The 72,089-nt window shown below is 34.1% G+C and overlaps 1 long non-coding RNA gene across 1 annotated transcript; it reads left to right on the top strand.

The window, feature by feature from the left end:
- Nucleotides 1-26,604: 26,604 nt before the first annotated feature.
- LOC107974087 (uncharacterized) lies at nucleotides 26,605-42,525 on the top strand. The gene is made up of 3 exons (XR_001716634.1): nucleotides 26,605-26,775; nucleotides 35,757-35,819; nucleotides 42,475-42,525. It is a non-coding gene; the product is annotated as an uncharacterized LOC107974087 (long non-coding RNA).
- The last annotated feature ends 29,564 nt before the right edge of the window (nucleotides 42,526-72,089 follow it).

Below are 72,089 nucleotides of genomic sequence, written 5' to 3'. Positions count from 1 at the left end.
CATGGGGTTACCATCTTTTCAGTTATGAATTAAAGAATTGAACTGACTTTATTCTGTGATTTAGCACAGAAACGCTCTGGAACAATGGTATCACAGGACAGTAGAAATAAAGCAAAACTTCCATTTATTATTTAACTTCCTTCTACTGTGAAATAGGTTAAGGTTCCTTATTATTTGGAGATAAATCTCTAGAAGGCGGCTGAACTTAAAAGAAGCATTGCTTTGATTTGTTATAAAAGTGAATGTTCCTAATACAATATTAAAAATTACCTAGCCAAGACCTTGGATGATTCTTTACAAGCTGGTGGTAATAGTGAGAGATCAACTTCATCCTGGTTCATTTTCAGTTTCTCCCATTTTTTCTAAAGTTATACAGTTCATATCTCTCTCAAGAAGCACTAGCTTGAGGCAAGAGCCTAAAGGCAATCAGATGATAATTTCAGCCTCTAATTCTACCCTTTAAGAAATTCTATTTCATAAAGAAATTTAAGTTATTCCCATAGACACCTGGTGCAATAAAAATGTGTATGTTATAGGTTAGACTGTAGGGAGGATAGCTCATAACAAAGAACCACTGAGCGGGAGATTATGACTTACAGTGGATTTTTTAAATTGGAATCACAAATTTTTATTGACAAAATGTCTTTTAGAAAAAGCATTTTATTTCAGAGTTACCAGGGATACACTCTGTAAAAACTTATTGATTATTTGTATGACACACCTCCAGTTTTTTTTCAAATGATTTTAATAAAATATCCATTATACGTGTGTAAGTATCTCTTCTGAAATAATCATAGTATGCGTGAGTGCTGATAATGTAATGCTTCTGGCCCAAGTTTCATTTGTAAGAAATTTCCCAAGCAATTCCATTTAATCATTTATTCAGGCAGTCAGACAGTCAGTCAGTCAGTCAGTCAATTATTGAGTAGCTACTATATGCCAGGCAAGTACTGACTGCTGGGATTCAATGTGGATCAGAAACAGACATGCTTTCTGCCATATTAGAACTAGGGAGAGAGAAAGATATTGAACAGATAATGGAACAAACAAGAATATATTTGCCATAGAAAATTATTTTAAAAAGAGAGAAACATGGAACTCAGAAAGTGTAAAATAAGTACAATAGTTCCTCCTTATCCACAGCTTCACTTTCTGCGGTTTCAGTGACCTGAGGTCAACTGTGGCCTAAATATATAAACAGAAATTCCAGAAATAATTCATAAGTTTTAAATTGCATGGTGTTCTGAGTAGCATGATGAAATCTTATGTTCTCCCACTCTGTCCCATGGGAACATGACTCATCCCTTTATCAAGTGTAGGCACGCTGTCTGTGCTAATTGCCTGATAGTCACTTAGCAGCCATCTTGGTTATTAGATTAAAAAAAAAAATAGTGTGCATAAAGTTTGGTACTCTTAGAAGTTTCAGACATCCATTGTGGGGGTCTTGGAACTATTCCTTGAAAAGAAGAGGGGACTACTTTATATCTTCCAAACCCAAATTCATTTAAACCTTTTCCAAGGGATTAAAAGAAGTCTTGAATTGGCCTGGTGCAGTGGCTCATGCCTATAATCCCAGCACTTTGGGATGCCGAGGCGGGCGGATCAGGAAGTCAGGAGTTTGAGACCAGCTTGGCCAACATAGTGAAATCCCATCTCTACTAAAAATACAAAAAATTAGCTGGGCATGGTGGTGGGCGCCTGTAATCCCAGCTACTTGGGAGGCGGAGGCAAGAGAACCGCTTGAAGCCAGGAGGCAGAGGTTGCAATGAGCTAAGATCATGCCACTGCACTCCAACCGGGGTGACAGTGTGAAGCTCCATCTCAAAAAAAAAAAAAAAGTCTTGAATTAAAAAGAAAAACGTCCTGTCATATTTGTTAACCATCTTAATCTAAAATTAAGAATGTTCTATGGTAAATCTATGGAAGATTATTATTATATTTCTGAAAAGCACTTACCATTATAGATTATTTAATTAACAGTCTATTTTTCCTCATCTGTAAGATATATTCAATATCTCCCTCTATGTATATCTGTAAAACTAATATATATCTCTATAAAACTTATGCTGATCTTATTTTTTAACTTTTTATGGATACATAATAGTTGTAATAATGCTGATCTTATTATTGATTTGACTAGGTAGGTATAGCCATCTACATAAATTTAAAGCCTAAGATTAGAGAGTTAAGTATATTTGAAAATACCAAGGGTCACTACTATTTCATAAGTAATTACGGTAGATTAAAAGACTTTACAGAAATTTATAAGGTTTCTTTCCTAATCAATATCAACAGAAAATGCAAAATCAATTTTGACTACTCCCACATGTGACAACACAGATACAAGCCACTATATCTACTGGCTCTGGAAAGCTGACTGCAAACTATAAATACATAAATGAATAAATAAATAAGAAGACAAACAATTACAAGATAACCCAGTATACTTAACTTGTTTTTTTAAAGTATACATAATTTTATGAGTTAGATTTTTTTAATAGAGTGAAAATACTTGCTTTCTATACAAAATTTTAGATCAGTTTTTAGAATTAAAAAATAAGAGACTTTTCACATATACTATAAGTTTTGCAAACTAAAATCTTGGAAACATTATTTTGATGATAAAAATACTGATTTTGGTTAACTGTATAGATTCTAGAAAAATCTCTCGAAATTATTGAAAGATGAGACCATAATATATTATTTTTATTTAAATGATCAATTACTACATTCGAAAATATTATTGACAAATACGCTGTTTTTTAATGTTGTTTAGATCACATCCATAGTGGCATACACCAAGTTTGCCTCTAATTCATTTTAGGCATATTTTGCCAATGTTAAAATCAGCTGTCTCTTTGAACTTGCTATAGAGAAATGACCTATATCTCTAGAAATAAAAACATGTTAGATTTCTCTGTGTATCGTCATAATTTTACAAAAATAATAATACTATTAACATTTATTGAGCAATCCTTAAGCTTTAAGTATGCACTTATTTTAACTTTTTATACGTAGTAAATTATCTAAACTCCAAAATAAACATAGGAAATAGATAATCATTTTAATCCTAATTTTAAAACGAACAAATTGAAGAACAGGAAGTTTAAGTCATTTGCTTAAGACCACACAGATCATAATGGTGGAGTAAGTGTTTGCACTAAAAGGTCCTGAATCCAGAGTTTGCACTTTTACATACTGAATGACTCATTTTCTGTATTGGTCTAATTAAATTGCAATAATTATTTTCAATACCTTAGGGAGCATGCACACATAAGTTTTTACTGGTAAACACTAAATTTATATGATTAAGAAAAAAGGAATGTAATTTATACTTATAGATTTTTTAGACCATAATTGGCAACTGTCTATCCAACAATAGTTATATTATCATAATCAATCTAGGTTTATAATATTTCTTCAAAGCATTTACAATGTTATTGTGACCACTAAAAGATGAAGAATATTTTAATAGTGAAAATTATTATTTCTATTTTATGCTTCAGTTTTAAATTTATATCTAAATACTTTGACTTTTAGATGAAGTGAATGCAAGCCAATCTGTCAAAGATGTAAAAAGTCCTAATTGTCTGTTTCTGTAACATGGCTAAAATAATTTAGGGATTGTCAAACACAGCATTATCAATGCTAAAGCTGAAGGACTGAAGTTGTCACTTGTCATTGCCCTTAGTTGATTCAATAAAAACATTTTTAATTAAAACTATTTTTTTAATAGAAAAGCTTTCAGTTAAAAAAAAAAAAAAGCTTTGGATTAAGCAATTGAGAGAGATATATGTGTCTGGGCATGGTGGCTTATACGCCTGTGATCTCGGAACTTTAGGAAGCCGAGATGGGTTGAGCCCAGGAGTTCGAGACCAGCCTAGAAAATATGATGAAACACCATTTCTAAAAAACACAAAAATTACCCATGTGAGGTGGTGTGCGCTTGTAGTTCCACCCATTCAGGAGGCTTAGGTAGGAGGATTATCTGAGCCTGGGAAGATTGAGGCTGCAGTGGGCTGTGATTATGCCACTGTACTGTAGTCTGGGCAACAGGGGAGACCCTGTCTCAGAAACAACAACAACAAAAAAAAAATAAGAAAAAAAAAAGAAAGATATATATAATTCAGATAAATGCTACATAAAAAGTTTTAAAACAAGTAGGGCACATAAAATGTGGACACAAATAATGCTATAATTATAAAGGAAAAGTGGAATAAAAAATGTAAACACTGATATATTAATATGTATTCATATATATCAGTTCATTTTCAAATTTAAGTATTCTCTTGCAAACAAATATATCAGTGTAGTATGAACCAATAAATTTTTTATTTTATTTTTAATTGTGGTAAGTTATAAATTTGACTTTATGTTGAATAAAGTAAAAAGATAATGTGAATGCAAGTAAAATAGATCAAAATATTACAATAGATCATAAGATATGTATTGATTATGCTATTTAACAGGACACTATTAAAGAATGTATGAGAGATAATAAGATTTAAAATACATTTCCATTAGTAAGTTTTCATGACACTTACCTGAAATACCTTCTTGCCTTCCTGCCATTCCATTTCACAAGGTAAAATTTCAAACATATTTCATAGCCTCAAATGTCATACTGTCATTTTAATTACGACCCTCTCTCTGACACACTTTACTTTCATGTTTCATATTCCCTTCTGTGTACCTGTGAGAAATAGACCCCAGAGTGACCCTCAACAGTTCTCACTTCCTGTATTTATGCCTTGAATAATCTCCTCTTTTGAATGTTTTAAGGACCTGTGACTTTTTCTGACCAATGGAATATGACAAAGATGATGTGCTGTCACCCCCATTTTACTTATGCCATATAAACAAGCTAGAGCTAGAGACTCTACTTGTGGGTATGAGGAAGTAAACAGCCATATTGAAGAAGCCCCTGGGCCAAGAAACAACAAAATCCATGGTACTTGGTTATGCAGTTGTAAGAAAATGAGTTCTGTTAACAACCTAAATGAATTTAGAAGTAGATTCTTTCCCAGATGAGCCTCTGGATGAGAATCCAGCCTGCCTAGCACATTGACTACAGCCTTATGAAATCCTCAGCAGAGGATTCACCTAAGTCATGCCTGTAGTCCTACCCCACTGAAACTGGAAGACACTATATATATGTGTGTGTGTGTGTATATATGTATATATATGTATATATGTATATATGTGTATATATGTGTATATATGTATATATGTGTGTGTATATATGTATATATGTGTATATATGTATATATGTGTATATATGTATATATGTGTATATATGTATATATGTGTATATATGTATATATGTGTATATATGTATATGTGTATATATGTATATATGTGTATATATGTATATATGTATATATGTGTATATATGTATATATGTATATATGTATATGTGTATATATGTATATATGTGTATATATATGCATATATATGTGTATATATATATGTACATTAGTTAAGACAGTAAGTTTTTGGTAATTTGGTATACAGAAATTAGAAATATATATATTATCCATACCACTTTTTTGTTCACTCAATTATCTGTCTAGTTATCTTTGTTTCTACACTGTGAGCTACCTCTAAGTTTGCTTATTATTCCAGTGTTTAGAAGAAGAATAAAAAATTCCTGGCACATTTGTTTATGTTGAATTTGCTTTATTACAAACACACACACGAGTTATTTCTTAATTATTTTTCATAATATAGTGTGTACTCAAATATGTTAACTGCACAAAAGAATAAATAAATGTGTTATTTATTACTTCCATTACAATGATGAGGAAATCGAGGCCTGAAAATATTACATGGCTTTTTAATGGCAAAGCCAGGATATGAACTAATTATTTTGTATTAAACCTGTATTTCTTCTACTACCAATAAGATATACAGCCTTATGTATTTCTGTCATAGGATTATTGTGTTGTATATTAAGTGAAATAAAATAGATAATATGCTTAAATAGGTGCCTAATATATAAGAGGATCTTAATAAGTTCCTAATATTTTTCATTATGCCTGAACTTTAAGCAAGCTTAATACTCAAATTTGTACTCAATTATAGCAATCATGTCATCCTATAACCAGAAAATTTTTATTATTTTTCTCCTTTTAAATTATGTTTGTTTCACTTTCACATATATATTTCAATAATCCTGTTTTATGATTTTAATATCACAAATGTCTTATTTTATTTAAATAGTCAGGGTTTTAAACACACACATACATGTTTATATATAAGTAAATATAGAACTGTACTCAACCGTATGTATTTTGAAGGACACATCTTTTCTTTATCTACCAGACATTTAGAAAATTTAAATCCTTCTGACTAATTCAAGTCTATCGAATGGCTCATTAAATTCTAACTTCTACATGATAAAGAACAGGAATACTGGTATTCTGCTTTCTCAGATGTTTTCGTTCAACAGAAACTGAATCTATTTTCTCTTGCTGGACTTGTCATTTCAAAACTCCCAACAATTCTAACAGATTCAACCCATTCAGAATGGAATGTCTATAAAGGTAAGACACAAATGGAAGGCTGACAATTGCTTTCTTTTAGTTGCTATAATAAGACAACACCTGGGATGTAATAATTTTTGTAAATTATGAGCTAAATCTTATTGCATTGTTTGAGCTATACAGTGACATTTTAAACATAATGAATAATTCTCATGTCATTGCATTTGTGTATAAACTCTCCCAGATATTAGTTTCTAGGTAATACTTCTAGATGGGATAAACCTCTTTCTACCAAACCTTTTTGCTTACCCCAACATTTCAATTCTGGGAAAGACTAAAATACCGATTATTCTTATCTCTGAGTCATGCTAGGAATTATAAGCAATAATAAATTACTACAGAATGCGTATTCAAGCACTATGTTTCTGTATTTTTCACAGAGGAAGAGAGAATTTCTGAATGACATTTCTTTCTACCACTGATATTCACTATTTCCCTGAAATGGAGTTTCTGGATATGTGCTACTTTTTTAAAAAACCATATGGCTCACCAGCTATATTACTTAGCTATTATTGTATAACAACCATCCCAAAACTTAAGACGGAAAAACCCAGGTATTATTGTCATGGACCATTTGGGCACATATGCTGATAAGAGTTTAGTCTTTTAAAGTTAGGCTTACTCTTGCATCTGCTATCGGCTGTGGGTTTCAGTGGAAGCTTCCTGGTCTAGGACAGTCACCCTCAAGTGGTTCTCAGTTGTCTGGCTGTGAGGTAGAGCAGACTAGCCTGGACTTACATACACAGGAACTGTGAGATCCAAGATAAAATTAGAAGAGCACAAGCTCTCTGAAAATAAAAAAGTAATAAAGAGTACATTATTACTTTGAGTGCATTTTATTAAACAAAGAAAGCTATACAGTCAGTTTTTATTGAATAGGTGAATAAACAGATCCTAATTCCTGGTACTTCTAGTTCCTGAAGAATAGCATTGAAAAGAATGCAGATACAGGGGTGGGTGAAGATTTGTAGTCATTTTTGCAAGTAGTATGCCACGATGGCTTTCTAAGAATTTCACTAAATGTTCTAGCTTTGGTTTTTAAAAAACTTTTAGTCTCACTACATTTTGTGTTGAAAGCTCAATCCTGTGCCAAAATGAACTTAACATCCTGCCTCTATATACAGACTGAATGTTGCAAGAAGACAGAAAAAAGCGATACAATCTATTCCAGATGACCGCTATTACTCTCCTGCTGCCAGCTTCTTCTCTCAAGTGTTCATATTTGATCTGCTCCATTTCCCACTTCCCTGAGAATCTAGAGGCCACATAGTCATTGTTGGCTACACAGGCAGTAAGATCATTGAACTTTGGATTTAGTAAGACCTGGATGTGAAACCCAGTTACTGTCCAACTGCGTGACCCTAGGCTGATAATTTATCCTCTCAGTGTCTGTTTCCTTATCCTGAAAAATGAGTTTAATGGTCCACATATTATAGGTCTGTTGTGAGAACTTGGTGATTGTCAAAAGTCCAAGAGTGCTATTATATAGTAAATGCTTAATACTTACTGATTCCCCCTACTACCAGGGCTTTCTTGGAATGCATTTTTTAAATTATAGAATTTCTTGAGTCATAAGCAAAACAATGTATAATTTTTTCACAAAGGAATAAGCTTACAATTTTTGTATGGAAATACTTGGGTTGCAGATTAAAAGAGTAAACTCAAAACAATATATTATCCTACGGTTTATAGTTTTCTTGAGGATATTTTCATGAGTCCTTTCCAATCATATATATGCCAAAGGTGCATATTTCCAAGGTGAATAATAAAACTAAAGAGGTATTATTTAGGTGGTATTTATTCTTTGAAAATACAGAGAGTATCAAGGACTCAATCATAATCAACGTACACTGGATTGGCATTATTAATCTTCGATATATTTAGGGTTACCTTTAGTAAAAGGATATTGAAGTCATTAATACAAACGAAAAAGAAAAGACATAAAAAGTGGCATTGATTCGTAGGACATCAGAATATATTACTTGGTGCAACATAATTATTTAAATGGTCTCCACTTAAACTGATGAGGTTAGAACCTCCTCATTTCCACAGGTATGTCTCCTTAGCCAGGCTTTTCAAAAGCCAGAAATGGAGTAGAGAATTTATATTCCCTTCCACACAAATAACCAAGGAAAGCATTCAATCTCGGTAATGAGATATAAAGTCTAATTTCATTTCATGTGGGGGTGAGAAGAAGCAGATTGTTGCAAAGTCATAGAGAAATGCTTATGAAATTCTTTTCAAATGTATCCTTGTTCATTCAGATAAACCACCTCACATCATGACACCTCTGAAGAGTCTTCAAATCGAATGTGACTAGTAAACATCAAATTTAGACAAGCTATATGGCTGGCTATACATTATGGATGCAACTTGACTCTCTGTTGCCCCATGTAATGGTCCATAAATTTGTGCCTGTGCATTTCCTGTCAAAAACTACCCTCTGCAACAGGTTCCCCAATCCAACCAGGTTGTTATACTCCTACAGTTATGCATTGCCTTTGTATTCAAGACCAATGGAGAGTACAAAAAGATTGGGGAATCTTTTTGACACCAGAAACCAGTTTTGCAAAAGATTATTTTTTCGTGGACTGAGAGTGGAGGATGGTTTCAGGATAACTCACGCACTTTACATTTATTGTGCACTTTATTACTATTATTATTACATTGTGATATACAATGAAATTATTATACCATTTACCATAATGTAGAATCAGTGGGAGCCTTGAGCTTGTGTTCCTGGAACTAGATGGTCCCATCTGGGGGTGATGGGAGACAGTGACAGATCATTAGGCATTAGATTCTCACAAGGAACATGCAGCCTACATCCTTCACATGCATAGTTCACACAGGGTTTGAGCTCCTATGAGAATCTAGTGCCCCTGCTGATCTGACAGGAGGTGGAGCTCAGGCAGTAATGTGAGCGATGGGGAGCACTGTAAATACAGATGAAGGTTTGCTAGCTTGCCCTCAGCTCACCTCCTGCTGTGTGGCTTAGTTCCTAAAAGGCCACCGACTGATACTGGTCCACGGCCCAGGAGTTGGGGACCCCTGCCCAAGACCACCGCCAGGCCATATCCTAGGACTGGCTTTTGTTAACACAGGAAGTCTTCGCAAGTTTCCTGTCTGAGGTAAGCATCACTGCTTTTTCAACATTTCAGTGTCATTGCTGACCGCTTTCTGCTTTCCTAACTGCTTGTCTTGTTTCTAATACTCATCTTATGTGACTCCCCAGTATTATGTATGGCCTGGTTCCATAAATTCTTGTAGAGCTTGTTTTCCATGTCTTTCTCAGTTATTTTGACATTCATATGAGCACTACATAGTAACTTCTTATCTAACTTAGCCTTGACATGAGATCATAGCTGCCTCTTGATCTTTCATTGCCCACTTGATCTGTACTCTTTTGATCTCTCAAGCTACTATCTTCCCCGGAACAACACTCTCTCCTACATCTCTCTGAGAAATTATATTCAATATCCTGTAGATCAAAAGTGAGTTGTTTTCTTAATCACATAATGTACATGCACTATTGTTAGTGTTCTCAAATGTAAAAGTTAGTCTGGTTTGTATATCCAAAAGTAGAGGAAGCATTTATTTTATAAAAATTAACAAGGTTTTTAAACTTCATAACTTTATTTATACAATGATATCCAATATATAAGCCATTTAGTTTTTTCTCCTCCCTCCATCCCAGTTATTTCCATAATTATATTTTGAAAATCAATTTATTTTTAGAAAATATTTTTATTATAAACACTATATACAACAAATTTAAAGATGTACATTGAAATCATTGAACAGGAAATTTCCTAAGAGAAATCCTATTTTGTACACTGAAAATAGCATTGGTAACATTTTTCTCTTTGCAAAGTCTGAATAAAGTAATGAAGTTGTTTCTGTCTCTTAGGCTGGCATTAAATAAGTCAACTTTGAAGAAGTGAAAATAATTCAGGATCATAAAAAAAGACTGCCGGAACTCCAGTCTCTCACTTTAAAGGCAAAGCAGTTCAAAGACCTAAAACATTTTTTGGAGATTTAACAGTGTTATGTTATCTACAGGAGCCTGGAAGTGACCGTTTCATTTTTCTAAAGAAATCAAAATGCCACACAGGTATCCAGCTGTTTCTCACATCTGCTTCTTTCTCAATCGCTTTTTATTGCTTTTCCCTACACACTTGCATACTATTGTCCAAAATAGTCACATACTTTGCTGTTTCACTTCTTTCATTGAGGTTTTTGCTTAAAAAATGTCAACTTCCCAGAGAAGTTTTTGTTGATTACCTTATTCATGGTAGCAACCCCAATTCACTCTTTCCTTCCTCAATCCAGTAATTTTTCTTCAAGGACTTGCTATTACTACACATTTTTATGTATATGCACAGACATGCATATTCCTGTGTGTATAAAGTTATTGCCTGTAATTCACACTAGAATGCATGCTCCAGAGTGCCAGAAAGTCTCAGATGAAAGAGAAGAAATTGAGCAGGTATATTAGTAAATACACACACACACACACATGCGCGCACGCATGTGCAATATCATAGTGAAATCATTTTCCAGTGTAGAGTCATTGATACATTCTAACAGCAGCAGCCATCTTAACCAAAAAGGTAATTAGGATTACTAGACAAAACATAGCTGTATAAGCAGCTAGGGAAAGATATCAGCTACACTATAGGTCACAGCTATGCTAATTCCATAAATAACTTGGCAGGCCAGTCAGAATTGTTTTCTATCATAGAAAGAGGTTCTCAATGAGTAGAAAGTTATTAATACTTTGTAGTTAAAGAACTGTGCAAAATTGTCATTGATTCTTAAACTTTTATGGGAAAAAGTCACAAAGAGATGGTTAAATACTGAAGAAAGTATTTTTTAATTTTTAAAAAATGACATAATAATTGTACATATTTAGGAGGTTCACAGAGATGGTGTGATACATATAGTGCATGGTGATCAGATCAGGGTCATTAACGTATCATCCTTTCAATTATTTATCATGACTTTGTGATGGGAACATTTGATATCCACCTTCTAGCTATTTGAAACTGATGTGGTTTGGCTCTGTGTCCCCATCCAAATCTCATCCTGTAGCTTTCATAATTCCCATGTGTTGTGTGAGGGGCCTGGTGGGAGATGATTGCATCATGGAGTTGGGTCTTTCCCATATTGTTCTCATGATAGTGAGTGGATCTCACGAGATCTGATGGATTTTAGGAGATTTTAGGGGAATCGGCTTATGCCATTATAGAGGCTGAGAAGTTTCAGGATAAACTATATGCCAGCTAGAGAATCAGGGAGGCCTGTAGTGTGGCTTGTTCTAATCTGAGTGCTCAGAACCAGAAAAGCCAGTGGTGTAACTCTTAGTCTGAGTCTGATGGCCTGAGAACCCTGGGGCTGGGGCAGAGGTGGGAGTATGTTGGGGCACACTAGTGTGATTCCCTGATTTCAAAGACCAATGAACCTGAAGTTCTAATATCCAAGGGCAGAAGAAGAAGGATGCTCCATATCCAGGAGGGAGAGCTAATTCAACTTTCTTCTGCCTGTTTGTTCTGTTTTGAGCCTTCAGTCTATTGGATGAGGCCTACCAACTCTGAGAATTGAACTTCTTTACTCATTAAACAATTCAGATGCCAATCTCTACTGAAAAAAACTCTCACAGATATACCCAGAAACAATGCTTTCCCAGCTATTTGTATATCCCTTAATCTGGTCACAATGACAATTAAAATTAACCATCTCAGTATAAGAAATGCTAACAATGAGGCATGCTATAATAAATAACTCTTATAAGGCACTTTCAGATTTTTAATTTGCTTCAAGTAATTAAGTCTAATAGTAGTGATTCAAAAGTAATAATTCTATTTAAATTTTATCCATTCTAAAATCTATTTAAATTTTATAACACAGCTTGTAGCACAAAGTATGTAATGTTAATATATATTATTCTACTCATATTTGCATGGTACAAATAAATAGAACTCTGACACAAAATACCGTTTAAATAGGTCCTTACATTTTGGAATTCACATCTGTGTACTCTTCCTCAATCTTCCATAAACACCATAAAATATGAATTTGCTCCCGAGCCCTCGTTATCTTCAAATAGACCTGAGCTAAGTCTGAACAAATTCTGTCTGATAATAAGTGTATTAAATCATTGTGAGAGAGTAGACCTCCTTTGAATCAGGTTGTTTCATTTTTCTTGTTCAGTTCTAGTTTTCTACATATTTTGGATATCAATTCCTTTTAGTATATGTGGTTTGCAAATATGTTTTTTATTATATGGGTTGCCTTTGTACTCTATTGATATTGTCTTCTGATGCACAATTTTTAAAATTTTTATGAAGTCCAATTTGTCTATTTGTTCTTTTGTTGCCTGTGCCTTTGATGTTATATCCAAGACATCACTGCCAAATCCAATGTCATGAAGATTTTGCCATATGTTTTCTTCTAAGATTTTTATTGTTTTAGGTTGTCCATATAACTCTATGATCTATTGTGAGTTAATTTTTGTGTAGGCTGTTAGGTAAGATTCTGACTTAATTCTTTGCGTGCAGATAATCAGTTTTTCTAGCACCATTTGTTGAAAACACTGTCCTTTCTCTTTTGAAAGATCTTAGAACCCTTGCCAAAAATAATTTTACCACATATGTGGAGATCCGTTTCTGGCCTTTATGTTCTACTTCATCTTCTATATGTCTGTCTTTATGCCACTACCACACTGTTTTGATTACTATAGCTTTGTAGTAAGTTTTAAAATAAGCAAGTAAGTCCTTCAATTTTGATCTTTTTCAAGATTGTTTTAGTTATTTTAGGTCTATTTAGATTCCATATGAATTTTGTAAGATAATTTCAACTTTATTTTAGCTTTAGGGGGCACATGTGCCAGTTTGTTACCTGGGTACATTGCATCATGCTGAAGTTTTTGAGGTACAATAGATCCTATCATCCAGGTAGTGAGTACAGTGCTCAATAGTTTTTCACCCCTTGACACCCTCTTTCCCTCTTTCTCCTAGTAGTCTCCAGTGTCTATTGTTGCCATCTTTGTGTTCATGAGTACCCCCAATGTTTAAAACCCACTTATAAGTGAGAAGATGCAGTATTTGGTTTTCTGTTCCTGCATTAATTTGCTTAGGATAGTGGCTCCAGTCCTGGGAGCATTTTGGTGGAGTCTTTAGGGTTTATTAGGTATAGTATTATATCATCCACGAAGATGGTTTGAACTCTTTTCCTATTTGAATGCTTTTTATTTCTTGTTATCTGATGGCTGTAGCTAGCAGTTCCATCACTATGTTGAATAGGACTGGTGAGAGTGGGCATTCTTCTTTGTTCCAGGTCTCAAGGGGAATGCATCTAGTTTTTGCCTGTACAGTATGATGTTGTCTGTGACTTTGTCATAGCTGGTTCTTATTATTTTGAGCCATATTGCTTCTATGCCTACTTTCTTGAGGGTTTTTATGATAAATACATGTTGGATTTATCAAAACATTTTTCATTTACTGAAATGTCATATGGTTTTTGTTTTTAATTATGTTTGTGTAGTGAATCACATTTATTGATTTATGTATGTTGAAACAAACTTGCATCCCAGAAATAAAGCCTACTTGATGGTAAATTCAATTTTTGATGTGCCTTTTTATTCAATTTGCTAATCTTTTGTTAAGGATTTTTTGTGTCTATGTTCATTAGGGATGTTGGCCTGCAGTTTTCTTTTTTGTTGAGTCCTTGCCAGGTTTTAGTATCAACGCAATGCTGACTTTCAGAATGAGTTATGGAGGATTCCCTTCTCCTCAATTTTTTGGAATAGTTTCAGTAGAATTGGTACCAGCTCTTCTTTCTATGTTTAGTAGAATTCAGCCATGACTTTATCTTATCTGGAGCTTTTTGTGGTTGGTAGGTGTATTTACCCGTTCTCACACTCCTAATAAAGACATACTTGATACTGGGTAATTTATAAAGGAAAGAGGTTTAATTGACTCACAGTTCTGCATGGCTGGGGGGGAGCTCAGAAAAGTTAGGATCATGACAGAATGTGAGAGAGAAGAAAGATGCCGTCTTCACAAAGTGGCAGGAAGGAGAAGCGCTGAGCGAAGGGGGAAAGATCCCCTTATAAAACCATCAGATTTCATTAGAACTCACTCACTATCACAATAACTGCATGGGGAACCTGCCCCCATGATTCAATTACCTCTCCCTGGTCTCTCTCTTGACACCTGGGACTTATGGGGATTGTAACTCAAGATTTGGGTGAGGACACAAAGCCTAACCATATTAGTAAGCTTTTTATTACTGACTTAATGTTGGAACTCACTGTTGGTCTATTCAGAGTGTCCACGTTTTCCTGATTTAATCTTGGGAGATTGTGTATTTTCAAGAATTTATTCATTTCCTCCAGATTTTCTAGTTTGCGTGTACAGGGGTGTTCATAATAGTCTGTAAGGATCTTTCATAAATCTGTAGAAATGGTTGTAATATTGCCCTTTTTGTTTCTAATTGTCTTATTTGGATCTTCTCTCTTTTCGTTTCTGTAGCTAGTGGTACATTGCTCCTGTTTATGTTTTCAAAGAACAAACTTTTAATTTCATTGATCCTTTGTATGTATTTTTGGATCCCAATTTCAGGCAATTCTGCTCTGATTTTACTGCTTTCTTTTTCTCTGCTAGCTTTGGGGTTAGTTTTTAGTTCCTCTAAGTATAATGTTAGATTGTTAATTTGAAATCTTTCTATCTTCTTGATGTAGATGTTTAATGCTATAAACTTTTCTCTTATCACGTCTTTTGCTGCATTTCAGAGATGTTGGTTCATTGTGTCTCTGTTTTCATTTATTTCGAAGATTATTTTTAATTCCAGACTTAATTTGATTGTCTGCCCAAAAGTCATTCATGAGCCAGTTGTTTAATTTACATGTAATTGTGTGGCTTGAGAGATTTTGGTTTTGATTTCTATTTTTATTCCACTGTAGTACAAGAATATGGTTGGTATAATTTTAATTTATTGAAACTTACTTTATGGCTGAGCAAGTGGTCCATCTTGAAATATATTCCATGTGCAGATGAGAAGAATGTACATTCTGTGTTTGTTGGGTAGTATTTGGTAGATGCTCATTAGGTCCAATTGGTCAAGCATCAATTCTTTTTTTTTTTTTTCTTTTTTTTTTTTTTTGAGATGGAGTCTTGCTCCATTACCTGGGCTGCAGTGCAGTGGCATGATCTCTGCTTTCTGCAACCTCCGCCTCCCAGGTTCAAGCAATTCTCCCGTCTCAGCCTCCTGAGTAGCTGGGACTACAGGCGCCTGCCACAACGCCTGGCTACTTTTTGTATTTTTAGTAGAGATGGGCTGGGCGAGGGGGCTCACGCCTGTAATCCCAGCACTTTGGGAGGTCAAGTCAGGTGGGTTGCCTGAGGTCAGGAGTTTGAGACCAGCCTAAGCTACAGAGTGTCAAATTTAATCCAGAATTTCTTTATTAGTTTTCTACCTCAATGACCTGTCTAATTGTGCCGTGGAGTGTTGAAGTCTTCCACTATCACTCTGTGGCTATCTAAATCTTTGCATAGGTCTAGAAGTACTTGTTTCATGAATCTGGGTGCTCCAATGTTTTGTGTGTATATATTTAGGCCCATTAAGTCTTTTTGTTGAATTGAAATTTTTATCATGATGCAATGCCCTTCTTTGTATTTTGTAAAACTGTTGTTGGTTTAAAGTCTGTTTTATCTGTCTTATTCTGACATAAGAATAGCAAATCTTTCTCTTTTTGGTTTTCCATTTGCATGATTAGATATTTCTTCAACTGTTTCCTTTGAGACTATGGGTGACACGATGTGTGAGATGGGTCTCCTGAAGACAGTAGACAGATGAGTCTTGCTTTTTATCCAACTTGCCACTCTATAACTTTTAAGAGTGGCATTTTAGCATTGACATTCAAGGTTAAAAATTGTATATAAAATTTTGAACCTGTAGTGAAATTGTTATCTGTTTGCTTTGTGATTTCTATTGTGTGGTTGCTTTATAGGGTTTCTAGGCTATGTACTTAAGTGTGTTCTTGTGGTAGTAGGTATTGTTCTTTCATTTCGATGTTTAGAACTCCCTTAAGCATGTATTCTAATGCTGGTCTTACAATAACAAATTCTTTTGGAACTTGCTTGTCTGAAAAATATTTTATTTCTCCTTCACTTATGAAGCGTAGTTTGGCAGGATATAAAATTGTTGGCTGAAATTCCTTTCTTTTTAAGGATTCTGAACATAGGCTCTCAATCTCTCTTGCATTGTAAAGTTTCTGCTGAGAAGTTCATTGTTAGACTAATGGGATTCCCTTCCCTTTAAATATAATCTGACCTTTTTCTCTTGGTACCTTTAAGATATTTTCTTTTAGTGTTGACTTTGAAGAGTCTCATAACTATATGCCTTGGTGAGGTTCTTTTTTATAGTGTCTTTCGGGTGTTCAATGGCTTCTTATATCTGGATATCTCCCTCTCTAGCAAGATTAGAGAAATATTCTTAAATTATTCCCCGAAATATGTTACCCAGGTTGTTTACTTTTTTCCTTCTCTCTTAGAAATGCCAGGAATTTGTAGATTTAGTTGCTTTCCACAATCTCATATTTCTAGAAGATTTGTTCATTTTCTTAAATTATTTTTTACTTATTTTTGTCTGACTGAGTTAGTTCAAAAGACCGGTCTACAAGCTTTGAAAAGTTTTATTCTGTTTGGTGGTTCAGTCTGTGGATAAAGCTTTCAGTTGTGTTTTGAAATTTGTTTAAGTGAGTTTTTTAATTCTAGAACCTCTAATGGATTTTTAAAATATGTTTATCTCTTCCTTCATTTTCCGGATTGCTTTAGAAGTTTCTTTGTCTTTTCAACCTTGTCTTGAATCTCATTGAGCTTTCTTGCAAACCATGGTTTGAATTCTTTATCTTTTATATCTGAGTTTCTACTTTTGGTTAAGGACTGTTGCTGGAGAGCTAGTGCTATCCTCTGGTGGTGCCACTACTTTAGATATTTTATAGCGCCAGAATTTTTGTACAGGTTCCTTCTCATCTGGAAACACTAGCACTTCTAACTTTTGTAATTATTTTTGTGCAGGTAGGATTTTTTTCTTTTACTTTATTTCCCTATAATAGTATTATTTTTTTTATTTCAATTTCCCTTTACCCCATACCTAAGTGGTACAACTGTACAGAATGCTAGGTAGGGTCTTTTGGTTTTGCTTCTATAGCCCTATGCACTTCTGCTGCTGGGTTAGATTGTGCTGTATAGTTTGACTTACAAGCCAGTAGATGACCCTTATAGATAAGAGCTGGCTGCCCAGTTGAGCTGGGTATATACTTTAATCTTTGTTTACCTGGAGAAGTTGTCTGTTGCCTCACTCAATGATTTGTGGGGTGCATACTGGTCTTAGCTCCCTGCTCAGAGGGGTGGAGTCCAATATGGGTGGGGCTGGACCAGGTAGGTCTAGCTACAGGTACCCCGATGGCAGGCACATGCACCAGCACCAAAGGCGAATCCAGTGAATGGCAACCAAGCACACAAAGATGTGCACAGGCATGGAGCTGGGAAATTTCCTTGGCCCCAAATTTTCTGCATGATTATGGGAGGTGACCTACACTTGTAATCAAGAGGGTGAGTTCTCCAGATGCCTAGAGATCTGCCTGGGAGTGGGGCAAAGAGGGCTCCCCTGCTCCAGGATCTCTGCACAGGAAGGATGGGGTGGCTCAGGCTGCTGCTCTAGGCAAGTGGGTGCTCCATGTGCCTGGAGATTCAGCTGGGTGTGGAGTAGAGAGGGCCCCACTGCACCAAGACCTATGCACAGGAAGGGTGGGTTGGCTTAGGCTGCTGATCCACGCAAGGAAATACTCTGAAAACCTGGATTTCTGCCTTGGGGTATAGGAGAGAGGGCTCTGCTGCACAACAGTCTCAGGGGAGGAGGCTGGGACGCCCAGCAATGGCACACAGAGACTTGTTCTAGGTTGCCAAGCTGGCCTTAGCTGTAAGTCTCATCACCCAAGAGAACTGCAACTGTAGCAGCTATTCTGCCCCAGGCCTGAACCAGGGAAGAGCACAATTCCAGTGCCTATTGCTGAGACACTTTCCACACATCTGGCTGTGGAGGCCCCTACCCCAATCCAGAGCAGGCAATCCAGTCTCCATCCTGACTAAAATGCCTGTGTGGCCATGCTGCCAGGCCACCAAAGAATGGCTGATTTTGTGTGCACCTGGATTAAAGGTGGCATCCTGCTCTCAGTCTCATGTCTGGGAAAATGGGGCTTTTCCTGCTGTCTTTTTATCACAGTGTCTTCAAGACTCTCCCCAAGTAAGCTCAAGGGCTTAGGAGAAACAAAGCCTTCTCCCTCAGCCTGGCTTGCTTAGATCTCCAGAGGAAAGGAGAGTCACAGACGGAAGCTTTTTGCCTTTCTTGTGTACTAGGGCTTCAATCACTGTTATAAGCCACACGCCATCAAGGGCTGTTTGTCACTCTTCCTTCAAAGAATCTGGAATTTCCTTCATGATTCTGTGATTCTGGTGGATTTCTATCTCCCTTATTGAATTAAAGTTCACAGAGTTATTCTTTATGCATTATCTTGCTATATCCAAGTGGCTGAGGCATGCAAAAAGCCTCTAATCTTACATCTTAAAAAAAGCATACATTTTTAGATGAGTTCTTCCATTTTCATAAAAGTTGACAGATCGCATTGAATCTGTAGAACATTTTGAAATTTTTATGATTTGTCTTATTTTATCTAATATTAATTTTATTTATTTTTTATTTTTACTGTTGACAATAGTTTATTAGCAAGCTGTGATTATGTGAATCTGAGGTCTGTTTGTGCGGTGTGGGGGGGTCCAGGTATCCATGATATTGAGAACCTGTGAAAGTAGCTACAGTTGGTGACCAAATATAGGTGGTATTCATAATTTGTTAGAATCAGAGTGTGGTCTTTATTTTTGTTCCACAAATGAACTCAGAATTAGAGATCTTCACAATGTTGGGATGAAGTAAAAAATGGAGACAGTTTTGACATAACTATTTGTTTTGAGAAGAGTCCTTCATCAAAGTATGCGTGGTACATGACTCTTTGTGAAATCATATTCCTCATATTACTTGAAGACAGGCTATAAAAATAGGTATCCTATGATGCAGTAGTTTCATTGAGATGAAATGTTTGGGTTTGGAAAGAAATTTTGTTGGTCAAATAAAGATAAGGAATCAAGTTAAACATAATTAAATTGGCTATTTTATTTCAGGAATTTTCAGAAAAAAAAATTATGCTAGTATTGATCATAATTAGGCCACAAAACCCTTTTTCTGAAAGCATCATTTACAATTAAATTCTACAAAACACATTTTGCAGAGCTCATGTTTCAAACAAATGGAGAAGAAATAATGCTTTACTTCAAAGTACAAGTAGACTTTAAAATAACAGTCAAAGTCTTTCAGGAAAGCAAAAGAATACAAGGATAAATGGATAAATGATAAAGTTACAGAGATCTGCTTTTAGCATGGGCCGTGTGTGTGTGTGTGTGTGTGTGTGTGTGTGTGCATGCTTAGCTATGGTTCAGTATGCTGATTCTCAAAGGAGAACAAATCTAGATGTTTAGAAAGGAAGCAAGTCACAGTGTTATGAAAAGATAAGTCATTCATAAAGGCCTCATTTAGCTATAAAACAAATATTTATCTGGCATCTGATATATGTCAGATGCTGCTTTAGGTGCTTGAAATAAAGAGGAAGGCATGATGGGCAGGGTCTATAACATTTAAATTCACAAATCTAAATAAAAGTTGGGAAAGACCAAGTAGCTATTTCTTCATGTTTCTGGGACTAAATAATTCTCCAAGTGAGTCTTGCCTTTTGTGCTACATTTTATGTTCTTGTAGTTACCAGCAACAAACCCACTTAAAAATACAAAAGAGTGTGTTTCTGTTTTTCAGAGATAGCCATTAGGAAAGAAGTAGATATCCTGCTTCTTATTCGTAAACAGTTTGTCAGCCTATAGGCAGGGATAAGTGACTCAAGAACAGAAGAGGAAAGTGGTAACTTGGAAAGAAGGCAAATTGAGATTTTTAGCATATATATATATATATATATATATATATGCATTTAGACAGTGTTTATAGACATACATGTATATAATATATATACATTTTTTTTCTTTTAAAGAAAAGGCAGCTGCAACATGAAGTTGACCAAGAATTGTTCCTGGAGCAGATAATCAAGAGCAAGAACCTCATCATTTTCCACAGGCACACTCGCCATCTGTAACAATTTCTAGGCTGTGTCCTCAATTAAATCTGTTATCATTTTTTCAGGTTGTAAATAAATTATTTGGTTAGTATTAGGTTAACTGTGTAGAATACTGGAAAGTTATCTCAAGTGTAAACCTAGAACTTCTGAGTCAAACTGACAATTATATGATCACTAACTCTTTGATGAATTTTAGATGATTTTCAATCCCTTGGTGGTTTGTAAATTAGATATTACAGTGTCTAGCCCTCAAAATACAAGCTGTCAATACAAGAAAGGACCCTTGAAAATGTATGTCTTTTCTGTTTAATGTACTAAAGATCACCTGTGGGCAAATTATATATCTATAATCAGTTCAACATGAAATCAGTAAAGGATTTTTTGGGTAGGTCAAACTGTACAGTTTCTCGCTTTCCCAAAAGACAGTTGGAAGCTGTACCTGAATTTCTAGAATAAAAGAATCCCAAACTTCCATTTAAACCCACTTACTCAAGACATAAATGTACTTACTAACAAAACATGAACAGAGATCAGAACTCTAGAACTTTGTTAGTATGTTGTCAGGCAGACTTTAAAGTATGGAAAACATAATTATTTGAAAACGTAATTATTTGACACAATCTTCCAATGGGCCTGTAACAACACTTAAGGCTTTTTAAATTTTTTTGAAAAGACTGTGGCCTATATGATGCCAAGAATTCAAAAATATGAAGGTCCATATGTCAATAAAGATGTACTGTTTAATACTGTGAAGCTCTACTTATAATGAGAGAAAAGAGTAGGTCCTATATTTCCTGTTTTTCTGTTATTCATAATTTGATCCTCTCATTTTTCTTTGGTTATCAAGCATATATACCTGCATCTAGATTCAGACTTCTACAAATTAGAATTCAGTCCATGTAGATAGCTCACTTACAGGCTGACACTGAAATTTATTTTCACTACCAATATTTGCTACTGATTGATGATGATAAAAATCAATCACTAAATAAAATCACATTATTTTGCGTATCACCCCTAGACAGCTTATCTTTAATGCAGTGGATTCTAATTACTGCAGTGGCTCATATGTCCTACTATAGATAATACAAGGCAACTATAATTTTATTAAAGTAATATTTTCATTTTCTAAAAATATAAGTTTTTGAAGTTGCAAAGAAGGCCAAATAAGTTTTCTTAATGCCACAAAGACTTAATTTTTTCCTTCAATTTTTTTTTCATTTTTTAACCTAAAAATGTGTTGCAGTAGAAAAATATAGCAAAGGAAAAAAGATAGCATTATATACAGCAATTCTAACTTCTGTGAGAGATATTTTAATTGACTATATTACTCATGCTGGAAAAATTGACTATATTACTCATGCTGGAAAAATTTTGTTATTAGATTCATCAAACCCATTATGTTTTGCGGAGGGTTTTTTTTTCTGGTAAATTGGAGAACACATACTTGGCAAAATGCACATATTTACAGCTCTTTCTATCATTGTTCACTTCTCGATGCCTAGATGTCAGAAGATATATTTAGACTTAGTGGTTACATATTAAAACTATGCAGTTCCCTCTTTTGTACGTCAGTGATCTGAACAGAGCCTAATGCCACAAAGCAAAAGTCAACAACATCTATCCCCTCATTCATTTATCGTGTATTCATTGAAGTCTGCAATGTGCCTTAACACCATGCTAATTAGAATTTGGAAATATTTTATGTGTGCTGAAACCAGATAGCAAGATACACAGTTGTTGGAAATGAAAAATAAAAACCGGCAAATTCAAACCAATAGAAAAAAATTGGTACAATTTCTGGATTATGTGTGTATTCAGAAGTACATAATCCAGTTTTAAAGCTCTGTGTGTTTAAATATTTTTATTTGGAATTAGGCATCATGATGCATAAAGCTGAGTGTCCAGCTTTATACTTAGTAACTGATTTTTTTTACAAATTTGACTAAATTATATTTTTTCTAATGATCAACAAAATCTAAATTCTTTTAGAGAATACTCACCATAACTTACTCATTTCTTACACTCTGTGAGGATATCAGAAATTTTAAAGTTATTCTTTCTCTCTAGCCACAAAGTTACCTATCAAATTTGAATGGTTTTATATTATTTATATAATTATTAGGTTTAATTTTCACCTTGCTGCCACTTCTCACTAACCTGGCATGACTTACATTACATGGCACTTTTTCCTTCTCTTAATGTGTTGCTTCTTAGGCTGAATGGTGAAATCATCACATGTATTAGAACCACGTATAAAATAAGGTAGATCAAAACAATACACAGAAGGTACCCCTTGTAAAAAGGAGTAGGTAATTTCATTAAATGACTCTGTGGTATTAATAGCTTTATTTATTTTATTTTATTTTTTTTATTTTTTTTTACCTAGATACTTACATTTTCTTTCTTGGTTGGCATTTAATTGCATTCCTAAGGGAGTAATGCAGATTCATACATTTCATATAGATAAGGTGTTATAAGGCGTGTTACAGAAATAAGGCTGCTATATTTATAAATAAATGAAAGTGATCATGTCAGAAGCAGCATAAAGTGCTCACATAAATAGATATCTTGGCTGGGCGCGGTGACTCACTCCTGTAATCCCAGCCCTTTGGGAGGCCGAGATGGGCGTATCACAAGGTCAGGAGATCGAAACCATCCTGGCTAACACGGTGAAACCCCGTCTCTATTAAACAAAATACACAAAATGAGCCGGGCGTGGTGGCGGGCGCCTGTAGTCCCAGCTACACGGCAGGCTGAGGCAGGAGAATGGCGTGAACCCAGAAGGAGGAGCTTGCAGTGAGCAGAGATCGCGCCACTGCACTCCAGCCTGGGCGACAGAGCGAGACTCCGTCTCAAAAAGAAAAAAAAAAAAGATATCTTAACAGTGTGTGTAAAATTAAAATTACACAAGTGTGTGTTTTGAAAAAGCCTACTGGATGGAACAAGAAAAATTATAAGCATAGTCAAGATAGGTACCTGTAGTATCTTAAATGAAACTGTCTTCTAAGAAAAAAAAAAGAAGTCTAAATTAATATACAAGATAGACTCTCCGTATTTCTGCACACACCCATTTTTAGATATCGTGATCTGATCTCAAATACATCTTTTGCCATGTATCTCTTTGTATTATCACTTCACCATGCCTTCCAGCTTATAAAAGTCACACTATTCAACACTTCTGTCTCTTCTGTGTCTTTTATTTGCCTTTATTTTGCCTTTGTTCACATCATTTTTCTTATAACAAGCATTTCCTTCTTGTTTTTACCAGTTTAATCCTTACTCATCCTTTAAAGTGTATTCCAATGTGGACTCCTAAATGAATCATTCTAAAATGTCTTTATTCATCATTAATCTCAATTCCTTCTGTGTTACAGAACACTTTGTTAGTATTTTTAGTGCCAGATACATCACGATATGTCTAATATTTAGAATTTGTGTTCATGCCTATTTTATCTGATGGGTCATAAAAAATTTAAGATCAAAGACCACGTCTTGTTTATTTCTGTATATACAACACTGCCAAGAATAGTCCTTTGCCAAAGTAGATGCTCAATAAATATTTGTGGAGTTACATTGAATTGAGACAAACTGAATTAGCTCAAGATTGCTGTGCATTGAGTTTGTCTACTGTTAGGTATACAATGCTCTTAAAGTGCACCATTTGTCTCAATTTTTTGTATAGTTGAAAGCTGATGTACTCTTAACTTAGTGCCATTTAAGTGAATTGGAAAGTGACATTTAATAATATTTGCATAACTCAAAAGCAGTTTACACTGTGCAAAATAGTAAAAATTGGAAGTGCTATTAAAAATAGGATGAATAGTGTAGTAAAGTGCATCAACTTGGCACAATCAATATGTCTTGAATTTTAAATATTAAAATTAAAATAAAGAAGCACCTGTTATACAACTCCTGAAACAATGGGACACAACTTCATTAGCAAATAGTGACACTGGCTTTCTAAAAGAAAAATCTGAGAACAGTTGCTAGGGATATTGTAAGCATTCATAGTGTCTATGGAAACTGAGCCTGCACAAAACGTGTAATGAGTAATAAAGAGATATCTGGAGGAGTGCCCAGTGTCAGAAAGACAATTAGGGTATAATTTTTCAAAAATTTTAAAGAGTAAAATAGAATAAAACATATATTTACCTTTTGCCTTTGAGTACAGTCGAAGGTTTTAATTCCAGACAAAATATAAAGAACAGAAAAACAAATAAAATAATTTAAACTTGCTTTGATTTATTAACAAATTACCAAGATTTAAAACATAATAGGACACTACTTACAAGGCATTACCCCTAGAATTGCCCCACCCACGTAAGTACTATCTGTAAGTCATGCAAGAATATCCTCATGCTTTGTAATTGCATTTGTACTTCAAAGATAAGGGAATAGAATTTATTTTCTTTTTGAAATGTTGCACCCTGGCACATCCAATAATTCTGAACTTCATTAATTAAAATAGACTGCCATATCCTTGACCAAGCTTCTAGACTCTTACTTTGGCTGATACACATGAACCTTGCTCTGAAAGAATGGCTATCATTTAAAAAAAAAGATTTATCCCCTGCCCTTATTTAACTAATGACTCCGGATATAGTGTTTTCTCAGAATTTCATGTCTCTAATGATGATATGGATATAATAAAAGCTTTATGTTAATGAAAAAAATCTACCAGCAATTGGTTTGTATGTGGTAAAGAGTCTTAAATAATACATTATTCATTTTTAATTGAATTTTTAAAAATACGAGTCAGAAATAAGTAACAGAAATCAGTGCCGGAAATCCAGAAAGTATCAGAAGTAAGTACCAGATAGTCAGTGCTCACTATAAATAGACACAATTCCTACACTCCTGGAATTTACAGGTAAATGAAGAAGCGAGATTTTAATCAAACCATCAGGAATACACATGTAAAATATGTAGCAAAAAAAGTTATTTTAAAAGTAATACATTAAGATGAATTTTCATTTAAATGAGGTAATCTTAGGGATTATAAATGTAGGGAATATATGTTTTGTGTTTATGTGTTAATATGATCATTATGTTTCCACTGTGGATTGACTAGAAAAATATCTTAAAATAATCATCCACAGTGAGTTTCTTTAGTTTTATATGATGTTTCAATAAAAGAGCACTACTCCTGATCATGAAGGTTTATTTATAACTTTCTATTTTGAGTGGTAATGCTATTGTTCTCTACTTATTGAGTACTATGTACTGTGAGGCATACATAATACTTTAAAAAAAATCTGAATTAATAAGCAGTTTTTTTAAGTTCAAGAATTAAGGATAGATGTGTTGTTAATAAACAATCAGCCAACTGAATAACTCAATTGATCAGAACATTGAGGTATTATAAACAAGAAAAGGGGAAAAAATGCTACCCAGAGTAACCAGAATTAGAGAAAATAGGAACCAAAATCTCCAGGGCAGTTTGGGTCCTGTTGAAGTCCATTAGTTCAAAAAGAACTACTGGAGTTCAAAACAATCAATCATTTCTCACTCAACCTCATGGGGTCAAATTCCATCCTCAATTACACGCACCTAACTTTCATTCAAGTCTCAGGGAGTTATACACACATTCAAGAGGGCAGGCTCTCGCCCTGTGCATTGAGTGGGGAGTAATTGATGACTTTCTCCTTGCTGTGCTTGGCTCAGTAAGCACAGCTAGCAGCAGAGGCCTACACTCCTAAGCAGAGTGGGAGGGTGCTATAAAAAATACACAGGCTTGAGTGCTGTACCAAAGCCTTGGCAGCTGTTCTTCATTTTAAATCTAGGAACGCCAACTTCACTAAGCGTTAAGATGTATTTTCTCCCATATTCTCCTTAGTTTATTTCTACTTTCTTTTCCCATCTTGATTATACTTTCTTCTCTTAAAAAGTGTTTATTTTCATCTTCTGCATCTTGTCCTCCTATCATTTTTTATTTTCTGTATTTTAATATATTAATGAGATAAAATGCTGGAGACAATCTGACATGTGGTAAGAGTTCAATAATTGCTAGTTTTACTGTGATGATTATTGTTATTCTGCATTATCATTGTGGCTGCTCGCATTACCTTTTCCTTCATTTAAGGAGGTTTTGGATAGATATAGAAAGACAATTCTTTAATCTTGACAAGATTTTATTTAGGAAATTTTATTTTTAGTATGTTTGTCTAAAATTACTTATTTCATGTCAAATTTATAATCACATAATGATTTTCTCTTTGAAGAAAAATTTAATGCTATAGCATACATGTTATTCTTACATGAGAAAAGTGATAGAAAAACATGAATCAACATGGAAAATATTCCCAAGAATGTCACTAGAAGAGTCAAGTTTTATAACTTGACCTAATAAAATGTTAGATTCCTGGGGTGAATAAATGAGTTGGTTTACTTTAGAGATAAAAATAGTATATTTCAATAACTGTGCTATTTTATTATAAGATATAAGGCAACTTAAAATAAGTTAACTATTTTGGATAGTATGAAGCTTAAAAATATCTAGCAAAAAAGTATTATAATTTTAATCAATGCATATTTAAATAGTATGTATATAAAATGTGTTTAATTTTAATATGTATAGTAAAATTATACATATATATATGTTTCCATTCTATTTGCTAGATTTCTTATTCTGCTATACCAGCACTCTCAGAAATATTTATTTTAAAAACCATAATTAATGAATTTGAGAATAAACTAAAGCATTTTAACAAAATACAATGTATTTGAAAATATTTAAAGTATAGGTAGGCCTTTAAAATAAGGTTCTAAGATCTTATGTACTCCCATTACTCAAATCAACATGTTTTTCCCCATGTTTAGCTCTTCAGATTCCAAGTGCAAAATCTCTGGTGTATGTTGCTCTTTGGTTCAGTTCTCAGTTTTTCAGCCTTCTCGTAAATCCTTGGAGCATGCTGATTTTGGATTCACGTAAGGACTTCAATGAAAACAATCAACAACATTTTCAACAAATATGTATTGAATGGCTACTACAAGCCAGGCCCTGTTCCTGTGGTTTATTAGTTATTAAGAGCCTGCCCCTGCACAAACCACCCGGACAATCATCAAAGCAAGTTGAATCAACCTGCTCCCGCTCGATCTCTCAGGTTCTCTGACTTCTATCTAGTCCATGTTCTAGTATAATACGAGAAGACTATTTTAATTGGTGGTCCCCTATGCTACTAAATTTTATCAAGAAGAAAATAATCCCACTATGTACCAGTGGTGCTATTTTAACCCCTCCCCGCCATTAACAATCATTTGTCATGCATATATACTGCTAGAACTTGCTTTCCTTTTCCTTAAAAGAAAAGGAATTTACTTTCCAGTCAATTCAGACTTCTTCTCTGAAAAGACTTCTTCTTCGTTGTCCACAAGGATTAGAAATCTATATATATATTTCTATATATATTTCTCTATATATATTTCTCTATATATTTCTATACATATATTTCTCTATATATTTCTCTATATATTTATATATATATTTATATACATATATATTTCTATATATATATTTCTATACATATATATATATTTCTATATTTATTTATTTATTTATTTTTGAGATGAAGTCTTGCTCTGTTGCCAGGCTGGAGTGCAGTGGCGCGATCTCGGCTCACTGCAACCTCTGCCTTCTGGGTTCAAGCAATTCTCTGCCTCAGCCTCCGAAGTAACTGGGATTACAGACGCCCGCCACCAGGCCTGGCTAATTTTTTGTATTTTTAGTAGAGACAGGGTTTCACCATCTTGACCAGGCTGGTCTTAAACTCTGACCTCGTGATCCACTCGCCTTGGCCTCCCAAAGTGCTGAGATTACAGGAGTGCGCCACAGCGCCCAGCCAATGTATTCATTTTTAATGTTTGTGCTAAAGCCCTTGTTGAGTAGTTTTATTAATAAAGCACCTGTAGTTAAAGATTATATTGAAAAATAATATAATCAGTGATAAAGAAAATGGGCACTTGAGATAGATCCCCTTGAAATTTGTTTCCGCAGTTTTCTACCTGAATATTTATCCTCTTTTTTTTTCTGATTCTTACCTGTAACTGAAGATATTTAAAAACTCCTCTACAGGATTATGAACTTTAAATATGCTAGTTAAGCTGAATGCATTTAAAGCCATTTTAGAGTAATACACAAAGTTAGTATTTAATGAAATCAAGTATAAACGAGAGGATCAGTGTTTCATAAAAAAGCTCACCTAGAAAAATTAAGTAAATTACCAAACAGAATTAAATATCCAATCAATATAAAATGTCCCTTCCTAAACATTGTGGGCTCTATAAAAGCCCTAGCTTTATAGGATGTTAACTAACATTATTTCAAAATAGACTTATATCATCGAATGAATTGGGAAACTCAAGGTTAAAAGAAGAAATCTTTAAGTTTATATTTTTATATATGTTTTAATCATGACAAGCCATAAAATTCACTTCACTGGACTGAAACAGAAGAAATTCATTAGGTGAAATTTAAATGTAAGAGGCGTTAGGGGTAAAATTTCAGTTAAACAGAGTAGTAAATATAGGTGATTTATAAGATAAATCCCTCCTTGCTTGTTCAAGAAAAGGTAATAAATGGATGGACAGTTAAAAGACAGACAGACAGAAAGCTAGATAATGAGATAAGGTATACAACAGAGTGAACTATGACTAACATTTAGTGAGATTGTGTTTTATTGATTTAGTTTGTGTTTATAGATTTAGTTATTATTTGTATTTACATGTTCAAAGAAGTAAAGACTTATAATTACAAGATGTGCTTTTTAGCTTAAGAATATTCTATGACAGAACTAGCTATGTTTGCCCATTAGTGAAGCATACCCTACAGATTATTTTATTGATTTTCTTTCAGCTAATGAATTCAGTAAAAATTCAGTAAAAGTGATGTTCAGAGCCATGATTTCTTAGATGCGTGAAAGGGAAGTCTGATAAGAGCTGAATACTACTCAGAATAAAATTGGAGGTTATAAGAAAACAGCTGATATTCTGCGACTTAAATAAGATGTTAGAAGAACCTATTTGTTGCCCTATAATAAACCACGGAAGACGTTATTTATTGCTCTGAATTCGATGTGTGTGGTAGAGGGAATAACAGCCCCAAAGATATTCACATTATAAGCCCCATAACATGTAAATATGTTAGTTTATATGGCAAAGAAAGAGTTTGCAGAAGTGTATAAATTAAAGAACTTAACATGAGGAATTTATCCTGAATTACCCTGGTGGGTCCAATTCATAAGGATCTTTATAAGAGAAAAGAAGAAAGGGAAGAAAGCACAGAGTAGGCCGTATGACAACAAAAGCAAAAGGAGAAAAGGCCACGTAATGGGAGGCCAAGACTGAAGAAATAAGGACAACACTCATCCTGGAAAAAGCCAGAAAAGAGATTCTGTATCTTTAAGAGACAGCCAGCCTACCAATACTGTGACTTTAGTCCGTCGAGACTAATTATTGACTTTTGATGTCCCAAACTATAAAATAATAAATATATGTTGTTTTAAGTCACTAATTTGTGGTTATTTGTTATAGCAACAATAGGAAATTAATACAGTTGGTATGCTAACCTTGCAATTCTTCAGTATAATCAACAGACAGTCTAGTACTTCATTAAAAGGTTTTTCTTTTTATGCCAAACTTACTAATAACATAGTGGCAATCATTGAGCTGTTTTTCCAACTGCCAACACACAGTGGCTACCTTCACAGTCTTAATATAAACCCCAGCACCTGTCGCTGTGATTTGAGCTCTGAATAGCACCTTTATTAAAGCCTCAAAAAGGGCATCTGGAAGGCATCATTAATGCCTAAAAGCAGCTTAGTCATAGGGAAGGGGGTTGATTCTCAAATCTGTGTTAATAAAGTAAATTCTGAACTAGACATTCTCTGAATCTTTAAAGAAAACTTTGTCTCAAACAATATACAAAATATTATTATCATTTAAAATTTATGTACAAGAGTTTAGCATAGCCTTTCTTAGACGCCAAAGTCAAATGAACGTCTCTTCTAAAACTATTTTAAAACCAAAAGCAAGGAAGAAAACACACACACACACACACACACACACACACACACACACTAGAAGTAATAAAATTTTCAGAAACTCTCCCTTCTTCCCATTCTGTTATGCGGAGCCAATACGAATACATTTGCACCTGTAAGTCTTTGGACAGCAACTCTGACTAATTACACTTTGGAGTAGAACTCATGACTTATTCATCTTTATGTCCCTTGCATAATCCAATGCATAGTAGAAGCTCAAAAGTAGCATGATAAATGAATAAATTCTATTTGACCCCAAAACATTCATGATTAAATGTATTACCACCAATTATATTACATTGCGAATACAGATAAAGAGGTTACTTTGACAAAAAAATATAGATGAGGTACAGTGTATACCCGTTTCCTAAACAATGAGTCTGGAGCTAATGTGTTGTTGGAGTTTCATATCTGATTTATTCATGTTTCTAGGTTTGCTCTTAGCTCTATGGAGCGCTCTACATCTATAACGAGAACTCTCTCTATAGATACAGGGAGAGAGAGAGAGAGATGTTTAGAGCCACCATTTTTAGAAGTGTGAAAGGGAAGTCTGATAAGAGCTAACTATTATGAAAAATATAAGCAGAAGTTATGGGAAAATAGCTGATATTCTGCAACTTAAATAAAGTATGAGAAGAGCTGTGTGTGTGGTGTGTGTGTGTGTGTGGAGAGAGAGAGAGAAAAAAAATAAGAGACAGGAGAGAAAGTGAGAGAGAGAGACAGATCGAACTCCAAGTAAAGGATTTATCTGGGAATAACATACTAAAAGTAGAATTGCAATTCAGAATATACATATAGACCAGGGAAGCCTCTGGTATGTCTGAAGAACAAAGAAAACACTAGAGTTTTTTGGGAAAAGAATAAAGCTAAGTATGCTGTTTTGAAAGAAATTCACTGGCGTGCTTGTGGTGCTATGCTGGGGCTGGTAAGCTCTTACTGGAGAGTGGTGGCAGTCATTAGGTAAAACTTGTCTTTAAAGTCATAGCAAGCCATTTTGACCTTGGATTGGGTTTGTTAGACAGTTCCTGGAGCAGGTCTTTGTGACCTGAATGCTTTCTCCGCATGGATTCTTGACTCCATTTTAGTTGGGTATAACAACTATAATTTCAGTTTGTATAATCAACTTTCACAGGGCTCTGACCCTTTTCTTCACTTCTGGGCCCAGAGAAAGCATCATGTTTGGTATTAAACCTGTGGCTGTTTACAGGTATGTTTGACTATAAGGCAGTATGCAGGAATTAATTTATCTTGGAGTAATATTTGACCAAGAAGAGATAGGAGATGGCAAGTATTTTGTAAATAAATCCCTTGCCCTTCCTTTTAGAAGATATCCCATATGAATAAGCAACACACTTTCTGTTGTTTCTGTTGAAGCTTGGGAGACACTTGTAATGTACCATATTGTATTTGTTTCTTCTCCTTCCCAGACTTCCTTTCTTTTTTTCTCCCCTTCTAATTTCGCTGGGATTACATTCCCCAGGAGAGAGCTGGTAATTGACTTTTGCTTTAAACTCTGTTATTTAGGTGTCTTTGGCCAAGACAGTTTCATTCTAGGGGCTAGGGCTTGGAAAAATGACAGAATCAATAAAAGTTGAAAATTTCAAACATCTTTCCCAAAGAAATAAGCATAAAAATAATATACATTATTTTTTCATTTGAATTTTAAAAATCAGAAATAGTGAGACCTGTAGCTCATTATGGGTGTTGGAGATATGCAGATTATTGGCTCTATGTTTCAATAGTCATTAGAATTTTTCATGTTGAGCACCCTTTGCTTGAATCTTCGTCAGTTGTCTACTTCTTGTACATCTTCAAAACAATCACGTCTCTTTCTGGGCTTGTCTAGCTTCTAAATATTGTTCAGGCATCATCTAACCCTGTCTCTTGCTAAGCATGTTCTACATATGATGTATTTTCTTTTAAGTAATTACAAACTGATCATCTACAGTTACAAAAAGTCTTTCAGAAGTACTTTATGTACTATATAGATTGAGAATAAAATAGCTGTGTTTTGTGCTGATTTCATAATATTAATATTTCATTTATACTCAAAAACCCAGTAATATAGGTAACAAATAACACATTAAAGTTTTCCTTTTTGTTGCATTTTAAAATATTTTAATTTCTTAATTTTCTCAGCTATTCTAATGGACTGTCATATCTTGAATTTTGGTCTTATAATTTTATAATGACAAATTGTCTACTTTTTGTCCTATGTAGTGAAGTATCAAATTGAAGGTCTAGGTACAAAAATTTCTATCATGATAAATCATTTGGTATATCTTAGACTATAACTATATGTCTGCTATTTGTAATTTTGTATCCCCTATCCCCTTTTATTCTTCATACTCGTCTTAAACAACATTTGTTTAATATCATTTACCTATGAATGCCTACCAAAAGTTTGTTTGGGATACCAAAGGTTTGTTTTAATAAGTAAAAGGCAATGTCTTTGCTCACTTTCTCAGAAGAATATTTTCTGAGAAAAAATAAGTAAACCACTATTTAAATAAAATAGTTTGTACTGTAAAAAGAAGTGTGTATACCTTTCTAAAATGAAGGTCAAAAAGTATATGCACAAAACTTTTACAAAGGAAAGGAGCATAATTTTACAGAAAACATTATTAAATGAAGCCTTTCTCCATAATATTTGGAAATTGTTTTATTAAGATAAAAATAACTTTTCAATAGCAAATTGTTTTAGAAGCAAAAGAAAAAAACATTGTTTAGGTGAAAAAAATAACCTCTCATGGAACTTACAAACAACAAGCAGCTGTGTGTTTTTAACCTCTGTCATATTTTTTGCTTACGTTTTGCCTCTTTTTAAGAAAAAGCATCTCGGCTTCTCTCCTCAATTTCTAGCATTTGGTCACTTTTTAAAAAAATCACAGATGCTCACTTGCTTAAGTAATTGTATTCAAATGATTTTTATTGCATAAAAATGATCTCACTGCTGGATATTGTCTATGGTTTGAGTATACAGCACAAGTCATTTAAATAATAAGGTAGTTGCTTCCAACTTTAATCTTGCCTATAGAGACTAACAGGCATTGTCTAGCTTCATTACCCTTTAGGGGGTTAAAGTACAATATTAATTAGTATTTCTGCTTTCTCAGTGTCCATAACAATTCTTCTATCTCATTCAGTAGCTGTTTGTGGTAAATGTTCCTGCATACCTGTGGTTTCGTAGATTTCTACCACTGGCCACAATGTGGAATTGTAGAAGAAGAAGGTCTATGTAAAGTTTCCAGAAATTTCACTCTATTATATTACAGGACATATATGTTGGAATGTATATGTATTTCTTAGTAAACTAAGACAGTTTTATTCTATACCTAGAAATTAATTGCATGTAATCAGTACACAGTATTGGGTAATATCAAAATCCCTGATTGAAATTGCCATTAACTTGAGATTATGTTTGCAAATCAGATTAGTGTATTGACTAATTGCACAATACTAAATTATGAACTGGGTTCTAGGTCCTACTCAGTCCTTTATACCTGATCAAGCAGTCAAGTAACTTAATTTTTATTCACGCCTCAGTTTTCATATTCGTGAAATGGAGTAATAAGCTATTTTGTGACAAAAATATTTTCTTCTATATTCCTATAGCTTAGCAGTGTGCTCCTAGCTAAGAGTCAATAAATATTTGTTTATCGGAGAGACTAAAACAAGTGATTTTATCAGATGATCTTTTAAATGCCGTTCCTGTTCAAAGACCGTTAATTATTTACAATGCCTATTTTTCCCATGCTACACATAAGTAGCAGAAAAGTGTAAAATATTTGTAAAAAGGAAGATATTTTGAGGAATAATAATGTCTTCTATGTTTAATGGCTTAGCCACTTTATAAGGACTGAGGCCTCAATTCATTCTGAAGTAGTTTTTAATAAATAGTGATATTTCTTTTCAGTTGTCTAGGTCCACAAGTTGTGGACAATTGAATAAAGTGCATCTATGGTAAACCACCTTGAGAAAAATATATCATAATATGGTGCACTCAATAAATGCTACACTCTGATAAGGTCACATGTCTTTTAATCCTCAAGACTGGAGCTATCTCTAATGGGCCAGAAGAGCTGAAATTCTAATATCAATCTATTTACATTTCACCCTCCTCTTTCCAAAATGTGGAAATACATGAAGTTCTGAGGAAGAGGTTGGTGCTGCAGGATTTAACGGGGGATATTCTAAAGCCTGTTCAGTGGCATTGTTGTTGCTTCTCCAAGCTACAAAAAATTACAGCTCAGAAATATTGATCTGGGAGTTGTAGAAATCTGCTGTATCATGTTTTTTAGATCTATGGCTTCTTCTCTCTTAAACTCTGTCCACAGTTTTACTCACTTGTTCAATTCTCAACCTGTTATTTTTTAGCACATTTAATCCTTCCTTCAGATCCTCAAGATGCTAGCAGTCCCAGGAATGTTCTGTTCATGTGATTTTGGCATGAGTCTTTTACCCAAAACCATTTTTACCTTTCCAACCAGAAGATTCACTTCTAAGCCTAAAGCAGCATCAATAATCCTTTATTCTGCCAAATATAACCAATATAACTTTTTTACTACTTTTGTGCTCTAGTATTAAAAATTCCAAACAACAACAACAAAAAAGTAAGTCCTTGGTAGGACATCTTACTATACACAATCACACATATATGTATACACACACATGTATATACATATATATAAACACACACATTCAAATACACACACATATAACAAGAAATAAAATTTTCATAAAGACTTTTGATTACTTGGTGTGCCCATTATATAACTTTGAAACACTTCCTTTCTGTAAATTGCACATTGAGAACATTTATTTCAAATGTTATTTGTACTCTAGATTCTGTGTAAGTGATTTGTGTGTATTATTTTAGTGCATACTTAAAAATGTTATGAACTAATAATTTTCATTAACTACATTTTACAGATGAGAAAACTGAGGCTGAAGGTGATTAATTTAGGAGCAAATTCTCAGAGCTATTATTGGCAGGTCAGTATTCTTTCAGAAATTTTTCTGAATCTAGAATCAGTGCTAATAACCTTTACGCTGCTTTCTATCGCTTTGCAGTTGGTCCTATGTTGCTTCAGATTTTATGATTTTTCATCCTTCCAAATGAAAAAAGTTATTTTTGGTTTCCTTTTAACTAAAGAGAAAATTTGCTGGGCAAGGTAGCTCACATCTGTAATCCCAGCACTTTAGGAAGCTGAGGCAGGCGGATGCCCTGAGCTCATGTTTGAGTCCAGCTTGGCCAACATGATGAAACCCTGTCTCTACTAAAAATACAAAAATTATCTGGGTGTGGTTGCGCATGCCTGTAATCCCAGCTACTCAGGAGGCTGAGGAAGGAGAATCACTTCAACTTGGGAGGCGGAGGCTGTAGTGAGCAGGGATTGTGCCACTGTACTCCATCCTCGGTGACAGAGTGAGACCCTGTCTCATGAATAAATAAATAAATAAATAAAATTAAATAAAAAGAAAATTTTCTTTGCTTTTTTTTGTTTTTGGATTCTGCCATACCAACCAAAGTAGTTCAATCACTTGTTATGTAGATACATTTTATTATCTTATTATGTATTAGCTTGATAGTATGGTTCTGAGTTGTGAACCCATCTTTTGAAAGGCAAAATAAATAAGTAGAGGCCTGTTTTTGCAATTAATTGCTTGTGTAACTTTGGACATGTACTAATCCATTGAAATTATTTAGCACTCAGATTCCATATCTCTAAATGTTTAAGATGAAGGTATTATGTTCCCAGTATCTTTTTATTCCAAAATTCTGTGTTTTTATGCAGTGTTTCATATATAAAAATTACTTGTTTAATTAAGAACCAGCATCCTCACAAAACGAATTGAGTTTATTTTTATTTTTATTTTTTGCCAAACATTTACCAATGTGCTTAGAAATACTGGGAATCAAGTTAATTTCGTATGTTCTTTTATTTGTAATGGGTTTTTAAAAATTATTTAAATCCAATCTTTCACTTACCCTTACTTTATCTGGGAGACAACTATGCAACTTGAAATTCTAAAATAATTTTAAGCATGATTTATTTAGGATATGCTTAAATATTAAGGCAGTTGATTTGTAAAATAGCAAAGTGGTAGGGAAAAATTAATGTTTTTAAATAACATTTTAATTGATAAAACAGTGTTTAGAAATGCATTTTTTGAAGTTCAGGAATTTGAAGTTCTTTTCAAATATTTTATTACCATGATATTATGAATTTTTGATATAAAAACATATTACGGAACATGTTAGCAGGAAACTTTACCTTTATAGAGAAAACAATTGTTGTATTGTATTTTTAGTATAGAATAACAAATAGATGTATAACAGAGAAAAGAGAACAGTTTGCAGAAAACTATTTTAGAAAACAGATTTGCATGTGTCCATGATAATACATACTGTTTTTCATTTTACTGTATTTAAGCTCAAGATAGTTGATGTGATGTAGAGTGTGTAAAAGGTTATGTTCAAACAAACAAGCCTAAATTTCACGAAATTCGGACTTACTCGTTAATTCAACAACTTTTTATTGATTTTGTTTATTGTGATAGGCTTTGAGTAAGCGAAATTAGAACAGAACTGTTCCCAGACTAATAGACTTATTTACCACTTAGTGGATGCAGTTGCTTTACTAAATTTTACATGCATTTTCTCAACTAAACCTTTTATCAATGCGATTACAATTATTATCCTAATTTTATGAATATTAAAACTAAGGGACATATCCAGAATATGCAAGAACTCTTAAAGTTCAACAAAACTTAAAGAAAATTGGAAAATATTTAAAATGAGAAAAAGATATGAACAAAGAGCTCACCAATGAACATAAAAACGGCAAGTATGTGAAAATATGCTTAACATAATTTGTGACTAGGGAAATACAAGTGCCTGTATCAAAACTCCTCATGTACTACATAATTATATACACCTACTATGTACCCACAAAAATTAAAAATTAAAGAATTTAAAAATGCAATAAATTACTATTACGCACATAACAGAATGAGTAAGATCCAAAATAAAACAAACATATAACAATACCAATTGCTGATGAGGAAGTGGAACAACAGGAATTCTCACTGATGGTGAGAATTAAACCTGGTATGGCCACTTTGGAAAATTGTTTAACGGTTTCTTACAAAACTAAATGTAATGGTACCATAGATCGTGCAGTCACACACCTAGATATTTGCCAAACTGATTTAAAATTTAACAACTACGGAAAAACCTTCACATGAGTATTTACAGTAACTTTATTCAAAATCACCAAAAACAGGTAGGGACCACAATGTCTTTCAAGGTGAATCGATAAACTGTGGTACATCCATATAATTAAATACAATTCAGTGATAAAAACAAATGCGCTATAAAGCCACAAAAAGACATAGATGCACTTAAATGCATATTGCTAAATAAAATACTGAAAAGGCAATATGTTGTTTATATAAAAGTTTTTTTTAAAAAACAAGGCTATAAAAATAGTAAACAGATTAGCAGTAGTCAGGGGTTTGGGGTAGGGGAAGTGAGGAAACAGAAATAAACAACTGAAGAAAAACAGATTTTATAAGGACAATGAAATTATTCTGTATGATAATTCAATGTTGAATACATGAGTCTGCATTTGTCAAAACTCATGCAAATTAACAGTGTTGTGAGTAAATCATAATATTATATATTTTTCTTTAATTAGGAGACAAAATGGCTTTATTGGTGAATTCTATCAAATATTTACCATGATTATTTAAATATTCTCCTAAGAAACAGAAGAGGAGGAAATACATTCCAACCCATTCCCATATCCAGTATTACCATAATACCAAAACCTGACAAAGACATCACAAGATAACTACAGACCAATACCCCAATGAATATTAATGCAGAAGTCCTCAATAAAAACTACCAATATGAATTCAACAGCATGTAATAAATACTATAAACCTCGACCAAGTGGGATTTATCCAAGGGATGACAGCTTGGTTCAAAATAAGAAAATGAATCCCTGAAAACACCATATTCACAGAATCAAGGTTGGTGTCAGGGGTGGGAATCGATCATCTCAATAGATGCAGAAAAATAACTGATGAAGTCCAATACATTTTCATGATTGAAAAAACACTGTGAAAAGTGGAAATAGAAGAATTTTCTGAAAAGCAAGGTCATGCTTATTTCTGAAAGAATGAAAACTTTTTCTCTGAAAATCAAAAAGAAGACAAGGATTAGAAGACTACCTTTATCATTGCTTTCAAATAATGTATTGTAACTTCTAACTAGAACAATAAGGCAAGGAAAAGAAATAAAAGAAATTTAGATTTTAAGGGAAGAAGCAAAACTATCTCTATTTGCAGATGATACTCTCTTATATACAGAAACCTCCCAAAATTCACAAAATCTATCAGAACTAATAAATCTGTTCTACAAAGTTGCAAGTTATAAGCTCAATATTTTTAAATGGTGTATTTTGATACATTAGCAATAAATGATGTGAAAATAAAACTAAGAAAACAAACAATTTTATTTCTATTGGCATCACCAAGAATAAAGTATTTAGAAATAAATTTAACCGAAGAAGTGCAAGATGTACGGTGAAGGCTTATGCAGTGACAAAAAAATGTTGAGATAAATAATACCTACCTAAATGAAAGGCATATTTTATTTATTGTTAAGATGAAAATACTTCAAAAACTGATCTGCAGATTTAATGTAATTCCTATCAAAATTCCAACTACCTTCTATTTTCTCAGAAATAAAAAAACTTAACTTGAAATTCATAACGAAATTCAAGGAGCCCAGCATCAGCAAAACAATCTTGCAAAGGAACGAAGTTGAAGAACTTACACTTCTCAATTTAAAAACTTCCTACTAAACAAGAGTAATCAAGAAAAGATAGTAGTGACATAAGAATAGACATATAGAGCAATGAAATAGAATTATTTCAGAGATAAATCTTTATGTATCTATAGTGAATTGATTTCAACAAGGGTGCCAAAAATAGTTTATATTCTTTTCAACAAATGCTTCTAAGGGAGGAGACCACCCCTCATATTGTCTTATGCCCAATTTCTGCCTCCAAAGAAAGAAGAAGTAAAAACTAAAGGGTAGAAATGAAATCCACAGGCAGACAGGCCGGCACCACGCCCTGGGCCTGGTAGTTAAAGATCCACCCCTGACCTAATTTGTTATGTTATCTATAGATTCCAGACATTGTATGGAAACTCATTGTGAACATCCCTGTCCTCTTCTGTTCCATTCTAATTACCGGTGCATGCAGCCCCCATTCGATCACGACCCTCTCATGCAGACTCCCTTAGAGTTGTAAGCCCTTAAAAGGAACAGAAATTCGGATTTTGGAGACGTGAACCCGCCGATGCTTCCTGCTGAATAAAGCCCTTTCCTTCTACAGCTCGGCATCTGAGGGGTTCTTGTCTGCGGCTTGTCCTGCTACATTTCTAGGACGTCTGAATATCCATATGCAATAAAAGGAAGTTGGGCTTCTACTTCACAACATACGTGAAAATTAAGTCAAAGTGGGTCAAAACCTAAAAATTATTATTTAAACTATAAAACTCTTATAAAATAATATAGCTGTCGATCTTTGTAATGTTGGATTTGTCACTGGTCTTAGATTTGACTCTGAATGTATAAGCAACAACAACATGTAAACAGATAAACAGGACTTGTGAAAAAAAAAAAACTTTTGGCATCAAAGGACACTTTCAAGAAAAGACAATTTACAGAATGGGAGAAAATATTTTCAAATATGTATCTGCTAAGGGCCTACTATCCAGAATATATAAACACCTCACACATCTCACCATAAAAAGACAAATAATCCATTTAAAAGCAGGCAAAGGATTTGATGGATATTTCTACAGAGAAAGTATCTTAGTGGCCAGTAAGCATGTGAACAAATAATGAAACACAGTCAATAAAGAAATGCAAATCAAAATTACAATGAGATATCACTTTATAACCACTATATAGTCAAATAAGTGGAAAATAACAAGTGTTGACAGGGAAGTGAAAAAACTGAAACCCTGATCTATTGCTCATGGAAACAAACTCAGGTGTTCAATAAATTATCATGTCAAAATAACTTAATTTCCATACTTTTCTAAAATAACTTAATTGCCATACTTCTCCACGTATGGTGTTACTTTTATTACAGCCCATTCTCCTTGTTAACTTACATGGACTCTGATTTCCCTGAGAGTTTAATTCAAGTTCTGGAAGGTTTGCATCCTGATGAGGAGTTAGGAATGAACATCTGGTTCTCTGGTTCTTTTTTTTTTTTTTTTTTTTTTTTTTTTTTGACAGGGTCACTCTGTCACCTAGGCTGGAACAGTGGCACCATCACAGCTCACTGCAGTCTGGAACTGCTGGGCTCTAGCCATCCTCCCACCTCAGCCTCCTGACTAGTTGGGACTGCAGGCACTACAGGCACACACCGCCATGCCTGGCTAATTTTTTTTTTTTTTTTTTTTTTTTTTTTGAGATGAGTTTTTGCCATGCTTCCCAGAGTGGTCTTGAACTCCTGGGCTCAGGTGATCTGCCCACTGTGGCCTCCCAAAGTGCAGGGATTACAGGGGTGAGCCACCTCACCTGGCCAATATTTGGTTCTTAATACCACCCAGCTGTCATTAGATTGTAATTTTTGCAAAAGCAGAGACTTTGTGTGCATTGTTCACTGCTGAGTCTCACTGTTTATGAAAATGGCACGTAACAGATGTTCACTAGATGATTGTCTAATTACTTAAATCTATGCTAGCATATCCTGAGATGGCCAGTGCTCTTACCGATTCTCTGTCATTTTTTTCGGTGAACTAATTATTACTTTAGGGATCTTCCAGCAAAGAATTTGGAAAGTCTCTGCATCTTTTTAGGTCGTCTATGCCCAGAAATGTCATGCATTCTTTCCTGATCTGTGCATTCCTACTATCTCCCAAGGGCACTTCACAGGAAATGAGAAACAGGTCTCCTTTATGCTCAAATATCAAAAATTTACCTGAGATTTGACCAAGGAACAGGGTACAGAGCCCCTTTCTCTCACACTCAATACCCCTTCCTCTCTTTATTTAGCTTACTGTTCAGAGAATCTTATTCTCTACTAGGGTATGTGGGAAGAGGTGTGGGGAGAAGACTGCTTTCCAGGAGTAAAAGGATTTTTGCTCTTAATATTTTTCTTTTTTTTTTAAACTGTAGTTGAACAGTTTTATTTAAAAAGTACATTAATGAACATTAGCTATATTCTGTTGCTAATGGATATAAAGGTAAGAGAAACAAGAGTCTTGTCCTCAGGAAGCCCAGAGTCTAAATAAAATGTTTGTCTATATCTTGTACGGTATGAATATCTGTGATAATTTCATCTAACATTTTTGCTAAAAATCAAACATTGAGAATTAAAAGCCACATTGTTTCCCTCTCTTGCTTTGGCTGTGAGGAAGCATAGAACTCAATGTTATATCAGTAATCATGCTCATTACGATATTTGTGGTAGTTCTTTGTTTTGATAAATTTTTTTATTATTAAAATTAATTTTCCCTTTTATTCTTTTATGGGTACAGACTTTTGAAATCTAAAGTTTTAAATGTGAATCATGTTTTAACTTCTTTTTCTTCTTTTGTGCCTTTCTTCAACTAGTGATTAAGCTATGCCTGAATATTTGAATGGGGAAAAGACAAAGATGAAGGTAATATTAATACTATAAATGAGAAATCGTAAATAAGTAAATTTGAATAAAGGTGTAAGTAACTAATTATATCTTTGTATAAACTACCACATACAGGTATGTTACTGTATATGTTTGAGCTACAGGCAAAATAAATAACACAATAATATTAAAAACTGATGTAAAATCCCCTGTTGAATGATAAAAATCTGTTATTTAATTTCTTCTGCAATATTATTAAGAAAAAATTTAGTTAGAATGCAAAATAAAAGGAAGATAATTTCTGTACCTATCCTCATACATATGTATCTACTACTACAACAGGGATTAACTCCTCTCCAATTGAGAGAGTAATGTCAAAAATAAGGTTAACATATAGATTCCTTGGCTGCCTTCTACTAATAGAGAGCCAGAAAGAATGGTATCCCTGAAGGCCCTGTGTTCCCTCTTAAGGAGCTTGAACTGTGTTCTATATCAGGTAGTAAACAAAAAGTCATCTTGCTTAGTCAACATTGACTTTTCATTCATTAAAGCTACCAACAAAGACCTCATTCTATTTTCTATTTATGCTAGGTATTTTACTGAAATATCTTCCTTCCCTATATTCAAGAAATTTTCAATTGCCATCAATGTCAGGTTTTTAGCCCAATAATCTGATTACTTATACCTGTTTATTCAAGAATGAAATTTAAGAAATTAATGTATAAACCTGTATTATCATACCTTCAGTTACCAAAGTCTCTTTCGGTAGATTGCACTTCAAGCCAAACAAATAACTAAGGGTAGTGATTTCTGGCACATCAATGAGGATGATACTTTGACACATTTGAGAAATTTCCTATTTACTCAATCAACATCCTGTATTTGGCTATACATTTTAATCTCATATGAAACTAGCCTTACTTTGGACTAAAGTTAGTAGCCTAGAAAATGCAGAATAAGATAAATGTGATACTCCAAAAAGTGACTAAAGCAAAGCATTAATTTATTTGTTAAAACACTTTAAATGATTGACTAACAAAGTATTATGTGTGTGTGTGTGTGTGTGTGTGTGTGTGTGTGTATGTGTATTTTCTCTTCCTGAAGCAAATGTGAAATATTGCTGGGTCTATAGAGTTTGTTGATGTGAATGTTATTTATTTTTAAATTTTTATTTTTAAACAGAATTTTATTTTAAAAAAAATGATCAGCCTGATAAGAAATAGGTGCAAAAGCCAGTACAAATTAAAAACCCAAAATTACTTTAATTAGAATGATCAGTGTCTCATTTATTGATATTTAAACAATATAGTATCGTTTATTCATAATTGTCCTTACATAGCTCTAGATTTCTAGGAATAGACTAATCTTTGAAAAAGCACAAGGAGCCTGAAAATTGTAATCGGTATAATTTCACATACTATTCTGTTAAGAAAATATATCAGTGAATTGTAATTCACTTTAATATATGTGTGTGCATATATATGAATGTTAAAATTCCATATTAATCTTCAGGTCAACTAACATCTTGTCTCATCATATATTCCAGGTGAGTGTATTAACAGTAAACTCCTAGATGTATGAGTATAGAGCAACCTCAATCATCTCTGAAAAAAAACATTTAGTGAGCTCAGATCTCAGTGAGGATATTACTAGAATGTCAAAACTGGGAGTAGGCATCACCTCTCTTCTAAGCAAATATTTTGAAAACAAGCCCCAGGGAAAAGGGCATTTGGATGTCAATTTAGAACAGGTGGAGGAGACGACAGGGGAGCGCCACCAGGCAAGAATCAACATACCGGAAATAACCGACAGGGCCGCTCTCTAGTCTATTTAGTGCCCAGCAATTAATCCCTGAAAAAAAAAAAAAAACACTAATATGTAACACATATTTATTTGAAAATAAGTAGTACCAGAATAAGTGGATATTAGGGCTTATATATTCGGAAATTGCAAAATAAAACTCTTACTGGACTTTTGAAGTTGAAACTCCTTGAAACCAGACTTCTGATTTTAGCAACTTTTTTCTCATCCGTTTTCCCCACTTCTTCAAGGGATTTAAGAAAATTTTAGAAGCATGATGGCAGTGTCAATCTTTAAATGTCACTGTTTAATTTTAGCCATCTTTTAAATTACTAACTTTTCTAATCTAATTATATAAATGGTAATTACCTATAAAAATAGCAATTAATTCTGAGAAGAACCTGTAAAGATAAAATTGTGCTTATGAAGCCTGAAACCTTGTACTCAGTAGGAATTAAATTCAATGAAATCAATGGGAAGCAATGCCAGAAGTAAGCTTCATACCAAGGCCTAAGATTATGAATTTGCTCAACATTGTATAATTATTTTCCCCACTTTACTTGAGTTTCTCAACTACAGTGATGAAGGACATAAACTAATTACTGAATTGACTTTGATCCTTGTGGTAGCTTACGTGATTAGGCTTTGTGATGTTTAAAGTCTGTATTCTAAATATGCAAAAAAAATAAGCTTAATGATTACAACAAAGGTATGCAAATCAGAAATAGTCGTCCCTCCTTTCATTTGGTACTATCGCCTCAGTGCCAAAAATTTTCAAAGTATTTTATGTGCATAGACTGTGTGACCATTGAGTTAGCTGTTCCATCAGTATAGGAAAAGGAGAAAAATGATACACACCAGAACAATCCTGAAAATCCTTGTATATCAGTGTTTCTCACCATGAATATGTTGTCCCCTCCTCCTCACCGGCCCACAGGAGTGATCTGGCAATGTCTCAAAACAATTTTGTTCACACAACTGAGGGAGAATGCTACAGGCATCTAGTTAGTAGAGACCAAAAATGCTACTAACCACCTGTAATTCACAAGAAATCTCCGTGCAACAAGAGCCATCTGTCCATGTTGTCAATAGTACCATCATTGTGTGCCTTGTGCTACATCCAAACAGAAAATATAAAGTCAAATAAGTACTATCAGAGAAGAAATAGGGGCACTGTAGAACAAATCTTGAATATATATTGACAATGGAATGCTGACATTTAAAAAATAATGTAAAAATATTGAAATTCATATTGTGAACAAAAGCTGATAAAATTATCATTTTTGTGATGATTAGATTGACATAACTACTATAGAACAGGTTTACTTCGATTATTTTTCTCAAAGGTGTATTTGTTAGAATTACAGGTAAATTACCTCTAATTCTTCCTTTCTCCTTATAATTTTATGGTATTCTCAATAAGGGACGTTTTACAGAAATCAGCAGTTCCTATAAAAAATCTTGGCAATAATATAGAGACAAAGCCAAGAACTTGAATAGACCATAGATAATTAATTTGCCAATTAAAAAGAAGTTATTGTCTTAGCTACTAGGTGACTAGTGGGTTTTTTTGTGTTTTTGTTCGTTTGCTTGTATGTTTTCAAAAAATCCTAAATTAGGATTTGAATTCTAAAATCTTCAACTAAAACCTCCAATTCTTCAGATGTGGAAATCTTGATCTATAGCTTGTTCTGAATGAGAGTAGTCTTTTATTCCAAGAAAGAAGAATACATCTCCATTATACATTATTTTCTACATGGAGGAATTTTATGGATTAAAAATTCCCTTTGTGAGGTTGTTTGTTCCTCTTAAATCTATTTTGTTTGTGTCATCACCATTCCCAAATGAATTTCCTCCATTAGAGATATTTACCCAGTATCTGAGAATTTCTGTGTAGGATGTGTGGAAAATCATTCACCTCCAGAGAAAAGCAGGTGCATATCACTTCCCATCTTTCTTTCTTTTCTTTCTTTCTTTCCTTCCAACTCCCAGAAAGAATTACTTCCTTATTATAACTCTGGACCATTTCAAATTCCTGGTAGGATGAAGACTTACAGAAATAAAAAGGCATGGCATCCCTGATAAAAATATATAATTATACACAAAACACTATAACAATTGAGAAAGATGAAAATAATAAATATTTTATTTTTCACTATTATAAAACAATTATAAGGTTATTTGATTATAGTATCTGACATATCAATGTTTTATTAAGGGAATTCTAATACAACAAATAATTAAGAGTAAGTTGCTCAATTAACTTAGTAGAAGCATGAATGTGAATAAGTAGGCAATTCTTTAGTATTCATCATAAAATGCCAAGCAAGGAATACTGATGGAGATTGTTTTATATTTGTCTGCCTGAAAATTTGTATTTACTTTTCATATTTTTGCCTGAAAATCTTGTATTTACTTTTCGTATTTTGTTGTAATAAATCTCTTTGAACAGTGCAAACTTCAGAATGACATTTGAAAGGAATTCATAATTGTTTCTATAATATAGTAAGCATAATGACTTTTATGTAGTCATTTAATTGGCTTGGGCAGAGTGATCTTCTAAGTAGATATATCGTATAGTATATATGTATTTATATGAGCTAGATGTTGAAATGAAAACTGAAATGTTTAGCAAGATATTATGAGAAGTTTATCACAAAATTCACCAACAATTCACCTACCTGAAAAAAGGGACCACATATATCATCTTTTTCTATTGTTTTTAAAAACACCTTGAAAACTAAAAATAGATGTACACAAAGGCCCTGTTGCAATGGAACTATTTCATTAGGATTTCAATGGAGCCATATGCAAGTTAGTATGTGAAAATCAAGTGTTTTATATGTCTATTTCCTCCCACAATTTTTATTTAACCAAATGTATCTAAAACAGTAAAATATAATGGCTTTATAATACTGTTGAAAAAATCTTAGCACAGATTACAGATAACAAAAAGTGTTATGTCTTTTGTCAATTTCTTCTGCCTCTGAGTATATGGACTCATAGTTGATCATGCTAGGATCTGTGAAGAATGTTGCTGGAGAAAATGATTTTCTTGTTACTGTTCTTTAGAGTTCGTTTATTATTGTTCATTGTCATGCTTTACTGTGGGATGACATGTAGCTTTTTCTATCACACCTATGCTTGCTTAAGAAAAGGTTCCTTAACCCTTCTCTGTCACTATAATTACCATGTGGTGAGGACACTGACAAATGGAAAGGAATGGAAGTGTCCTGAGGAAGATCAAACCCTCTGACGATGCTTAGCCATATGAAATGACAGAAGAGATTCTGTAGATGAAAGAGCACGGGAGAATAACAGGTCAAGATACTGAAATTGTTAAATTTAGCCTAAATGTGTCTCTGTACATAGTGAAATGTAATCTAGCTTAGTATATAAACAAACTTTAACCTAACTTAAGAGTAATGTGTTACTTAATGATGGTGGTAAATTCAGAGAAATGCCAGATGAGAAATGAGATTTTGTCATTTTGTGACCATCGTAGAGTGTACTTACACAAACCTAGATGGTATAGCCTACTATATGCCTAGGCTATACGATATTGCCTATTGCTCCTATGCTACTATGTTACTGTACTGAATACTGCAGGCAATTGTAACACAGTGTTAAGTACCCCTAGATCTAAGCATATCTAAACATAGAAAAGGCAATGTGCTGCCTTAAAACATTATGATGGCTATGACGTCACATGATAGGAATTTTTCAGATCCACTATATTCGTATGGGACCATTACGATACATGTGGTTCATCTTGACCAAAAGCATCATTTTTAGGGCATGACTAGATATCCTTGCAATAAATATGTGAGCCTCAGCCAATCACAGGCTGCTAACTGATCAGACCATGTAAATATAAACTAGCATATGTTTTATCACACCATGCCTAAATAAGGCATATGCTGAGCTATAAGCAACTGAGCTGTTTCTGTATATCACTTTCTTTTTTTTTTTTTTTTTTTTTTTTGAGACAGAGTCTCGCTCTGTCGCCCAGGCTGGAGTGCAGTGGCGCGATCTCGGCTCACTGCAAGCTCCGCCTGCCGGGTTCACGCCATTCTCCTGCCTCAGCCTCCCGAGTAGCTGGGACTACAGGCGCCCGCCACCACACCCAGCTAATTTTTTGTGTTTTGAGTAGAGACGGGGTTTCACCGTGTTAGCCAGGATGGTCTCGATCTCTTGACCTTGTGATTCACTCACCTTGGCCTCCCAAAGTGCTGGGATTACAGGCGTGAGCCACTGTGCCCTGCCCCGTCACTTTCTTTTTGTCTCTCTAAATTCTGCCTGCCAACATTGCTAACTGGATCTCTATGACACTCTAGCAGTTCATAGTGCTGCCCAATTCATGAATCTTTCTTTGTTTAAATAAATTCAGTTAAACTTAATTTGTCTGAAATTTTTCTTTTAATAGAACTGAGCAGCCACATTTTTTAACCTAATAATTTTTATATAAGGATAAATGACTAAGTTAAAACTAATCTTAAATAGCAGAATTGCAAGTTATTAACTCAGATACTGTGTGTGCATAATATATAATTCATTTTTCATGGTTGCTGTTATTCAAAACATACATAAAGGAGAAAGGAAGTTAAGTGTCCATGTGTCTTACACTTGGAAGTCAATAGATGCTATATAAATTTTTAACGTTGATTGTATAGTTGTACAAATATTTTAGTTACATTCATGACAGAAAACAAATATGAACAAAATTCAGCGTTTTCTTCATCAAAGTGGGGATCTGGGTGTTCATTTTATAACATTTTGAGGCTTTTTAAGGGTTTTTTGTACAAATGTATTTCACTAATGAAAATTATAAAAATAAGTATAATGAAATGGAAATAAGCCATTGAGTTTAAGACATAGTAACTAATATATAATATGCTAGTAGTTCATGTGGATTTTATTATTATACAAATATTCACTCTTTCCTAGCCCTTTATTAACCACCAAAAAAGTCCCCACCCCATTGATGAGTGTATCAAAGCGACATGGCTTGGACAATTGAATGTACCAGTGTGACGTTTCTCAGTGGAGGCTTTAAGAGGCATGATGGGTTCCTTGCAGACCTTGTGCTCCACCATCTGCCATGAGAAGAGCATGCATATCTCAGGTATCTATTAGCCCCAGAAAGTGAGACATGCAGAGCACATCTAAATCCAACCTGCAGGCAAGAACAGACCTATTCCAGACAATCCACAGGCTTTTAAATTTAAAAACACTAGTGTGAGCAAGAAATAAACCTTTGTTATTAGTAATCCACTGAAATGTTGGGGTTTGTGTGTTTTGCAATATAATTGCAGCAAAATATATATAACATAATCATGTTATCATTTTTGCCACAGTAAAATAGTGCACTTTGTTTCCCCAAACAGGTAATGGAAAAACATTTATTAACACCAAAATAGTTAATGAGAATTCCAGATGGCAACTAACTTGAGTTTATCTCAGCATATGCATCTTTCTTTATTTCACTAAATTAAAGATAATGAGGAATTTTTAAGGGCTTTAGAATGAGTCATACCTGTGTTCAAATCCTGGCTCTTTCATTTAATAATCTGATTAACTCTTCCATGAGTTTCAGCTCCTCATTTGCATACAGAAATAATGCCAACTTTATTGTTTTTTAGAGTCAAATACAAATAGCATGAAAAGTATCTAGCACAGTTTATGGAGCGTTGTAAGGTCAATAATTAGTAGCTATTATTATAGAGCTCTATACTGCTGTTTTTCAAAGAGAAAAAACACTTCTGGATAGTGTTGGATTCCATATTAATTTCAATTTTAGTACTCTATAATACCAAAAAGACACTGTTGACTTTGGAAGTGAATGTATAAGGCATTTGGAAAACATGAAGTAAACAGAAAAAAAGTGTGATGAAATAAGTAGCAATATAAAACATGCAGTTATCCATGCAAGATAATTTTAGCTATACATAGCAGACAAATCAAACTAGCTTTATTATAAGGAAACATATTACCTCATACACTCTGAAAATATGGTGAACTTAATGGCTAATTGGTCTTTCTGTCTCTCCCATTTGCCATACCCTGTACTGGCTTAATCTTTGGGATTATTCCAAAATAGCTAAAACTGTTCCAGGATCACCATCTATGGTGAGAAGGGGTGAGAGACCATCTCTGTCTGTGGTTTTCTCTAGAGAAAAAGGAAACTTTTTTTCCAAGGCTCCTAGCAGAATTCCCCTTATGTTTTAATGCCATAATTTGATCACACTCCAGTATTATCAAGGCAAATGAGCTTACATTTAAAATACTGGAACCCCACCTGGAGATGGGCATGGTGGCTCAGCTGCCTCTGAGGCACAAAGCATTCTGATGGTGTGATGGTTACCTGAGCCAAACAAGGGCTCTGGTAGAAAAGGAGCCAAATATGAGGCAACCAACCACGCCTCCCACAAGATAAAAATGCACATTACCTGATAAACTGTTGCTCATATGATATAGGTTTTTTCTTATAATAGATATGTTTTAAATATCAACCAATCTGAAAGAACAAACAGAACTTTTGAAAATGGCATACAACATGTTTTAGCCTAGTTGACCATTAAACCTATAATTGATTTGGAGTACAGCCACCACAAGCTGTTCCAAGAAAGAAAAAATAAAGAGCTTTTATGAAACACTCATCTAAGAATAGAAGTATGAATTTTTCCTCTACGTGGGCATTGCACATTATAGTACTTTCTTTAAGAACTCTGCAAGAAGTTTAAATGCAGTTGTAAAAGTACATCCCAACACAATAGTCCTCTGTTAGTCATTTGCACAGGTTCTTGAATATAAAAATAGTTGGCTTTTGGGTAACCTACAGATAAGAAATTTCTGGTCTTCAGAATAAAAGCCTGATTATTTTTACATTCTATTCTAGTGTAACCACTTATAAAGACAATTTCAATTGCATGTTCAACATTTCTATATATTTAAATTCAACAAATGGAAAAATATTTTCAATCTTCAAAAAAGGCACTTAACTCTTGAATTCACAGACTTCGTATTTTCACTTCAACAGCAGTTAAAAATAATGCCTGCAAATAGGAACTTCATTATTACTCTGTAACTCATAAAAAAGTACATAGAGCCATTTTAATTTTCATTCCACAACTATAGAACTGTCAGATCTTGTTAATAGTCAATTAAATGACTACCTGACACATATGATTTAAAAATTAAGAATCAGTACTTAGTCATATAATGGTGCCATTCTGCCTCAGATGCGCCACTACTAGTTTTCTATCTTGGCCAAAGAGTAGTTTCAGTAGTTTCCATTTGGACATTTCTACCATTATTAATATTCATAGACAGCTCAGGAAACAAATTTGGGGGTTCTGAAAGCTGTTGTGTATATGTATCCCATAATGCTTTCAAGGACCAGGTAAATGAACATAGGATGGGTCCTTGGACCCTTTTTAGCCACTTTGAGACAGACTTGGGTTAAGACTTTATTTATGTACTGTACTCCACATATTCCCACTTTGTGTGGAGAAGGCATGATTGTACTTTGGATTTCCTTTGAGAGAGTTGCTACTCTACATACATTCTTTGGCATCACAGAGTCCATCCCAGGGTTCTAGCCACCCCTTCACACAATGGTTTAAATATGAGAACTGGCTCAGGTATAAAACGTTAATATGTGGCCATCACCACAGATCAGTGATAGCACCCCTGGGTCACAATTCTGATTTTGCTTCCAAAATTCAAAGGTAATTATGGTAATTATGTCTATCTTGACTTTGGAGATGAAGAAATACTAATCCTTGCATCAAAGATCAGCCACCATAGACCCTCTCAATAATGACAGTGAAGACATTACTAACACTTTTGTTTTGGTTTAGAAAAGAAAGAGTTTTCTGAAGTCTCATAGAGAAGGTGGATTCTCTAAACTTTTGAAATAAATTCATTGTAGCACACTCCACTCTCAGAGTTCTTTGAATTTTTCCTTATTCTCCCAAGGCATTTCTTCAAAACTTCATTTGCTGTTGGTTGTCATTTTTTCTAAACTTCATGTAGACATTGTGGAAGTGGCAAAAACCTCATTACTTTCGCACTAACCTATAGTAAAACCTCCATTATCTAGCCTGATATTCTGTCACACTCACTTTCACTTCCCAATCAGGTTCAGCAATCTCAAGATCCATTCCAAAACATGTTCTGATAGTTCTTGCCAATATTTATTACTTAGGCCCTGCAGTTCTTTTCATGAATAATATCTTTTCTCCCAAAATGTGAAGAGTACTTGCATAATTAGCTTTGTTGTCTCTTCAGGGTTTGTTGACCTAAAAGCCATGAGAAGTACAGACAATCTTGAAGAGATTGTATAACATGGTGTAGTCTTTCTCTTCGAATGAAATTCTGCATGTTCTGTAACCGAATGAAGGCTGTTGTCTTCTAGCAAAGAGGAGAATGACCACTTCGAAAGGCCCAGTGGTTTCAGCCAAATCTGACCATTTAAACTCCTTAAGTGCATCTACCCAGATGTCCCTGACACAGGCCTAAGAATTCCACTCTATCTCTGGTAGTGGCCTGATTTTAATATTATAGTTATATTACAACTGTGAATTAAACCTTCTCTTGATATTGCCACAAATGCTCAAGCTAAGCTCCAGTTTCGAAAATAAAAGTCTTAAAATTCCATCTCTTAGACTTTCTGACTCTTACCATACTTCTGAGTTAGTAACTGGTTAACTTAATCTTCTTTTTTAATTCCTTCAGCACACTGATAATTCTGAACAGAGTACAACAAACTCTTCAGACCTCCTACTTACTATTGCCACCATATTTATCCAATGCTGGAGAAATAGGCATGTCAGTTCATCTCCTATATGTAGCACTTCCCAAGTCTTCACGAATGAGAGTCTTAGGAAGTGAGATGCTATGATATGCTGGGGCTGATACAGAATAACCACCACCACTTAACATCAACATTATAGTCCTGGCCATATGGTCAGCCAAGGACCCAATTTGAGAAGCTTAGGATTCTCTTTTCCTTTTTTTAATTATACTTTAAGTTTTAGGGTACATGTGCACAACGTGCAGGTTTGTTACATATGTATACATGTGCCATGTTGGTGTGCTGAACCCATTAACTTGTCATTTAGCATTAGGTATATCTCCTAATGCTATCCCTCCCCTCTCCCTCCACCCCACAACAGGCCTCAGTGTGTGATGTTCCCCTTCCTGTGTCCATGTGTTCTCATTGTTCAATTCCCACCTATGAGTGAGAACATGCAGTGTATGGTTTTTTGTCCTTGCGATAGTTTGCTGAGAATGATGGTTTCCAGCTTTATCCATGTCCCTACAAAGGACATGAAGTCATCCTTTTTTATACCTGCATAGTATTCCATGGTGTATATGTGCCACATTTTCTTAATCCAGTCTATCAGTGTTGGACATTTGGGTTGGGTCCAAGTCTTTGCTATTGTGAATAGTGCTGCAATAAACATACATGTACATGTGTCTTTATAGCAGCATGATTTATAATCCTTTGGATATATACCTAGTAATGGGATGGCTGGGTCAAATGGTATTTCTAGTTCTAGATCCCTGAGGAATCACCACACTGACTTCCACAATGGTTGAACTAGTTTACAGTCCCACCTACAGTGTAAAAATGTTCCTATTTCTCTACACCCTCTCCAGCACCTATTGTTTCCTGACTTTTTAATGATTGCCATTCTAATTGGTGTGAGGTGGTATCTCATTGTGGTTTTGATTTGCATTTCTCTGATGACCAGTGATGATGAGCATTTTTTCATGTGTCTTCTGGCTGCATAAATGTCTTCTTTTGAGACGTGTCTATTCATATCCTTCACCCACTTGTTGATGGGGTTGTGTTTGTTTTTTTCTTATAAATTTGTTTGAGTTCATTGTAGATTCTGGATATTAGCCCTTTGTCAGATGAGTAGATTGCAAAACTTTTCTCCCATTCTGCAGGTTGCCTGTTCACTCTGATGGTAGTTTCTTTTGCTGTACAGAAGCTCTTTAGTTTAATTAGATCCCATTTGTCAATTTTGGCTTTTGTTGCCATTGCTTTTGGTGTTTTAGACATGAAGTCCTTGCCCATGCCTATGTCCTGAATGGTATTGCCTAGGTTTTCTTCCAGGGTTTTTATGGTTTTAGGTCTAACATTTAAGTCTTTAATCCATCTTGAATTAATTTTTGTATAAGGTGTAAGGAAGGGATCCAGTTTCAGCTTTCTACATTTGGCTAGCCAGTTTTCCCAGTGCCATTTATTAAATAGGGAATCCTTTCCCCATTTCTTGTTTTTGTCAGATTTTTCAAAGATCAGATAGTTGTAGATATGCAGTGTTATTTCTGAGGGCTCTGTTCTGTTGCATTGGTCTATATCTCTGTTTTGGTACCAGTACCATGCTGTTTTGTTTACTGTAGCCTTGTAGTATAGTTTGAAGTCAGGTAGCATGGTGCCTTCAGCTTTGTTCTTTTGGCTTAGGATTGACTTGGCAATGTGGGCTCTTTTTTGGTTCCATATGAACTTTAAAGTAGTTTTTCCAATTCTGTGAAGAAAGTCAGTGGTAGCTTGATGGGGATGGCATTGAATCTATAAATTACCTTGGGCAGTATGGCTGTTTTCACGATATTGATTCTTCCTACTCATGAGCATGGAATGTTCTTCCATTTCTTTGTATCCTCTTTTATTTCATTGAGCCGTGGGTTGTAGTTCTCCTTGAAGAGGTCCTTCACATCCCTTGTAAGTTGGATTCCTAGGTATTTTATTCTCTTTGAAGCAACTGCGAATGGGAGTTCACTCATGATTTGGCTCTCTGTTTGTCTGTTATTGGTGTATAAGAATGCTTGTGATTTTTGCACATTGATTTTGTATCCTGAGGCTTCGCTGAAATTGCCTTTCAGCTTACGGAGATTTTGGGCTGAGACTATGGGGTTTTCAGGATATACAATCATGTCATCTGCAAACAGGGACAATTTGACTTCCTCTTTTCCTAATTGAATACCCTTTATTTCCTTCTCCTACCTGATTGCCCTGGCCAGAACTTCCAACACTATGTTGAATAGGAGTGGTGAGAGAGGGCATCCCTGTCTTGTGCCAGTTTTCAAAGGGAATGCTTCCAGTTTTTGCCCATTCAGTATAATATTGGCTGTGGGTTTGTCATAGATAGCTCTTATTATTTTGAGATACGTCCCATCAATACCTAATTTATTGAGAGTTTTTTGCATGAAGCGTTGTTGAATTTTGTCAAAGGCCTCTTCTGCATCTATTGAGATAATCATGTGGTTTTTGTCTTTGGTTCTGTTTATATGCTGGATTAGGTTTATTGATATGGTTATGTTGAACCAGCCTTGCATCCCAGGGTTGAAGCCCACTTGATCATGGTGGATAAGCTTTTTGATGTGCTGCTGGATTTGGTTTGCCAGTATTTTATTGAGGATTTTTGCATCAATGTTCATCAGGGATATTGGTCTAAAATTCTCTTTTTTGGTTGTGTCTCTGCCTGGCTTTGGTATCAGGATGATGCTGGCCTCATAAAATGAATTAGGGAGGATTCCCTCTTTTTCTATTGATTGGAACAGTTTCAGAAGGAACGGTACCAGCTCCTCCTTGTACCTCTGGTAGAATTCGGCTGTGAATCCGTCTGGTCCTGGACTTTCTTTGGTTGGTAAGCTATTAATTCTTGTCTCAATTTCAGAGCCTGTTATTGGTCTATTCAGAGATTCAACTTCTTCCTGGTTTAGTCTTGGGAGGGTGTATGGGTCGAGGAATTTATCCATTTCTTCTAGATTTTCTAGTTTACTTGCGTAGAGGTGTTTATAGTATTCTCTGATGGTAATTTGTATTTCTGTGGGATAGGTCGTTATGTCCCCTTTATCATTTTTTATTGCATCTATTTGATTCTTCTCTCTTTTCCTCTTTATTAGTCTTGCTAGCCGTCTATCAATTTTGTTGATCTTTTCAAAAAACCAGCTCCTGGTTGATTTTTTTTAAGTGTTTTTTGTTTTAGGACCAGTTCTAGTACAAAAACTCTTCTTGTGGGTTTCTATGGATTCAGAACTGGAGAAAATGTTTCAAGTGCAATCTTTGAAGGGAAGTGAGGATTAATAATACAAAATGAAAGACAATAAAGAGGATATTATTAAGCCAATTATTACAGTGAGCAACTGAAGTCTGCAGAGAGAATCTGGGAAATGATACATAAAACATACAGCATTACTCCTCTTGAAGGTCAAGGGAATTAGACTATTAACATATTAATTTTCATCATTCTTATTTTAAAGGCTGCTCAAAGGACTTGTTAATTCCCTAGGGCTTCTGATCTGCTTCCTGTACAGTCAGAGAAACCCCTTTTGGAAAAAGCTATCGTCTACAAAAAATACAAATACAATTAGAACTTCTTTAGAGCACATTGAATCTGTAAGGTCTCAGGGTCCTCTTCTGAGTGCTACAGTTGATTTCATTACCATATTTGACCAAGAAAATCAGTCACAAATCTAGAAATTCTCCCCTCGCTAGATTTTGCTATTTTCTTCAATTTTGGTACGATAATTTCCTTACTCTCTAATCAATGTTTTTAATAAGATGATTTTGCATTTTAAAATATTTTTCATGCATCTCATGTCATTATTAATGAAGACATTGTCTACCATATGCCCCAAACATATTCAAATTTGGTTAATTGTCCCCAAAACATCTTTTATAATTTCTTTGCTAAAATCAGGTGTTTTGCCGAATTAATATTAACTTGGTCATCTTTTAATCTTTCATTTGCTTCTCTGTCCTTTATATTGTCTCCAAATTAAACATTGGAGAATTTGATGAAATTGATTAATTGGCCAGGTATGGTGACTTGTGCCTGTAATCTCAGCACTTTGGAGGCTGAGGCAGGTGGATCATGTGAGGTCAGTAGTTTGAGACTAGCCTGGACAACATGGTGAAACTCTGTCTCTACTAAAAATACAAAAATTAGCTCGGTGTGGTGGCACATGCCTGTAGTCCCAGCTACTCAGGAGGCAGAGGTGAGAGAATTGCTTGAACCTGGGAGGCAGAGGTTGCTGTGAGCCTCAATCACTCCAGTGCACTCCAGCCTGGGCAACAGAGTGAGACTCTGTCTCAAAATAAAAGAAAGAAAGAAATAGATTAAATTTGGGTTAAATATTTTTAGTAAAAAGAGTACATAGGTGATGCTGTTTATTTTATGTTGTGTAACCATAGAAGGCCTATACATTTAAATGATGTCTCAGTACTTTGTAAAAAGTGAAATACATACATATTAGGAAACTTTATAAATACTCAGTAAAAAAAATTATTTACCAAGTGACTTTATCACAGTGCAATATGTATCATTAGACATTTTAGGGTTTCTTTTGTTTTGTTTGGTTTTGCTTTGCTTTGTTTTTCTTGAGACAGGTTCTGTCTTCCAGGTTGAAGTACAGTGGTGAGATCTCAGCTCACTGCCACCTCCACCTCCTGGGCTCGAACAATCCTTTCACCTCAGCCACCTAAGCAGCTGGGATTATAGAAATGCACCACCAAGCCAAACTAACTTTGATATTTTTTGTGGAGACAGGATTTCACCATGTTACTCATGCTGGTCTCGAACTCCTGGGCTCAAAGTTTCTCCCTCCTCAGCCTGCAAAAGTGCTGGGGTTAGTGTGCCTGCACCTGGCCAATTTTAGTGTTAATTTACTTCGTTTTCTGTGCAGTATCTCCCAGTGTTTTTGTGATTAGAAAATTCTGCTCCCTAATAGATAAACGATAAATGTTCATCGATATTGTTACTAGCATTTTTTTCAAATTTAACAAAATTACATATATATATATATAAAATGTTCTAAATTACTATTTTTCAAAGTACTTATTTTTAAATACTGCTTTAAACTGATTATTTGTTAACTATTATAATTATTTTAAATTAAACCACTATTGTACTCCTGGTCATTTTCAAAATTTTATTATGCTTGCATTTTTTTTCAAAATAAGAAAATTTATTCTTATACAATTATATAACCCTTGCTTCAGTTTTTAAGAATCTCCTATAGTTTCTAGGACACTTAGCCACAGCTGACTTCAGACATCTTTTCTACTTAATAGTGCTGGCAGAGCCCATATTTTGGGACTGATTATGCCTATTCTGAATAGGCTTTGGGCTTGTCTCATTTTTCCTCTGGCATCAGACCATTAATTGTTTTCTTATTATTATCTAACCAAGTTATGTGAAGCAGTCTTCTAATTGCAGCACTGTGTTCGGCTGAGGCAAGTTAAGGTCTATTCTTGGATACATTTTTTTAAAATAAATTTTATTGTGTATATTCGTGATTTGCAACATGTTATGGGATACACATAAGTGGTACAATGGTTACTATATTGAAGCCAATTAACATAACTATCATCTTTTTTGTGTGTATGACAAGAGCAGCTACAATCAACTTAACAAAAATCCCTAATACAATGCAGTTTTATTAACTTTAGTTTTCAAATTGTACATCAGATGTCTTGACTTGTTTATCTTATATATCTGCTATTTTGTATTCTTTGATTTATACCTCCCCATTTCCTTTCACCCACATCTGTAATTTTAAAAAAGTTTCATTCTCTATGTCTATGTATTTTAAAATTTCACATATGTGAAATCATGCAATAATTTTCTTTCTGTGCCTGTTTTATTTCATGTAGCATAATGTTTCCCAGGTGCATCTATGTTGTGGAAAATCTTAGGATTTATTTTAGGCTGAATAATATTCCATTGTATATATGTATGTCATGTTTTCTTTATCCATTTGTCCACCAGTGTGCATTTAAGTAGTTTCCACTTCTACATTTCCAGCAACAGTATACTAGGGTTTTCTTTTCTCTACACTTTTACAAACGTTTATCTCCTGTCTTTTTAATAGCCATTCTTGCTATGGGGATGACGTATTTATCATAGTGGTTTAAATTAGCATTTCCCTTATGATTAGTGATTGTGAGTGCCTTTTATAAACTGTTTGTTAACCTTTTTTGTGTCTTCTTTACAGAAATGTCTATTCAGGCATTTTGTCCATCTTTTAATCCATGTATTTGTTTTTCCGTTATTGAGATTGTAAGTGTTTTTAATAAAATTTTATATATTAACTCATCAGATATAAGGCTTGCAATTATTTTTTTCTTAATCAGGAGGTTGCCTTTTTATTTTGTTGACTATTTTATTTGTTGTGCAGGTTTTTAGTTTGATATAGTCCCTTTTTTGTATGTTTTATAGCCTGAACTAAAAATGTGATATCAAAAATATTATTGCCAAAGACAATGTCAAGGAGATTTTCCTTTGTCATCTCTTCTAGGAGTTTTGTGGCTTCAGATTTTACAATTATGTCTTCTTTTCATTTTAAATTGATTTTTGTGTATGATATAAGAGAATGGTCCAGTTTTATTCTTTTGCATGTGGCAATAATTTTCACAGCACCATTTACTGAGGAGATTTTTATTTTCCATTGTGTCTTCTTGATCCCCTTGTCAAGATTCATTGACTATACATATTTGGATGTATTTCTCAGCTATGTATTCTGTTCCATTGATCCATGTTTCTGTTTTTATTCTAGAACCACACTGTTTTGATTGCTGTAGCTTTGTAACACAATTTTAAATCAGGAAGTATAATACCTTTAACATCTTTTCTCACTATTGCTTTGGCTATTTGGTATTTGTGTGTGTGTGTGTGTGTGTTTGTGTGTGTGTGTGTGTGTGTGCGTGTGTGTGATTCCATACCAATTTTAGGGCTTTTTTTTTTCTATCTAGATGAAGAATGCCCTAAGACTTTTGAGAGGAACTGTGTTAAATCTGTATATCACTTTCAGAGTATGGACATTTTAACAATATTAATTCATTGAATCAATGAAGATGGACTATCTTTTCATTTTCTTGTGTCTTCTTCTATTTCTTTTTCAATATTTTATACATTTTGGTGTACAAATCTTTCATATCATTAGTTATATTTACTCCTAGATTTTTTTAATGCTTTCATAAATGAGATTATTTCATGACATTTTTCAGACAGGCCTTCAGTAATAAATAAAAACACTACTGATTTTTGTATGTTGATTTTGTATCCTGCAACTTTACTGAATTCGTTTATTAGTTATAACAGTTTATTTGTGGAATCTTTGAGGTTTTTTACTCATAGGATTATGTAATTTGCAAATGGAGATAATTTTACTTTCCCCTTTTGGTTTGAATGTCATTTACTTTTCTTTTTTTTGTCTGCTTTTGTTGGCACTTTCAGACCTATGTTGAATAGAAGTGATGAAAGTGGGAGTCACTACCTTTTTCTAGATATTAGCAGAAAAGTTTTTAATATTCTTCATTAATCATAATGTTAGCTGTGGGGTTCTTTTTTATAAATGGCCCATATTGTGTTGAGGGACATTTCTTCTAAACCTACACTATTAAGAGTTTTATTAAAAAGAAAGCTGCTGAACTTTGTCAAATGATTTATCTGTGTCACTTAGGATGATCATGTAGTTTTTATCTTCTATTCTGTTAATGTAATATAGAACATTGTTAGGTTCATATATGTAAAACCATCCTTGCATTCCAGAGACAAATCCAACTTTGTCATAATTTAGATGTTTTCTATGTTGTTGAATTCAGTTTGCTAATATTTTATTGAAAATTTTTGCACTGATGTGGACCAGAGGTATCAGTTAGTAGTTTTCTTTTCTTGAACTGTTTTTGTTTGGCTTAGGTATCCAGGTTATGCTAGCCTTATAAAATGTGTTTGGATGTATTGCAATAGCTCTATATTTTGGAAGAATTTTAGAAGTATTAGTAGTAAATGTTTCTCTGAATATTTTGTAGAATTAATCTGTGAAACCATGTGGTCATTGGCTTTTCTTTTTTTGAGGTTTTTAGTTATTTCTTTAATATCTTTAATTTGTTATCCATCTGTTAAAGCTTTATATTTTGAGCTTCTTGATTTATGCTTTTAAGGTTTCATTTTTTTCTAGGAATTTATTCTTTTTCTTTAGGTTATCAAGTTGATTGGAATATTATAATGAATTTATTCATAGTTGTTCATCATAATTATTTTTACTTCTGAGGCATTTCTTGTCTCCACTTTCATTTCTGATTTTATTTCTTTGACTTCTCTCTCTTTTTGCTTAGTCCAGCTAAGAGTGTGTCAATATTGTTTATTTTTTCAAAGAACCAAATCTAAGTTTAATTTACTTTTTAATATGATTTTATTTTCTCTACTTGATTCATGTCTGTTCTGACCTTTATTATTTTCTTTCTTCTGCTAATTTTGAGTTCAGACTGTTCTTTTATTTCTAACTCTGTTACATAACTTTTATCCATTTATTTTTGAAGTTTTTCTTCTTTTTTAATATAGTCACTTACTGTTAAAACTTCCTTCTTACAACTGCTTTTGCTGCATATCATATGTTTTGATATGTTATGTTTTAATAGTCATTTTTCTCAAGATATTTTCCAAATTTTCCTTTAAATTTCTCCTTTGGTTCCAAGTCATTGTTATTGTGAATAGTGCTGCAATAAACATACCTCATGTGTCTTTAAAGCAGCATGATTGATAATCCTTTGGGTATATGCCTAGTAATGGGATGGCTGGGTCAAATGGTATTTCTAGTTCTAGATCCCTGACGAATCACCACACTGACTTCCACAATGGTTGAACTACTTTACAGTCCCACCGACAGTGTAAAAATGTTCCTATTTCTCCACATCCTCTCCACCACCTGTTGTTTCCTGACTTTTTAATGATCACCATTCTAACTGGTGTGAGATGGTATCTCATTGTGGTTTTGATTTGCATTTCTCTGATGGCCAGTGATGATGAGCATTTTTTCATGTGTGTTTTGGCTGCATAAATGTCTTCTTTTGAGAAGTGTCTGTTCATATCCTTTGCCCACTTGTTGATAGGGTTGTTTGTTTTTTTCTTATAAATTTGTTTGAGTTCATTGTAGAATCTGGATATTAGCCCTTTGTCAGATGAGTAGATTGCAAAACTTTTCTCCCATTCTGCAGGTTGCCTGTTCACTCTGATGGTAGTTTCTTTTGCTGTGCAGAAGCTCTTGAGTTTAATTAGATCCCATTTGTCAATTTTGGCTTTTGTTGCCATTGCTTTTCATGTTTTAGACATGAAGTCCTTGCCCATGCCTACGTTCTGAATGGTATTGCCTAGGTTTTCTTCCAGGGTTTTTATGGTTTTAGGTCTAACATGTAAGTCTTTAATCCATCTTGAATTAATTTTTGTATAAGGTGTAAGGAAGGGATCACGTTTCAGCTTTCTACATATGGCTAACCAATTTTCCCAGCACTATTTATTAAATAGGGAATCCTTTCCCCATTTCTTGTTTTTGTCAGGTTTGTCAAAGACCACATGGTTGTAGATATGCAGCATTATTTCTGAGGGCTCTGGCAAAGTCTTGGAGCCAAGCCAAATGTCCAACAATGATAGACTGGATTAAGAAAATGTGGCACATATACACCACGGAATACTATGCAGCCATAAAAAATGATGAGTTCATGTCCTTTGTAGGGACATGGATGAAGATGGAAACCATCATTCTCAGCAAACTATCGCAAGGACAAAAAACCAAACACCACATGTTCTCACTCATAGATGGGAATTGAACAATGAGAACACATGGACACAGGAAGGGGAACATTACACACCAGGGCCTGTTGTGGGGTGGGGGGAGTGGGGAGGGGTAGCATTAGGAGATATACCGAATGTTAAATGATGAGTTAATGGGTGCAGCACACCAACGTGGCACATGTATACATATGTAACAAACCTGCACGTTGTGCACATGTACCCTAAAACTTAAAGTATAATTAAATAAATAAATAAATAAATAAATTTCTCCTTTGGCCTGTTAGTTTTTCAGGAGCACATTCTTTAATTTTCACATATTTGTGAATGCTCTAAGATTCTAATGTTATTGTTTTCTAGGCCACTGTGTGGTCAGAAACAGTATTAAGTATGATTTCAAACCTTTTAAATTTGTTAAGACTTGTTTTATGGGCTAATATGTTCTATACTGTAGAGTGTCCCACATACATTAAAAATCTGTGCGTGTGTATGTGTGTGTGTATATATCTATACTGCTGCTCTTGAGTTAAAGTTTATATATGTCTGTTCTAACTTTTTGGTCTGAAGTGCAATTCAGGTCAGTATTTAGTATTTGTCTGTCTAGTTAATATATTCATTGCAGAAAGAAGAGTATTGAAGTCTTCTACTATTATTGTGTTGCTGCCTCTTTCTTCTTTTATGTCCATTAATATTAGCTTTATATATGTGAATGCTATAATGTTGGGTACATATATATGTAAATTTTTTATGTCCTCTTGATGAATTGGCCCATTTATTATTTAGTAATGGTCATCTCTGTCTTTTATAGCAGTTTTTGACTTCAAGTGTATTTTATCTCTTATAAATATAGCCACTCCTTTCTCTTTTGGCTGCTATTTGCATGGAATATCTTATTACATCTCTTCACTTTCAGACTATGTGTCCTTAAAGCTAAAATGAGTATCTCATAGGCAAGCTATACATGGATCATTTTTATTTTTACGTTCAGCCACTCTTTGTCTTTTTATTGGAGATTCTAATCCTTCTACATTCAAAATTATTATTGAAAGTTTAGAACTTATTTCTTCCATTTTGTTGATTGATTTCTGGTTGTTTTGTACATCGATTTTTTCTTTCTTTCTCTCTTGTTTGCATATGTGTTTTGATAATTTTCTGTAATACTAAATTTTTATTTCGTTCTCTTTCTTGTTTGCATATCTGCTGTAATTTTTGCTTTGTAACTACCTTGGGGCTTATATACTCAAAAATTTTAGTTGTAATATACTTTTTTAAGCTGATAACAATTTAAATTTGATCGCATACAAATATTCTAGACATTTAGCTTCACCACCATGATTTATATTTTTGTTGTACAATTTACATATTTTATATTGTGTATTCTTTAACCTCTTAGTGTAGCTAAAGTTATTTTTGACCATTTTGGCTTTTAACATTTATATTAGAGATTTGAAAGATTTATATATCACCATTACATTAATTACAGTAATCAAGTATTCTGAATTTTATTATGCATTTACCTCTACCAGTGAGTTGTATACTTTATTTTATTGCACAAATCAAGATTTTATTTCCAATAAGTGCAAAAGTGGTTTATTTTTCAAATGATGCTTGTGCAATTGATATAATTTAGAAATAAAAATTTTAGGCCCCTATTATAGCATACACCAAAGGTAACTTTAAGTGAATTAAAATGTAAATATAAAAATGAAATTACAAAATACTAGAGAAAACTTTATACAAATGTTCATATAGCATTGGAGTGAAAAATGCTTTGAAGTTCTAACCATAAAGGAAAGGCATAGCAGAATAAGACTAAAATATCATAACATTTAATGGTTGTTCTTAAATAGCTAGAAACACACTTCAAGAGCTATACACTTTCATATGTTTTTGTGATAGTAATAATTGTCCTTTCACTTCTGGTTGAAGCACTACCTTAAACATTTTTTTGTAAGGCTGGTCTAGTGGTGATGAATTCTCTCATCTTTAACTTATCTAAGAAAGACTTTGTTTATCTTTCATTTCTGAAGGACAGCCTTGCTGAGTGTAGTATTCTTGACTGACAGTATTCTTTTTCTTTTCCTTTTAAACTTTGAATATATAATCCCATTTTCTTCTGACCTGCAATTTTTATGCTGGATATTCATTGCTAGACTAATCAGGATTCCCTTATATGTGACTTGACATTTTTTCTTGCTGCTTTTAGAATTTTCTGTCTTTGACTTTTGGCAGTTTGCCTAAAATTTTTGGATTGAATCTGTTTGGAGATTTTTGAGTGTCATGGATCTGGATGTTCATATTTTTCCCAATATTTGGGAAGTTTTCAGCAATTATGTTATTAAGTAGGTTTTCTGTGGCTTTCTTCATCTATTCTTCCTCTAAAAATTCCATAATGAAAAAAAATTGGTCCCTTATAGATGGCCTGTAAGTCCCACATAGATTTTCTTCACTCTTTGACATTTTTTTCCAGAGTTATTCAAAAGGCCTGTCACAAAATTAAGAAATTCTCTTTTTCTGCTAGATGTATTCTTCTATTGAAACTCCCAACTGTATTTTTTACTTTATTTATTGAATTCTTCAGCTATAGGATTCCAGTTTGGTTTGTTTTTATAATATCTGTTTCCTTGTTAAATTTCTCATTTAGATAATAGATTGTTGTATTGATTTCATTATATGTCTGCTTGCATTCTTTTAACTTACCAAGTTTCTTTAAGATCATTATTTTGAATTCCTTTTAGGCAATTAGTAAATTTTCATATTGGAAGCCTAAGTTGCTGGAGAAAGATTGTGTTCATTTGGTGGTGGTGTGTTTTCTGCTTTTTTACATTTCTTCTATCACTGCATTGATACATGAGCATTTGATGGAACAGTCACCTCTCTCAATTTTATAGAATGGTTTTTATAGGGAAAGCCGGCAGATGGTTCCTAGATCAACTGGATATAGTGTATTGGCTATGGTTCCAGATGGGTGAAGTATTATTGTCTCCATGTCACTTCTTTAGCTGTAGACAACATCAGCTATGACTGTGTGTGCCTTAATAGTTTTTGCTACAGGAGTTTCTGGCAGTGGTGATAGCAAGGTAGATTTTGCCTGAGCAGCTTGGACACAGCTTCCCTAGCGGTGCTGGACTGGTTTCAGTGCCAAAGGGACATACCCATTCTCTCTCTTGGGTGTGGCTTATATTGGAGCAGGACATTGGGCTCATTTTTACATTGAGGAGCTTCAGTGACCCATGGGTACAGCACTCCACCTTCTTGAATGTGGCTTTCCTCGGGGCTTGGTACCAGATTGGTTTACATGCTGATAGGATATAGCTGCTCTGTTTGGTCAGGTGTGGCTTTCCTGGGTGCAGGACACCAGGCTGATTTGTATGTGGAAGTGGTGTGGCTACTCCTATAACTCAGGGTCAGCCACCCTACTCGGTCATACTGCATGTTCCTTAGAGGACAGAGTGCCATAAGGGATTGGGCATCAGCATCATGGCTATTCTACTGGGCTTAGGCTGTAAGTAGTAGAAGTGGGCATAGCAGCCACTGGGATGGGGATAATGGAATGCCCCCTCGACAGCTTGTACTGTGGGTTAATGAGCTGTGGCAACTTATATGGGAATGGCACCCTACCATATTAGAGCATGGTGCAATGACAGTGGAGGATCAGGGATGGTGAGATGCAGTAGCTACTGGCCATCAGAACAGGATGTACTCTAGCAGCAGCTCTGGTTTTAAGATGATGAATCACAATAGCAGCTTGGGTCATGGGGCAGTAGGGCACAATGTGGGTTCCTTCTCCAGAGTAATGCAGCCATGTGAATTCCTGGCAGCTCACTAAACTAGGCTCAGGAACTGTGAAGTACTTCAGCAATCTCCAGTAGCAAAGATTGTAGCTGTCTGCAGTGGTAATGGGAACTGCTGGGGTCCTCCAGTTTACTTTTTCCTCATAGGGAGAATGCCTTCCTTATTTTAAGTTGATCCCAACTGGAGAAGCAAAGTGGCAGTGGAAGGGTGTTTTGTTCCATTCTCCATGTGGCCATACTGAATTTCTTTGCTCCACAGATTTTCTGTTACTCGCTTGCTGTAGTCCAACAATCTATTTGAGTCACTCTGGTCAAAATTTTCATTTTTTTTTTTGTCCTTTTTTTGGGGGGAGGTGGATGAGCATTAGTTACCTCTAGTCATCCATCTTTCTAGTATCTTAATTATTTCTTTATCTTTTTTCTTCTTTCACATTAGAACAGAAATGAAAAAAAAAATTACAAGCTAACTCTTCTTGCCCCAATTTGCTATTTTCCTTGCAAAGCCTATAAGCAACCTTCTGTTTTATTCTTCTTAACCCTTCTTGTATGCCTCTTCCCCTGCACATGAATGACTTTCTATTAAAATTATAGTTTTACATCTAATATACTCACAATTTAAACCTCTTTATTTTAAAATAAGAAAATTTAATCCTGGAATAAAATATCCTCTAAGTATATTTTTATACTCTTCTCTATATTATTTCCAATTAATTTCAAGTCATACACATTTTGCATTATCTGCATTCTGTCATTAAATGTTCTTTAATAAATTTTTCAAAATTTTTAATCTAAAACATAATATGAAAACAACATTGCTCTTTCATCTACTTACAATATTTGTAACAAAAATTTATTCTATTTTAAATTTTACATTATACTTCATAGCATGTTCTAGTTATAATGAGAGATGTTCCTTTGCCCATTTTTCTTTCTCTGAACTACTTAAAATTGAGTTAAGACAAGCAAATTTAGTTAACTGTCCTTAACATCTTAATAAGAAATCCCTATTCTAATTCAATGTTGCTGGTTGGCACAGTATTTGTTTAGTGACTGACAGCTTCAAATCATATTACTCTGTAAAACTTTTACTTTGAAATGTTTCTCAAGATGGTTTATGTTAATCCCATTATAATGGACTACAATCAAGCAACTGCAATGGTAGTAATTTTCACTGCTTTTATTGAAATCTTAGATAGATGAACTGAATCCAAAACCTACTCCAAATAAAACAGCTCTCTAGTCTTATGTTCTTGATAACAATAAATGTTAAATTATCTTCTATAAAAGGCTAACATAGTAAAATTATACTTTTTTCTTAGAAAATATACATTTTTTAAATTTCCAATTTTTGTAGGGTTATTTTATGCAGGAATATAATTTTAAGATTGGAGACATGCAGTCCAAATTGCTATATAGAGTTTTTATAAAGATCTCCTCCCATGTAGCTGTGCACAATCAATCAGTGTTTAATAAAACTTCTATAGTAAGCTTACCTCTGATAAAATGCAAATTAATTATAAAGGTTAAAATGATAATTAGAAAATGTCCATAAAACTGCCTTTAAGTATAAATTTCACCATATATAGGCCATATTAAATTGAATAATAATTTCTAAAAATATGCCTGATTAAAATAAATTTTAAGAGGTATACACGTAGTGCTAGTCTTTATCGTATGCATTTACTTCTTTAAATTTTAACAATTGTATATAGGGATTTACTATGTGCCAAGTCCTGTGCTAAGTGCCAAGGTTAAATTGATGCATAAGACATATATAGACATACCTCATTTTATTGTACCTCATATATACTGCATTTTCTACAAATTGCAGGTTCATGGCAACTCCACATAGAGCAAGCCCATGAGCACCACTTTTCTAATAGCGTGAGTTTACTTCATGTCTCTGCATCACACTTTGGTAATTCTCACAATATTGAAAACTTTTTCATTATCATATCCCTTAATGTGTTCTGTGATTACCTATCTTTAATGTTATTATTATAATTTTGAGGGAGCACCACAAACTGTGCCCATATAAGATGGTAAACTCAGTTGGTAAGTGTTCTATGTACTCACTGCTCTACTAACTGGCTGTTCCCTCATCTTTTTCCTCCTTCTTAAGCCGCTTTATTCCCTGAGACACAACAATAATGAAATTTGGCCGATTATTAAGCCTACAATGGTCTGTAATTGTTCAAATGAAAGAAAGAGTCACCTCTCACTTTATATCAAAAGCTATCAATAATTAAACAGAGTAAGAAAGGCCTGTTGAAAGTCAAGATAGAAGAAAACTAGGCCTCTTGTGCCAAACAGTTATCTAAGTTATGAATATGAGAAAATGTTCTTGAAATAAATTAAAAATGCTACTCCAGTGAACACACAAATGATAAGAAAATGAAATAACTGTATTACTAATACGGAGAAAGTTGTAGTTGTATAGATATAAGATCAAGTAAGCCATGGTATTTGCTTAAGACAAAGTCTGATCTAGAACAATGTTCTAATGCTCTTTAATTCTATGAAGGCTGAGAGAGATGAAGAAGGTACAGAAAACAAGTTTGAAACTAGTAGAACTTAGTTCATAAAATTTAAGGAAAGAAGACATTTCCCATAACAAACATGCAAGTGTAAAGGGAGGCAACATATATCAATATAAAAGCTACTTCAAGTTATCCAGAAAATCAAGCTAAGATCATTGATGAAGGTGGCTACACTAAACAATAGATTTTCAATGTACTTAACCTTACTGGAAAAAGAGAGCATTTAAGACTTTCATAGCTAGAGAGGAAAAGTCAATGCCTGGGTCCAGTGTTTCAAAAGACAGGCTGATTCTCTTATTAGGGGCTATTGCAGTTGATGATTTTAAGATGAAGTCAATGTCATTTATTATACTGAAAATCCCATGGCCCTAAAAGAATCATGTTAACTCTAATAAATCTAATAATCTGCCTGCTCTCTACAAATGGAAAAACAAAGCCTGAATGGCAGCACATCTGTTTAAAGCATGGCTTATTGAATATTGTAAGCCCACTATTTTGTCCAACTGCTTAGAGAAAAAGATTTCTTTTAAAATATTATTGTTGTTTGACAACACATGTGGTCACCCAAGAGCTCTAATGGAGTTATACAAGCAAATTCATGTAATTTTCATGGTCACTATCACAACATCTATTCTGCAGCTTATAGATCAAGTAATAATTTAAACTTTTAAGTCTTATTATTTAAGAAATACATTTTGTAAGACTACAGCTGCTATAAATAGTAATCCCTCTGATGGATCTCGGCAAAGTAACTTGAAAACTTTCTGGAAAAAACATTTATCATTTTAGATGTCATTAAGAACATTCATAATTCATAAGATGAGGCCAAAATATCAACATCAATAGGAATTTAAAAGAAATTTATTCAAACCCACATTGATCACTTTGAGGGGTTCAAGAATAGTGGAGGAAGTAACTGCAAATGTGATGGAAATAGCAAGAGAACTAGAATTAGATGTGGATCCTGAAGATGTGCCTGAATCACTCCACTGTCATGACTGAACTTGAATGGTAGGGAAATTACTTCTTATGGATGAACGAAGAAAGTGGTTTCTTGAGGTGGAATATAATCTCAGTGAAGATGCTGTGAACATTGTTGAAATGATGACAAAGGATTCATATTACATATTACATAAACTTAATTGATAAAGCACTGACAGGATCGGAGAAAATTGATTCTAATTTTGAATGAAGTTCTACTGTGGGTAAAATGCTGTCAAGCAGCATCACATGCCAAAGAGAAATATTTTGAGAAAGGAAGAGTCACGCAATGTGGTAAACTTCATTGTTGTATTATTTGAAGAAATTTCCACAGCCAGTCCAACCTTCAGTAACCACCACCTTGATCAGTCAGCAGCCATCAACTTTGAGGCAAGACCCTCCACCAGCAAAACTTATGAATTCCTAAAACTCACGTGACCATTAGCATTTTTTAGAAATAAAGTATTTTTAATTGAGATGAGTACATTTTTTAGACGAAATGCTATTAAACAAATAATAGGCTACAGGCTAATAGAAACATAACATTTACATTCACTGGGAAACCAAAAACTTTGTGGGACTCAGTTTCATGCAGTATTTGCTTTATTGAGGCAACCTGAAAATGAATCTACAATTTCTCTGAGGTATGCCTGTATGTTAAATGTTCTTAATGTGTTAGAAGCCAAACTAACTGACAAGCAACTATATATATAGAGAGAGAGGATTTCGCAGAATCTGTAAATTACTTTGGGCAGTCTGGCGTTTTTCACGATATTGATTCTGCCTATTTATGAGCATGGAATGTTCTTCCATTTGTTTATCTCCTCTCTTATTTCCTTGAGCAGTGGTTTGTAGTTCTTGAAGAGATCCTTCACATCCCTTGTAACTAGTATTCCTAGGTATTTTATTTTCTTTGTAGCAGTTGTGAATGGGAGTTCACTCATGATTTAGCTCTCTGATTGTCTATTATTGGTGTATAGGAATGCCTGTGATTTTGCACATTGATTTTGTACCTGAGACTTTGCTGAGTTGCTTATCAGCCTAAGGAGTTTTTGGGCTGAGACGATGGGGTTTTCTAAAAATACAATCAGATCATCTGCAAACAGATACAATTTGACTTACTCTCTTCCTATTTGAAAGCCCTTTATTTCTTTGCCTGATTGCCCTGCCAGACTTCCAATACTATGTTGAATAGGAGTGGTGAGAGAGGGCATCCTTGTCTTCTGCCAGTTTTCAAAGGAAATGCTTCCAGCTTTTGCCCCTTAAGTATGATATTGGGTATGGGTTTTTCATAAATAGCTCTTATTATTTTGAGATATGTTTCATCAACACCTAGTTTATTGAGTGTTTTTAGCATGAAGTGGTGTTGAATTTCATCAAAGGCCTTTTCTGCATCTATTGAGATAATCACGTGGTTTTTGTCACTGGTTCTGTTTATGTGGTGGATTACGTTTATTCATTTGAATATGCTGAACCAGCCTTGCATCCCAGGGATGAAGCTGACTTGATCGTGGTGGAGAAGTTGTGTTTGATGTGCTGATAGATTCGGTTTGCCAGTATCTAATTGAGGATTTTCACATTGACGTTCATCAAGGATATTGGCCTGAAATTTTCTCTTTTTGCTGTGTCTCTGCTAGGGTTTGGTATCAGGATGATGATGCTGGCCTCATACAATGAGTTAGGGAGGAGTCCCTCTTTTTCTATTGTTTGCAATAGTTTCAGAAGGAATGATACAAGTTCCTCTTTGTACCTCTGGTTGAATTTGATGTTAATCCATTTGGTCCCAGGCTTTTTTTTTTTTTTTTTTTTTTTTTTTTGGTTAGCAGGCAATTAATTACTGCCTCTATTTCAGAACTTGTTATTGGTCTATTCAGGGATTTGACTTTTTCATGGTCAAATGGAATGC

Source organism: Pan troglodytes, chromosome 3 (genome assembly GCF_028858775.2).
Source record: "Pan troglodytes isolate AG18354 chromosome 3, NHGRI_mPanTro3-v2.0_pri, whole genome shotgun sequence".
In the NCBI taxonomy this organism is placed as follows: domain Eukaryota; kingdom Metazoa; phylum Chordata; class Mammalia; order Primates; family Hominidae; genus Pan; species Pan troglodytes.
This window is presented reverse-complemented; position numbering and strand designations above follow the sequence as displayed.